Raw genomic sequence first — 72,089 nt, 5'->3', positions numbered from 1 at the left:
GTACTCCCCCTCAATGCCCTCTACCACTGTATGAAGTTTAAACAAAATTATCTCCAAGGGTTTTCAAGTTATGCTCCGGACAAGACAACGGACGGACAGACGGACGAACAGACGGACAATGTGGCGACTACATGCTTTCCCTTCGGGGAGCATAATAAATCCAGACGAAAATACCCAGGTGCACAACTACACATGCTGATCAACTTTCCTGTAAAGTTTCATGACTCTAGGTCAAATCCTTTTTGAGTTACATGCGACACAAGTTGAAAATTTCAAATGTTTACTAAGTCAAATGCAATAACTCTCAAAATACTTAATAAATCCACACGAAAATACCCAGGTGCACAACTACAAATGCTGATCAACATTCCTGTAAAGTTTCATGGCTGTATGTAAAATACTTTTTGCGTTACATTCGACACAAGTTGAAAACTGAAAAGTTGAAAATTGCAAATTTTTACTAAGTCAAGGGCAATAACTCTAAAATACTAAATAAATCCACAAGAAAATACCCAGGTGCACAACTATACATGCTGATCAACATTCCTGTAAAGTTTCATTAATCTAGGTCAAATCCTTTTTGAGTTACGGACGGAAGGACGGACGGACAAGGGTAAATCTAAATCCCCCCTCCCCTAAAGTGGGGACATAATGAAAATGTGAAGGGTGTAGAGATTCTTTTTGATAGAAGAGAAGTATTTATAGAGAACAAAAGGAAATAACAATACCTGAAATAAAGTAAGTATTATAGATTAAAGTTGTAATACTTTTTTATAACAGACATGTCTTATGGGGAAAAACATGGGGCACAAAACGGTTTATCGAAGTTTTAATAGTATTTTATATCACTTGATTTAATTTATACGAATTTATTTTATACGAAATTTATCTTGAGTTCAGTTGTGTTGCAAGCTTATTAATTTTTAAACACTCTGAGATAAATACCCTAGCACACCATTAATCAATACCTTTTACCTAGCTATTCTTGGAAAAGGCCACTGACTCAAATTCTGGGAATAATTATCAGGCATTTTGGGAAATTTGAGAAATTTCAAAAAAGTATAAAAAGTACTTTTTTTACGATTAAGCTATCAAGATGTTACGATTTTTCTCTGATCATAAAAAAGCTCAAATCGTATGTATATACATTTATGTAGCCTATGTTTAATGAGGGTCCATTCGCCCGTTAAGGCACAAAAAGCAACTTTCGCTGTCGAGTACAGACCCCGGACATGTCACCAGTCATGCCTTTAAAGACACAAAGTGGTGATGATATACCTCTTTTGAGCCAAAAGTAGGTCACTGTACGGCGGCCAAAGAAAACCCAAATGTATAGTAACCTGAGACAAAAAAAGAATGAAAAGCTAAAAATCAATGCGACTGGACACCTTTCATATCACAGTCGTTCGACGACTGGCTACTTTCACCATCTTTCACTTTTGACGGAAGTGGAAGTACATTATCGCAATGGCATAATGTTTTCTTTTTTTTTTGTAACATAAATAAATAAATAAATGAATAAATCGTTAGCTACATAACAGTTATTTATGATAAGGCAGTTTTTTCAAGTTGTTTTCGCTGCCGTAAGAAAAAAGATATACAAAAGACATCCAATGTTAGAGGCGGATTGTAAACTTTTACCAATATTGATTCAAGATTTAAAGGGCTTTTTCAGTGGAAATAATTCATTCAGTGTGTGTACCGTTTTGATTAAATTAGAGTAAATTTCATTTCATTAATTATCTTTGTTTATATTTTTCATTGTATTTATTTATTTATGTTATGTTATGTTATGTTATGTTATGTTATGTTATGTTATGTTATGTTATGTTATGTTATGTTATGGTTATGTTATGTTATGTTATGTTATGTTATGTTATGTTATGTTATGTTATGTTATGTTATGTTATGTTATGTTTGTTATGTTATGTTATGTTATGTTATGTTTTGTTTTGTTTTGTTTTGTTTTGTTATTTTTTGTTTTTTTTTTTTATTTTATTTTATTTTTTTTTTTTTTTTTTTTATTTTTTTATTTTTTATTTTTTTTTTTTTTTTTTTGCTACAGGGAATGTTCGCTACCACTGCCCCATTGGAGCCTCTGTGAAATACTACATTGATATATACAAGGTGCGAAAAAACTCAACCGATATATAGCAGGGGCCATATAGCAGTCGAGTTTTTTTCCTATCTGAATCAATGAAAAAACTGTACTGTTATATATCAATACAGTTTTCAAATGCTCATTGAAAGTGTACTGAGTATAATGGGTTACTAAGAACAAAGGAATGCGATAAAACAGTTATAGTATATGAAACTCGTTAGTTACGAGAATATAACACACTAACGGCCTCGCCATTTTTTAGCAGAAACATTCCTTGATGTCGCCCCAGCCAGTAACGTACTATAACTATTACTTATCGCATGGTTTGGACCTTTTCCTTTGTTCTTACTAACCCATAATTATACTCAGTACACTTCAATGAGCATTTGAATACTGTATTGATATATAACAGTACAGTTTTTTTCATTGATTCATATAGGAAAAAAACTCGACTGTTATATATCGGTCGAGTTTTTTTTAGCACCTTGTTTATATCAATGCAGTTTTTTTCTTAGAGGCTCCAGTGGGACAGTGGTAACGACCATTCCCAGTAGCAAAAAAAAAAATGGAATCAATAAAATAAAATAAAATAAATATATAAATACAATGAAAAATATAAACAAAGATAATTAATGAAATGAAATTTACTCTCATTTAATCAAAAGGTACATCTGCTGAATGAATTATTTCCACTGAAAAAAGCCCTTTAATCTTGTCAGTTTACAATCCGCCTCTAACATAACTTGAAAAAAAAACCTTATCATAAATAACTGTAATGTAGCTAACGATTCATTTATTTATTTTTTTCTATTACAAAAAACGAAAACATGTAATTGCGATAAAACAGTTATAGTATATGAAACTCGTTAGTTACGGGGGTATAACACTGGCTGGAGCGACATCTCGTGATATTTCTGCAAAAAAATAATTGTCCCGGCCTAACGGCCTCGCCATTTATTAGCAGAAACACCCCTAGTCAAAATATATTGACGTGCCAAAGCTTGATTCTGAGATATTTTCGTTCTAGGGCAGAATCTCGCTTTAGAGGCGAGATATTGCCCAGACACGAAAATAGCACAATATCTCGTCGCGGAGTACAATTAGTTGGACTAAAACACCCCTTGATGTCGCCCCAGCCAGTGTTATATCCTCGTAACTAACTCGTTTCATGTATGTTAAGAAAATATCTATTAATCTGGGATATCAAAAATCGCAAAATGAGGGCCCTAAATAGTTAAAGGTCAAGAAATTTAGTATTCAAATGATTAAGGTTTATATTTACTAAAAAAATACCACTTCGAGTTGGTTTCGTTTTTAATCCAAATATGAAGTAAATACGACGTCATGTACAGCTTTTTTTAACATTTCAAGTTATATTTACGATAGAGATAATAAATACATAGCAATAGTGGTTGATTTATTTAATACCTGTAAATCGAAAGTTTAAACCAGTACCCTATTTTATTAAATATATCTATAGATATACTGTATGTATATAAAATGTTTACCTGATCTATATAGATCTACGGTGGATTAAATTTATTCTATTTCCGACCGTCTGTTTGAATGTGAACTGACGTATTTTAAATAGATATCAGTACATTATGCTAAAAATACTGTTTATGTAATTCTGATAAATGTACTACCCAGGTGTAATCTGAATACACAGCCTGTTATGTTTACACAACATAAATACACATTATTTTATGTTCGTGGTAGTGCTACAGTTACTTCCCCTTAACTATAACACTGTACTAAACAAACTTAAGGTAGCACTCCACACTAAATTTCAAGTTTCTGCCGTAAATGTCCTACAAGCAATATGTCTAATAAATCTGATCCCATACTACACAACCTGGAAAAAGAAAACACATTTTGTTAAGAACATATATGTCATAACATTGCAAATCTGTAATGAAATCATCCCATGTGCAACAGTCAGGCAGTTAAAAAAATTCCAATTCATTCCGTAAAAGCCAAAAATCTATAGTGGTCCGAGACCCAAAACAACATTTTTCGTCCCTCCGGCAAAAAATACCTGCAAATATACGGACTACAGAAACTCTGTCACTGCTTTAGCAACTCCCTATGCATGCAAACTATCACAAAGAAATAGGTGCTTGGCCTTGTAGATTTTTTGCTATTGCTGAAAGTTTGTACCCCCCTGTATTGTTTGGTTTTATTAACCTGTCAATTACATACTGATTACACGGTCGATGCACACAGTATATTAATCTTCGGTAGATGTTCGGTAAGTTCCGTGAGATTTACGCTGTACGATGGAATTTAATTTAATTTGTATCTCTAAAATAAGTGTACTCAGCGTTATAGCGCAATGGGGTAAATCACGAGTTTATAATCTAAGTGCCCAAACGTGTTTTAAGTTCGAGGCCGCGTTGGTCCATGTTTTTTTCTTATTAATACTTTAACATTATTGAATCTATAATTATATGATTAATATATGTTGTTCGTTTTTTTATGTTTTACTTAATTTTGTGATGTATATATTCTTTTTAAATAACATGTTTTTAAGAATTCATATTTAAAATTAAAACGGATTAAAATCAATAAATGTCTTTTCAATGCCGTAAAACACACTACAAATCTGTTCCATTAAAATACACTGCAAAAATAAAGAAAGAGTACTAAAACAATGGCAACAGTAAGGATCGAACCACAGACCTCTCATTTATCAGGCATTCTCTTTACCGACTGTCCTATTGTGAATTAACGAAAACCGTCACATAAAGTTGGCGTGACTTTCAAAACATGACTTATATACTCCACATTAATTCTCGTAAACTACACGGACCAAACCGAAGTGGGATCGATTATTTAAATGAGTCCTATAATGTATTTATAATTGACAGGTTAATAAAATCAGACTATAAAATCACTTGTTTTCACCGAGCATGCTGTTTAAAAGCAATGTTTACAAACAATGGCGGCCTTGACATCTATAATAAACAGCATGTTATTTCTAACCATGTTTTCGAATTTGCCAATGATCATATTACATGTTACAAAAACAAATTTCATGCTGAAAATGCATTTTAAAGACAACCAGTCATTTAAATCCACAATAGTCACTATTTCCATGAAATCCTCCCTGGCCATTCGAAGCTGTGGATTCCTTTAGTGTGGTGTGCTGCCTTAACAATTCATCATTATTGCACTGCCGCCGGCATGTCTTAATACCGGATGGATATGACTCATATCCGCGGATATTACTTAAAATACCGGATATGACCTATATTTTACAAAGTAATTATTTTTCATTAATTTTTCTTGATACGATGTTTTATAATAATAAAATGATTTTACATGCAAAATATCGTTAAACTTGGTCCATAAATAAAAAAGTTATAAGTTATATTCGAATTACGTCCTGTAAAAGTCATATCTGTAGCGGACAGAAGATACCGAATATGACTTATATTTTATAAATTGATGATTTTTTGTTAACTTTTCTTGATACGATGTTTAATAATAATAAAATCATTGTACATGCAAAATATCGTTAAATTTGGTCCTAAAATAAAAAAAAAAATATAAGTTATATTCGAATTACGTTCTATAAAAGTCATATCCGTTGCGGACAGAAGATACCGAATATGACTTATGGATGTGATATTTAATTACAATGAAATGAAATAACATGCAAAAAATCGTTAAGTTTGGTCCATAAATAAAAAAAGTTGTAAGTTTAGTTATATTCGTTGCGTTTTCTATAAAAGTCATATCCGTGAAGGACAGAAGATACCGTATGACTTATAGTTCATAAAGTTTTTTTCTCTCCATACGATATTTTATAATAATAAAATGAAATAATATGCCAAAAATGGTTTAATTTGATACATAAATAAAAATGTTACATGTAATATACGTTGCATGTTCTAAAGAAAAGTCATATCCGTAGCGGAAAGAAGATACCGAATATGACTTTTTAAGTAAACATATATATCACGCTCTGTATAAAAGTATAATAATAATATAGTATATATATTATTTCCATGTGTCCGAATTACAGTGTCAGTCCGTTTTCCTATCTAAAAACTATGCATGTTTTCAAATAAATGTAATGTTATATTTATTGATATGTGCAACTGTAAATATTATGACCATTGTTTTATATATGAATCTATTGTCAATATTTATTGTTTGTATATGTTTAAATATATCTGCCCGGGGATCAAACCACTTTATTTCCATAAGTCCGAATAACGGTGTCAGTCCGTTTTCCTGTGTAAAAACTATGCATGTTTTCAAATAAATGTAATGTTATATGTATTGATATGTGTAACTATAAATCTTATGACCATTGTTTTACATATGAATCTGTTGTCAATATTTATTGTTTGTATACGTTTAAATATATCTGCCCAAGAATCGAACCACTTTATTTCCATAAGTCCGAATAACGGTGTCAGTCCGTATTCCTGTGTAAAAACTATGCATGTTTTCAAATAAATGTAATGTCATATGTACTTAGTGATATTTAGTTATATTTATTGATATGTGCAACTGTAAATATTATGACCATTGTTTTATATATGAATCTGTTGTCAATATTTATTGTTTGTAAATATATTAAAATATATCTGCCCAAGGATCGAACCACTTTATTTCAATGAGCCCAAGTAACGGCGCCAGTCTGTTCTCCCTTTATAAAAACTATATATGTTTTCAAGGCGGTTTTTATGTTACTTTAATGTTACATGTACTTAGTGATATATGTCACTGTAAATATTATCAAAAATGTTTTATTTATGTCTGTTGTCAATGTTTATGTATGTTTTAAGGTATCTGTCCGATGAAGGGTGCCAGTCCGTTTAGCTATCTTTAACTTTACATTTTTTAAAGTTTTTGTTTTAAATGTTATAATGTTCTTACCCTAGTTGTATGTAATATTGTTTGTCTTTTTTTTTTTATTTTGTATTATGAATGTTTTGGATTTACATTATTCTTTAGTATTTTCTTTAGTAATTAAATACGCTTATTTATTTATTTATTAAATTGATTGTTCTTAGATTTTTCTATTCTGATCCGACAAAATTTTATTTCATTCTTTTTTTTAAAAATTATGTTTGAGTTCCTTAATTTGGTTAATCAATTTTTAAATAAAAATTCTTTCTCTAATTAGGTTGGGCCACGAGAGAGTCCCTCCCCGTGGTGTGGCCTGGATATTACATTTCGAAATCTGAATCAAACCATATTATTTATTTATACAGAACTGTTGCGAAATGTAATTTATCACACACCCGTGCCGATTTTGCGACTCCGTAAAAATGGTATTGCACGGCCGTGCATATATTTTGACGTGACGTCATTATCGTTATACAAACATAGTGTTAAGACGCGCTAAATGTTAGTGTTATACTATAGGCGCGTCAATGAAAAATGACTCTTATTTTACTTTAAACGGTCTTTATATTGGGTATGTGATAAATAGAATATTAAATTCGTGTAAGTTCATTACTGAATTTATTGCACTCGTTGAATAAAATAATATTATGCTCGCCAGAGGCTCGCATTATATAATTTTATTCAACTCGTGCAATAAATTCAGTATTAAACTTACACTCATTCAATATCCTCTACAAGTAAAATGGTTTCCTGCGGTGAACATTTTAATGATATAAACATATTTCATTTAACTATTTTCAACATTATTTGGGGGGGGGGGATGAATAAACGTTTGTATCAAGAATATAGTTGACAATAATCGATCAATATAGAAGAAGGTCTTTGGAAACTGGTGACCGTTGAAGACCGGAGAAGGTCGAACATAAAACGATAATTTCTTTTAAAAAAAACGATTAAATATGCCTACCATTTTATGAATAATTCCGAGCAAAAAATAAATTAAGTAAACACACAAGTTTACGCAGAAAATGTCTCTATTTAATATTTTAATTTTGTAGATTTTCAGTTTAAACAATTTATTGTTTGTAAAATTTGAGATAGATATTAAAGAAATATTGATAATTTTCAAACACATCATTCAAGTTTTTCCACCTTAAACGGTAAAATAATTATAGAAAATTAAAAGTATCACGTAACAGTTTTTTTGCTGTCAATTAGGTATGATTCGGACTAATTCTTTACAGGTAAATCCGTAACGTACCGGCAAACGGTATTTAGCTGGGTTTTCGAAAAGGTCAATTAACCAATCATATACGGTTTACAGATCACATGCTCCTCCATGTACCGAAAACAGGTCACGTGCTCCTCCATGCCTCAAAAGTTAAACGCGTACCAATACCCTGCGGTCTCAAGACCGCAGGGAATAACTGAACGCTCTCAACAAAGACTGATATAGGAAATGTGATGCGCCAACGATGACTTTACATGTATGCAATCGACCGTCTTGTATTCAACGTTGATTTTTTGCATGTATTATTGATTTCAGCTGATAACGAGTCTTATTCCGTATATCCTATGCGCCACGGATATGACTTGTGTATGGAACAAGAAACTTACCACTTTATTATTATGGGCCAAATTTAACGATTTGCATCATGTATTATTATTTCAACTTTATAAATAACATAAAAGAAGTTAAAAGCATACAAAAAATGACTTTTAAAACAACAAGTCATTTTTGGTATCTTCAATCCGCCACGGATATGACTTTTATACAGAGCGTGCAAAATATGTAACTTAAAAAGTCATATTCGGTATCTTCTTTCCGCCAAGGATATGACTTTTATGTAGAGCATGCAACGAATTTAAATTGTACTTTTTTCATTTACGGCCGTCATTTAACGATTTTATTGCATGTATCATTATTTAAACTTTATGAATAACGTGACATAAACTAGAACTGCCACTATCATGGCGTGAATACCCCCGCATACCACTTTGTCAGAATCAACAGTGGCCATTTAGAGTTCAAGGACAACCTCCCTGCCAAATCTGAGGTTACTAAGCCAGTGCATTGCTAAGTTATGTATTCTACATGCTTCAAATGTGAAAATGTCAAAATCAATACATTGCGGACAGGACATTCTTTAGCAATTGAGAAGAAAAGCATTTTTTTGTCAAGGTCCCTGTGACCTTGAACTTTGACCCAGTGACCTCAAAATCAATAGGGGTCACCTTATAGTCATGATCAACATCCATACCAAATATGAAGACTGTGGGTCAAAGGAATCTTAAGTTAATGGGTGGACAAACTTTTTGAAGTCAAAGTCCCTATTACCTTGACCTTTGATCCAGTGACCTCAAAATCAAAAGGGGTCATCTACTAATCATGACTAACCTCCATGCCAAATATGACGACTGTAGGTCAAAGGAATCTTAAGTTATTGGGTGGACAAGCTTTTGAAGTCAAGGCCCCTGTGACCTTGACCTTTGACCTAGTGACCTCAAAATCAATAGGGGTCATCTACTAATCATGACTAACCTCCATGCCAAATATGACGACTGTAGGTCAAAGGAATCCTGTGACCTTGACCTTTGACCTGGTGACCTCGAAATCAATAGGGGTCATCTACTAATCATGACTAATCTCCATGCCAAATATGAAGACTAAGGGTCAAAGGAATCTTAAGTTATTGGGCGGACAAGCTTTTTAAAGTCAAGGCCCCTGTGACCTTGACCTTTGACCTGGTGACCTCAAAATCAATAGGGGTCATCTACTAATCATGACTAATCTCCATGCCAAATATGAAGACTAAGGGTCAAAGGAATCTTAAGTTATTGGGCGGACAAGCTTTTTGAAGTCAAGGCCCCTGTGACCTTGACCTTTGACCTAGTGACCTCAAAATCAATAGGGGTCATCTACTAATCATGACTAACCTCCATGCCAAATATGAAGACTAAGGGTCAAAGGAATCTTAAGTTATTGGGCGGACAAGAAAAAACCGACGGACGGACGGCCGGACGGACAGCCGGACGGACGGACAAGCTGATTCCAGTATACCCCCTTTACAACTTTGTTGTGCGGGGGTATAAAAATACATATTTTTCTGAAAATAACGAGTCATATTCGGTATATTCTGTCCTCAAAATTTCAGTCTTGTTTTTGTTTAACTTTTTTGTTCTAACAAAATTACACAGTTTTCAGATTTTCGGATAAAAAAAGGCATTTCTGATGATCAACATGTCCCCAAACGTCATGGAATTAAATAAACGTTTAGCAAAAGTGATACTTCCATGTCTAAATAGATAACATTCTTTTTATCTTATCCTTTTTTTATTATTTACCAATAAAATAACGTGCCTATGAGCCAGGCTATATTCTAAAGCAGGAAATTACCGGGCTATTATCAATATCAACAGAAAGGGCCGAAAAGTTGCGGTTGAGGAAATTAGGGTATATTCAGCGTAATTCGTTTACTTACCGTAATGCATTTTCAATCGAGTCATTGCATCGACGATATATAGAACATGTTTTACATCAAACACGGATAAGTGTATACTTGCATTTTGAAAATAATATAACTGTAGACTAGGTGGATTTTGGTAATAGTTTCAACCCCAATGTATTATTTTGTGGCGTCTTTGATGCGCAGCATCTACATTTAACTTGTTCCTAACTGAAAAGAAAATGTAATTACCCTTATACAGTATAGATCTTAGTTAACTTACGTTAATTTATTACTTTTTAACCCTTTTAGATAAGTAAACTTTTAACCCTACTGGGATCCTTACGGTGGCACAAAGGTGACATGTATGTGTTTTTATTTATCTCGTGGCCACGAGATACTATGTCGTGGCCACGAGTTACTAAGTCGTGGCCACGAGATAGCTAAGTCGTGGCAACAAGATGAATAACCAATCAGATTACACCATTAATGTGAATTTCACTAATTAACTAGACATGTGCTATAGTTCAAGGATGCCCCTTCTTCACCAGCCTGTAAAAGTGCCATTTATACAACTTATTAACTGATCAATAGTTTTAAATTTAGCGTCACTGTGACGCTGGTTTTTTGACCCAATGACCTCGAAATTATTAGATGTCATCTACTGATCAGGTGCAATGATCTTTCTGGGTTATATAAACCATGGCTTATCCCTTCTAAATTATTCATCAGACAAGGATTTTACATGGAGTGTCATGGTTGTTTCATATTAATTCTACATTATATCTAAAGATGTAGAATTTAGCTGGGATGCATCCCAGGAAAATGTCCTACAACAGGTTAAAAGCATTATTACAGAGAACCCTGGTCCAATACTCTCTTACTTTGACCCAAGTAAGGAAATTACTCTTCAAGTCGACTCGTCCAAGTATGGTTTAGCTGTAGTACTCATGCAGGAGGGTAAAACAGTTGGTTTTGCATCAAAGTCGCTTACCCCTACTGAGGTCAATTATGCCCAAATGACAAAGGAATTGTACGCTATCCTTTTCGGATGTAAATAATTCCACCAGTACATTTACGGTAAACGTATTACATGTCAAAGTGAGCATAAACCTCTCCAAGCTGTATGGAAAAAAGGCTTGAACTCAGCACCTCCACGACTGCAGCGCATATTACTGCATTTGCAGCCGTATGATATTGATGTAGTTTTCATCCCCGGGAAAGATATGTCCCTGGCAGATACTTTGTCTCGGAAATTCTTACCAGACACCTGCCCAGAAATTGTACACACAATTATGTCAAACTTACCAGTGAGTGACCAAAAATGGAACAAATTAGGTTAACAACCAAATCTGACCCACAAATGAAAACTCTTTCATCAGTTATTCATGGAGGATGGCCTAATAATATATCAGATTGCCCACATTCTGGAATTTCAGAGATGAACTATCAGTTAAAGATGGTGTCATTTTAAAGAATACTAAAATTCCAGTTCCGATAGAGCTCAGATCACTCATGCTTGACATTATCCATGATGCACACTTAGGTGTAGAAAAATGCTTAATTAGAGCTCGAAACGTGCTCTTTTGGCCAAACATAGAGCATAGGTGTTCAAACCCAAAGTAACCCTTGAGACCTAATAAAATACCTGATAAGCCGTGGCAAATTTGTGCTACAGATCTCTTTCATTGGAATAATTCAGATTATGTGTTATTAGCTGATGCTTACAACAAGTACTTTGAAGTTAGTCAAATCTCAAGTACAAAATCTAGTACAGTCATTAACAAATTGAAAAGCTTTTTAGTAGACATGGGATACCTGAAGTATTATACTCAGAAAATGGCCCATGTTACAGTGCAGAAAGTTTCTTACAGTTCGCAAAAGTGTATGATTTTTCTCATGTTACATCATCCCCAGGTTATTCATCAGGCAATGGTTTGGCAGACATCACTGTCAAAACTGTCAAAAATCTGTTTACAAAATCAAAACAAGCAGGAAAAGATCCTTATCTTGCCATGCTAGAATATCGCAATGCCTCATTACCCTGTGGAAAATCCCCAGCACAGCTACTTTTGAGCAGACAGTTAAGGTCAACATTGCCATTAATGTCAGAGCAACTTGATCCTAAAGTTCCTGACACACAGGTTATCAGAGACAGCATGTTTAATGCTATACAAAGATCAAAATATTATAATGACAGGTCAACTAAAACCCTCAAACATCTAGAAATTGGAGAAGGTGTTAGAATTAGGCTAGGAAAAAGTTGGTTACCTGCAGAAGTTATACATCAAGTTCATGAGAGATCTTATGATGCTAGTACAAAAGATGGTGCAATATATAGACGAAACATTTGACCGTAGAAATGTGTCTTTAAAGTAGGGCATTATATGAGGTAAAAATCGTGTATACAACTCAATTTACCGGACATTGTGTTTCAAAAAATTTTGAAGTCGTGAATTGAAATCTGTCTTTAAATGATCAGCAAGGAAACTACGACTCTTGAATGACAAAGTTAAGATATTTGAAAAACCCAGTATGTCACTAGAAATAGACACGGCAGCCATGCCTGTTACGAAGAGGCCAATATATAGGGTGTAATTGAAATAAACACTATTAACTCAATTAACATATTCATTCTTCATGACCTTAAATGTATGAAGCTTTTTGATATTCAAATTGAATTCTGTTCTTTGTTTAGGTCATCATGTAGCATGTTGCAAAAGCCATATAATCTATTTTATTTACATTTCATTTAGAGTTTCCTCCCAGGGCGTAACCCTTTTCCTTAAATGTTTTTTAATTTGCATTTCTTTGTAAAAAAAACAACAAAAACATACTATTTGGATTAAAATTAAAATTACTTTTTAGCACGACTATTCGATAAGAATAAGTACAGCTATTGTAATCACCCGAGCGTCGGCGTCGGCGTAACCACTTATGTTAAAGTTTTTGTAATAGTTCAAATATTTTCAAAGTCCATTGACATATGGCTTTGAAACTTTGCACACTTGTTCACCATCATGACCCCAACCTGTAGACAGGAGGAGGTAACTGTATCAAGCATTTTGACAGAATTATGCCCCTTTTTCGACTTAGAATTTACGTTTAAGTTTTTGTAATAGTTAAAATATTTTCAAAGTCCATTGACATATGGCTTTGAAACTTTGCACACTTGTTCACCATCATGGCCCAACCTGTAGACAGGAGGAGGTAACTGTATCAAGCATTTTGACAGAATTATGCCCCTTTTTCGACTTAGAATTTATGTTAAAGTTTTTGTAATAGTTTAAATATTTTCAAAGTCCATTGGCATATGGCTTTGAAACTTTGCACACTTGTTCACCATCATGACCCCAACCTGTAGACAGGAGGAGGTATCTGTATCAAGCATTTTGACAGAATTATGCCCCTTTTTTAACTTAGAATTTACGTTAAAAAAGTTTTTGTAATAGTTAATATATTTTCAAAGTCCATTGACATATGGCTTTGAAACTTTGCACACTTGTTCACCATCATGGCCCCAACCTGTAGACAGGAGTAAGTAACTGTATCAAGCATTTTGACAGAATTATGCCCCTTTTTCGACTTAAAATTTACGTTAAAGTTTTTGTAATAGTTAAAATATTTTCAAAGTCCATTGACATATAGCTTTGCAACTTTGCACACTTGTTCACCATCATGACCCCAACCTGTAGACACTAGGGGTAACTCTATGATGCATTTTGCAAAATTAATACCCCTTTTTCAACTTAGAATTTACATTTATTTACAAATTCTATTGACTTATTTTCATATTCTATTGATGTCTGGCATTGATACAAGTTGAAATTTTATACTCTTCTTTGAAAGCATAATAGGAGTCTTGCCATGGCCTAAAACTGTAACATGGATTTAAAGAAAAAATTTACCCTTTTGTTAACTTTGAAAATTTTACATTATCAAGGCTCCTTTACTATCAAGCACTAAGAATAGTCGAGCGTTGCTGTCCTACCGGCAGCTCTTGTTATCAATAAAACACGTTACGATTGTCTCCCGAGATAACGTTGAGGAGAATTAAAAGTGAAACCTATCTAAAATAAGCCATTAAGGGCCTTAATATTCGGGCATGCGCAGAACAGGTTATTGCCCCGCATGACCAGGTCATTAAATAACTAGTAAACAAAAGGGTATGTTAGTAAATAAAGAACTGAATCAACAATATTTACCTAAGAGGGGTTCTGTTGTTATTTACTTTGAAATAGAAACTGTATGTTCGATTCAGACCGGATGATTTGTGGATCTAAACAAAAAAATAAAGCCTTATTTGACAGGAATAGATTCTGTCCGGTAAACTGATTGTCCGGTAAATATGAAGGATCGCAGTATCTAAAATGTAAATCTAAGGTTTATTGTACAAAATTAATCATATCATTAAATTGATTAAACCCTTGTAAATTGTTCTATTTTGTTCGTGAATAGTGAATCGTTGTATATGTCAGTGTTCCTCCGTGCTGTTTTACAGAAATTAGAAACTTCGACGGGAGCGATACTTAGTGTCAAACTTTATTTGGCCTCATTCATATTAACATTATTACGTCACTACCAGTTCGCTTCTGAATGGTGGATAAAAATTTGAACTTATAAATATGCATGAATTACGTCACTTTTCGCGCGCATGTTTTTTTTTTTTTTTTTTTTTTCGGTTGGGAAATATGGAGGACGGAAAGTTTTCATTGCTCGATATTGAAACATTTATTTTCGGAAAATATTTTCAAGGGGGTCATACCAACGCGCGCATCCTACCGCGAACACTTTTTCCACCGGTATTTTGAACAAAAACGAGCCATGTAAAGCAATCAGAATAGTTTTGAATTTAATTTCTTTTTCAAAGAAGATGTCCTTACTTCTAGTTTTAATATACCAAATGTCTTGACTTTCTCGTCAGTATATCGCGTTAAATGCGATTTGATTCTGGATACTGCGTACCCTCGGCGTTGAAATGTTACAGAAATTGAAAAATTTTCAGTTAAACTGAAAGTTTCACAGTTCGAAGTAATTTTATTCTAGAGCCTGGTTCATAAATATATCTTTAATCTTTGTTATTTTTCCTTTTTACCAAAAATGTCTTAGATCTAAAACGAACTTTTTACTGGAAATAGAAATTATTATACTGCGTAAACTCTCAAAAAATCATGATACTGCGTACACATTTATATGTTATTGATTCTGCAAGCAGTCTAAGTTCATAATGGGATCAACTGGATAACACTGGCGAACAAAAAAAAAAAATAATAAAAAGATAATTTAAATAAAAAAATAAGATTCAATTCCTGTGATAAAGTGTTTCTAATATTAACGTTCTTTAAAGGCAAACGCAGCATGGGTATGTGATAATCAGAGTATAAATTGAATGAGTGCAAAAACCGTCTAAAAAACTTTTAAAGAACGTTAATATTAGAAACACTGTGGCTAGAACAAATTTAATCTCGTGATTATATTACTGCACATCTTAACTCCCTACACTGTAAATAAGGAGAACACCGGACGCGTTCACACTTGTTCAATTTTGGAACATTGCGCGTTATATTTTGAATACATGTGTTCAGCAAAGGCGTTCTATGTACGAGTTGAACACTTATAAGTTGAACGTCAGTGTTCAATGGTAGTCCTTCTGACTAGACAACATGAAAGTATTTGAGTTTTTGAGTACTTTGGTAAGATTTTTTGGTCAATGTATTGTAACTGATGTTAGATTTACGCAATTCAATAAGTAATGATGCTTTAATAATTAAAACAATAAAAAGTGAAACATAATATGAACAGTTGCGTTCATCATTGAAAGTGTCTAAAAATACAACTGTGACAATTTGTGACGTCATAATGAGCGCACGAGGGCACCAATTCAAGTACAACAACAACAAGTAAGCGTCGTCGAAACGCAAGCCGAAGTTAGATTAGCTCTTCACTAAAATTGAAGAAAAATACGGTATAAACTTTTATTAAATAACATACACTTCATTAGTATCCATAAATTTTATTTTTATTAAATAGGTTAATGTAGTTAACAATGGCATGACTGTCTCTATTCTTTTTACAAGGTGAGCGGGTGTGGGTATTATCGAACATGCGTGTTTTGACGAGCAAATATTTCTTAATATTCTTCTAAATAAGGCAGTGACATTATAAACATCGGGATACTTGACAAGGCAAAGAATACCACGACGCTTGACAAGTATGTAAACTGTTACAAATATTCTAATTTTAGATATCTGACGTCATAAATTTATATGGCTTCCTGATTTCGATAAATCACGTGTTTCTTGTTATTTGTGAAACTAATACATGTACACTACTGTGATATGGGAAATAACTCCATATATCACTTAGATATTTATTTACTGAGTTATTTGCATGTTCGGAATTACAAGCAGTTAAAATGTGTCATGCGTGTATACCGAACACAGTGCTTACAATAATTAAAACACACAGTTATCATTATTATAGCGTTATAAATTTATCTTAATATAGTTATACTGGTAAAATATAATTTTATACATGTATATAAAAATAAAATAAACAAAGAAATGAAATAGTTAATCAATTATTAATCAATTTATTAAAATTAATTAATTCATTAATTATTTTGATTCATTCATTTTTTTTGTTCAACCAATCATTTAACAAATATGTAGAAAGATAAATAAATGAATAAGTAAATTTAGATAAATAAATAGCTCTAGTAAAAGAAAAAAAATGATCAGACAGACATTTCTTTTAATTTTCTTTTTATGAATGAGCAGGCAGATAGACGCAAAACGGCAGCGTTATTCGGCAGAATTAACTGCTTGACTATGTAGCTGAATTAGTTCGTTTAAACTCCGTTAGTTGAAACCAAGCATCGAAAAAGTATGGGATTCCAAAGTCCAACCCTCACAATACTGTCCATATAATACACTGGTCATAAGTTTGACAGTTCTAACTGAGTCTGGGGAAAGAAGTATATCGACTATGGACGCAAAAGACAAGAGCTTGCACACACTTGAACTTGAAAATGTTTGATGGTGAATGTCGCTGAACGGTCTTTCGTGAAAACGAACCCTGTAGATCTTGGCTGGAGGGTTACTTTCGCCGCAACCCTGAACTGACCCTTCGAATAACCATTCAGCTAGGGAAATAGAGAGAGGGATGGAGGCGAGGGGGCATGGGAGGGGAGGGGAGGGTAGAAAAGGTTAAAAGATTTTTTTTTCTAATTTCAAACACTACCTTGAGGAGGAGTTGGAGGATACAGATTATAGATTTCACATTACCGGAGTATCTGACAAGTACTTCTTTTGAGGTCACTTCCGAGCTTAACAGGTGGAGGAAGACCTCAGGTGCCCGTCTGTTCATTATTTCAGGCATGAACAGGCACCTGGGTAGAACGTTCGACGTTCCGTAAGCAAGCTGCATATTTTTTCATCAACATTTTTTGGTCTATAGGTGCTATTTCTTTATAAAAGTAAGTAAATTATGTGCTCTTTTAAGTCGCACCCGCTGATTTCGCCTGAATTTCTTGGTTATTGCACCAGTCGAGGTAAGGGCATTAGCTACTGAGTGGTTAGGGTCGTTAACTTCAAACCATTTGACCCTCATCGCTGTGGGTCCTATCACCAAAGGGGCTTTGGATACTTTGGATACTTTTACGTAAAGCAACGAAGTTACATATATTTTTGGTTGGGTTTTACGTCACACTAGCACAGTAATGGTCATACGACGACTTTCAAGCTTTATTGTGGAGGAAGACCCCGGGTGCGCCTCAGTGCAAAATGGCACGAACGGACACCTGAATAGAACCACTGATAATTCGTAACCTGGCTGGATAGCTTCCTCACATTACATAACCCAAAGTCTCCGGCAAGATTCGAACGTACAGCTGTAAGCGGCAAGTGGATTGACTATAACTGAAAAAAAACTTTATAATATATACAATTTTCATTGTTAGACAGAGTAATCAGTTATTATTGCTTACATTCAATCAACAAACCACATTTTCGAAATATACGCAGTGCACACTGCTTCGTATATGGTTTTTACCAATCAATTTTATGGGTTTTTTCCGCACGCCTATATGATACACCATACAAATAATCCAACAGAGTCAATACAATCTCACACAAAGTCAAGTCACGTGATACATTTTTAGATAAAGAGACAGGGTAGATAAAAACAACTCATGCAAAAGAAATAATATATTTAAGATAAAATAGTTTCAATACAAAAAAAACCTCTTGCAATTAGTATCATGTACATTTGATGTGAATCAGGGGCTAATACATGGTAATATACAAATATTTTGCGTATTTGAGTAACTTGCAAGTACATTAAAGTCTTATACTAAAAATGTTTATTTTACAATAAAAACAAAGGATATGAAAAATAAACAAAAAATCTTATATTTGAAAAAATCATCTTGATTAAATATGTTTTGGAATCGTTCCTTATTCATGTATATAAAGCTTGAAGATTTACACATACATGTATAGAAATCAAGTATAAATCTGAAAACCTTACACACACTTTTTTTAGTTTTTCTGTTTAGTTTTAACAAGGCCTGTCCGCGCACAGCGCGCTCCACTTTCCTTAGTGCTGGATGGTAAAAATAAAGCAACATAGAAAATGGGACATAACTCTGTAAACATGCTTATCAGAGACTTGCTTGTCCTTGAAAGTATAAACAAATACTTCAAGCTTAAAGTGAATGCCTTAAACGTTTTTTAAGAAAAGGGCAAATTTTCTAAATCAAACAAACTTAAGGAAATTATAGAGCAAAAAGGGCTTAAAGGAGTATCTCCCCCAACAATTGCATTTCAAATTGATAATTGACATGTACTTCAAGTTTTCATTAAATATATTTGATACTATTTAAGGAATGTACCTTAACAAGAAACTTGTAATTCCGATTTCCTCTCTCATAAACATTTTGTTCACACGTGTATTATATATAATTATGGACCGCTGGCCTCTAACAAATGAAACAACAAAACTTCAAAAGTCATGTCAAAAAGGTTAACCAGGGCTCAAAATCTTAATTGAAAAGGAGGTATAACCTTTGAAATGGTACCCTTTCATGACAATAAACATTTCCACTAAGTTTTAGTTGAATAGAAGCATCCTTTTATCTTTTATAGTTTCAGAGAAAATAGAACTTAACAAAAAGGTAAAACCAACGGTCACGCCAACGCCGATGAGACGGTCATTACAATGTGTCCACATTTTATCTCCGAACAGTGGAGTTAACGTATTTATTTCACCTTGATTGTGAAACTGACAGCGTCATGTTATAAAACGTCCTGAAGGTCTTCGGCCTTTATAAAAAACATGAGAAAATATTAACAAGTCAATGAGTCATTGAAATACACAACAACAAATAAAGGGCTTGTTTATGAAATGAGTTGTTGTTCAGACAGACGGACAGATTGAGAGCGTCATGCTATAAAAAATTAATAAGAAAATGAGTCATTTAAGAAACACAACAACATATAAACGACTAAAAATAAACAACATAAACAGCAATCATATCTTCCCATAACTTAATTGCTATGTGACAAAGAAAATATATATCTTCATTATTTAAACCACCGCTTGAATGACATCATGCACACAAATGTCATTTCTTTTTAACGATTGTTTCCTTTGGTAAACTTTTTTTCCAGAGTATGCCCATCATGGACTTCTTTGTCTTCGGCTTAAAGTACACAACGCCTGTCAACCTGTGGACAATGCATGCTGTCATCTTGAATGGTAAAATTGTTTTTAAAATCTCAGTCATTTGTTGCATAGTCAGCCGATTATCTATCACCCCAAGAAGATAAGGTTCCGCCACTGAAGGATCGCCTTTCAACTGGCTCCTGTGCTCCTCGCCAATGATTGTAACGAGCTTTTCATGATTCTCTTCGCTGCTCAAATACTTAATAGTCCCTTTTAAATGTTTTCTAAATGTCTCAAGCGGGTCAAATGATTCACGAGTCCGTCTTGCTTCCTTTTGTTTTTTTAGATTTGTTTTTAATATTTGTTTAAGTTCTTTGTGTTTATTCCCTGCAATCTCATGACTTACATGTGTAAGGTACTGTAAAAGGTTACACCCATTAAAAACTTCATTCAACTTCTCTTTTAAAAATTTGATGAGGTCGGATCCGGTTTTCGGTTTCCGAAATGCAATTTTTCCTTAAACAAAAAGAAATAGTAAAAAATGAAATAACAAATTATAACAATGAAAAATGAAAAAACCTATTGTAATAAAAAAAATATGTTGTAAAGATAAACATAAGATTATGACCAAGCATAAATAAAATTCTATGAACAAATAAAATAATTGTATGTCGTTCGCCCCCTTTTTCTTCCGTTTTTTTTTTCTATTTCGGAATTAATAAGATCAGCAACGGTTTTTACCTTTTACAAAGATCAACGTCTTATCCAATTCGGTTTTATTTTAATTCATGGCGCAGGACTAGTCCTTGCCAACTTTCTAACGAAATGTTATGGCATTTTCAATAAAATTTTCTTCATATCACGTGTTTGTATATTCTTTGCCTCATGCAAAAACGCTCGATCTAGACTCATATTCCCTGATCTGGACAAGACTTAAATATCTGTAAGCTTTTATATTGATATCTTTATTCATACCTCAATATTCTTTTATAACAAATTAATGAAACTGCTGAATTGCTCTGATTCTAACATGAATAAAAATTAATAAATTCGCAGCAGATTAAATAAAGCTTGGAACATCATGACAGTCCAATGACCACTATGTTACCTGCCAGAACAAGAACAAGAAACAGAACTGTAGTTGACAACTCAACTTAATATTTAAAAAAATATACGAAAGAATCATTTTAAAATCGACTCAAAAAGTCTTAAGAATCGGAAGAAATTTAAATGTTTAGATTTCCTAACCCTTTGATTAAGGATGTTATAGAAGAGATATGTGGCTGAACGAGCTACTACAATTCTTTTTAACCATTTTGCTATTTGTTAAGTGAGCAAAGAATACACTTGAAAATATAATAACTTGTGTTTGCTGAATAACATACATGATTGTTTTCAAAATTATCTTTAAGAATTAAATTTTAGAAAACAGAACAGTCAGAAATATGCATGAAACTAGAAATTTTCACCTGACATCACTGGATACATTATCAGAAAATCATCCGGACAGTTAAGAGGTACAATATCGAATGGCGACGGCGGTAACTGTCCACTATCTCCACTACCTCCGGTGTCAATTTCTGTGACTTCCCCTTCCGCATCTTGATCAGTTGCTTGGTCAGAACTTCTAGAGATTGCTCCCAGTTGTAATGCGTCCGGATCTAAACGGAACAACATAGAAACACAAAACTCATATATGGGTCAGCGAGTGTATTTTTGTAAATGTTATCAATATCAGTTTTCATGTTGGTACAACTTGTATTGGCAAGTTTTGTCAAACTTAAAACAATCATTCTGTACCTATGTTTTCCTATTTGTATCTCTATTCTTCTATAGGTTATTTTCAACTAACATTTTTCCTAAACCTACAAATTACTTTTATAATGGCATTCCTTTTAAGCGATGTTATTTAAATTAATTGAATTATTTCCCAATCACATGTCCATGCATACCATGTGACGCATGAATGAGAAACAACAAAGGATTTGTTCAAAGATAATGGCGATTTTTTTTTAATCTCTCTGGTTGAAACGAAAGAAAAATAGTAAGAAAATAGGCTGAAATATCATAAAATGAGCCGCGTCACGATAAAACCAACATAATGGGTTTGCGACCAGCATGGATCCAGACCAGCCTGCGCATCCACGCAGTCTGATTAGGATCCATGCTGTTCGCTTACAGACCCTATAACAAGTAGAGAAACTGATAGCGAACAGAATGGATCCTGATCAGACTGCGCGGATGCACAGGCTGGTCTGGATCCATGCATGTCGCAAACGCACTATGTTGGTTTTGTCGTGACGCACCTCAAATGTAGCAATTTAAAAATATATATAATTTATATTCGTCAATCTTAAGAATGATCATGACAGGAAAAGACTTTCCTGGATATATTTGTCATGAGGATTAAAATATATAGTCTTAGCATCAACTTATCCATTTCTTCCAGACTGATCTACATTAAACTACATGAAGAAATGCCGCAATGCGAAACGACACCTTTTTAACGTACATGTCACACGGGAGCTTCGTCATCAAGTGCCATAACTATGCATATTGCGATTCGAACATTTCATTTTGGGGTAATTATGGCCTTTCGATTTTTTTTTTCATATATGATATATAGATGAAAAAATAATTTGTATCTTTCATGTTTCAACAAATTTGAAATGTTAATCATTCTAATTAACATAGAAGTAATCAAACCCGAGCTATCAGTGACAGTAATTTACCTGTAAAACGAAAACACGTCTTTGACCGTAACTCAAAATTCTAGGCTGACAGTTGCAAAAACAAAATATGATAAAATAGATATGTATGAAATTTCAATACACGTATAATGAAATAGAGTTTATAAAATCAAAGAATAGTTGCACATCTATGTAAAAAACAAATAACCATATTTCTGCCAGAATGTTCGCAAAATATGCGCCAGTGCTCTGGATGATGATGATTCTGTAAAAGTTTAGCAAAAATTGCTTGAGAAATGTAGGAGGAATTGAAAACAGAAGAGTACTTCTCTGCTTTTCAAAAATGTTTCAATCGCAAACACTGACAATATGCGCCAGGGCACTCGGAGAAAGTTTAGTCTAATAAAGTAGTAGCAGTTGAGAACAGAAGTGTATTTCTCTGGGTTTTAGAAAACAACAAAGTACAATAATTCCGTCATAAATATTTATGTCCTTATGCGCTAGAAGATATAATGACAAAACTTCTAAATGGTGAAATCGCGTAAGACAAATTGCGCACAGAAGGGTAATTCTCTATTTTTAAACAAAAGGTCATAATTCTTATGCCCGCCCGCCGAGATTTCTCAATCTAATTACGTGTACCAATTTTTTTTCCTTCGGAAAACCTGTTTTAATATGGTATAAGTATACTGGTTTTGATATTTACTTACCGCGTTGCGTGCTTCACTCTAAATTTCAAAGCCGGTGTTACTTTTGCACAATTCCTGCATTATTTTCACATTCCTGCATTACGGGACATACATGGTGTTATCAGTGACGTGGTTTTCATTAAACATTTTGTCAATCACATACCAGATAAAGGCTAGTTATTGTTACTTACCTTTTTCCCAATCTTTGTACATGTCTTCAGCATCGGTTAAATCAATAGCGTACAGATTGTTTGCCGAGTCTCTCGGATCTGTTCTTAACGTGTTTGGATCTCTCACGGACGGATTTTTTGTCCCTTGAACGACATTGACGTCAACGCCTGTATCGTAGGTGTCAGCACTACCTATCTCTCCCCTTGATTTGCATGCCTTTAGAATGGAGTTAAAATAAACAACATCTTTCTAAGCAAAAAGGTAACAAAATATTATCTTCATCTAGACAGCGATTAAATTGTGAGTTGTGTACCAGGATACAGTCAGATTATTGTTAAAATTGTTTATCTTACATGTTTTACTCTTTACTTATGTGACGACTAATGAAATCGCTTAAAATTTGGAAATTTTGTCACTCACGAATCGTCATAAAATTGGGTCACCAAATAGTGTCAATGCCTAAGTCATTTTACTATTCGTCGGTATTTTATCTTTAAAAAACCATTGAAACATCTAATATATATGTTAAACCTGTATCAGTTACCACTTCCGAATAAACATCCCCATGTAAATAAAAGCCATTCTTCAAAAACCTTAACTGATTAAAAAAAACTGTCTATTAAGGTTGTGGTGTTGGGTCTCTCCTTTGGATGACCTTTGCTAACAGGTTTGACTGTATAGTAAATCACGGCAATCAAAACTTGACTTTGTATAATGTATATACCTGTATGAAAAACAGCTTTGGTTTTCCTTTTAATCCTACTGAATTTTCATCATTGAATATATCAATTATCTCATCGACATAAATAGGAACATTATCCTCCGCTAAAACTTGGTGCCGCCAAACAGTCGCTTCATTTGATTTTTTTAGGTCTATTTCCTTTGCTTCGTGCCCGTGTGTACTCAATACAAGTACAAAACAGTCACAATCGTTGTTGTATGTGAACTTGCTGGCTGGAATAAAGATAAACCAATCAGTAACGTAAACCCACAAATAGGATGATAATGTAATGTCTTGATTGGAATTTAATAGAATGCCATGATTAAATGACCAATCGAATGCCTTGATATTTGACCAATAGAACGCCTTGATTAAATGGCCAACAAAATGCCTTCATTAAATGGCAAAAAAACATGCATTGATCAACATTTTGTCTTGATTTAATTACAAACAGTTGTTATGATTTAGTAACCAATAAAATTTAAAAACACATGAACTACAAATGACAGTGAACACAATATTCATGCAATAAAAATACAAAGGAACATGGAGGGCCAACGACTTGGTATCATAAGATGCTTGAGACGAAAAATATTGTCAACATTTTATTATAATAATAGCTTAAGTATGCAAACATATAGATATGTGAGCTTTACTTCTGCAGTATTATTTTATAAAGAAACAGCGTTACTATGACGTCAAAGCGCCCTCTATCGGTGGTGGCGAAATTGCGTCTTTTTCTCAGTAAACCAATCTGTTCTTATCAATTTTTATCCGATTTCATTCGTTTTAATTTTATAGTGTTCAGTAAATGTATGTCTTTGTAATGATATCTTTCTTTAACATTTGCTTCATAGTCTGCGATTCTACGTCATTTTTCTCTACGTTCTGACGTCCATTTATGATGCAAAAATCGCGCGATATCGCAATAAAGATTGTGTAATAAAAAAAAAAATTCAACGCGGTGAATTTTGCTATAATTTTACGAGCGTGTAGTGAGAATGTGAAGGAAAATATTTATGCAATAAAAATATAGGGTCAACGCGTAAGATATTTTGCTATTACTGTTTTAAAATAAAATAAAGGGAATGTAACGTAATGGTTTTGGTGACGTTAATAGACGTTGGACTTCAAAGAATTATACCAAATAACAATTTTCTTACGTCAAACATTACGATAGTAAGTATATATAAACAACACAGGAACTTGATGAAATGTATATTTTTTAAATTGTTGATTATTTTCTCATTGAAAGCATGCGCTAGATGAGCACATTTACAATGTTTAATCTTAAATACTTTTCTAATACGCAGGACGCAGTCTCATACATCTTTTAATTTTAATTTTATAATTTGATGTTTGTTTGTAATGAATGAGTGAAAAGTGTTATATTATTATATGAATTAACTAGTTTCAGCGCAAAAAAAAAATAAGATTCACATATTGCTGTATGAATGAAGTAAGAATATTAGGTTGCTTAGCTTATACCCGTTAGAATATTTATTTTCCGTGACATTCAGCTTTTAAACACTTTCATAAAATCACATACAGGCAGACGAGCCTCGGTGTCAAAACACATTGTAAAAATGCAATTAAAATAGATATGCATACAAATGTGAAATAAGTGATAAATAAATTCAGAAATAAAATTCAAATATGTGAAGAATATTTAAAAACAAACTGTACAAGAAACAAAAACATTTATTTTTGCTTACCATTTTTAAGTCTGTGCAATACATAGATTATATAATTATAATCTAATTTAAATGTCATGATAATTAGAAAATGGCAAACTATAAAACTTTTTGGAACTCGGATTTACGTATACCTACTTACCGCTTTTTCATTACAGTATAAAAAAATAGAAAACAACAAAAAAAACCGAAAACACACACCAAAACACGTGTTTATGATGTAAACAATAAAGTGGACGTCTGCCTTATCAAGGGAGATCAGAATCAGGTTTTTAACTTTGAATATTCTTCTATTGCCACGGTGTAAGCGGTAAAGTGTTCTTACGCTGAATTCGCAAGGTATGGATTGCGATTGCGTATTGTACTAATAGATTATCCTTTAGAATTGTTTACTGTGTATGAAATGTTTCGAGGTCAGCCTCGGACTCCTGTCATTCATTTCCGAAGAGAAGTTTATACTGTGAGAAACACTGGTTTCATTAAATTCCCTCAGCTATAATTGAAATACTGTTGAAAGCGGCGTTAAACCCAATATTTGAAAAATAAGAATATATAAAACATAAAATGCATAGTTTATTATTTTCATACGCTCTACATAGCACTGCATTATGTGCAGACAAAAATACACGAGCTTCTCCTACAACCATATTCTCACAAATTGAGGATCCTACATGATCGTCTTCAATAAAAGGGAATCTGTATTTAATATGCAAAATTCTCTGCTTATAAACATACAAAACAAATCAACGGATCTTTCGTCTCGATTCGAAAAATGATCGCGGCTTCAGGTTGCCTCAAAGATGCGCTAGTAAACGCATACCGCGAGTCAGCGAGTTTTAAGTAAATAAGAATATCTGTATTTATGTGAAATACGTGAGAAATTAAAACCATAGCACGACTTTAAATCTGAGTCTCACACTTAGTGCAGGAATATAAATTACAAGTATTTTGTACAAGTAGAAAAGTTTTAAAATAAATGTCTGCTAGACTTATATAATTAAGACTGCCAGTGAATCACGACTTACGTACAAATCGTTATTACTTCCAGATGATCATACATTTTAGTAACGTAAATTTGGTTCATTTCCTACTAACTGATATATACAATTCGAAATTGTTACATATGATAACATGGAAGTTTATGTAGTTCCGACATACACATAACATGATGACAGAGCGACTGCACCAGCCTTTTCATTCCTTTTTTTCTGACATTCTTTGCAAAATTTATGTTTGTATTATTTCAACTTAGGTGGCCTTTTAATTATATATTTCAATATTCTGAATTGTCTTTCAGTCCTCGAGGTAGTTATAACCATTCGTTGCAGTTTTTCAGAGATTGATAACAACTTTTGCAGACAGTCATACCCTGATTTGTTGTACATGTATATAATTGAAGTTGTTCATCGAAATGCAGGCACCTGACGGGACTTTTAAAATAACATTTTACGGTACATGTCTAAATACTATGGTTGTTGATGGTTTTCACACATTTTCATTCCAGTCAGTATGCTAATTATCGGAAAAGTCGTGAAAATTTCCTTGAGAAAAATATTTGACGTCACCAAAATCATTACGTTTTACTCACCTTTTATTTTATATTCCAATAGTAATAGCAAAATATCTTACGAGTTGACCCTATATTTTTATTGCATAAATATTTTATTTCATGACTTCGAATTCACTACATGATAAAAAAATTATAGCAAAATTCACCGTGTTGATTTTTTGTTTTTTTCACAATCTTTATTGCGATATCGCGCGATATTTGCATCATAAATGGACGTCAGAACGTAGAGAAAAATGACGTAGAATTGCAGACTATTAAGCAAATGTTAAAGAAAGATATCATTACAAAGACATACATTTACTGAACACTATAAAATTAAAACGAATGAAATCGGATGAAAATTGATAAGAACAGATTGGTTTATTGATAAAAAAGACGCAATTTCGCCGCCACCGATAGAGGGCGCTTTGACGTCATAGTAACGCTGTTTATTTGTAAAATAATGCTGCAGAAGTAAAGCTTACATATCAACATGTCTGTATACCAAAAATCATCAAGATCTGAGATGTTGTCAAATTTCGGTCGGAAAGTAGCGAGGTACCTTTAGCTATTGACGTCGTCAGAGGGTAACATGGGCATCCCGGTGCCATTTATAAGTTACTGTGTTTGAGATTTCTGTGTGCTCGGTATAATAAAATACTGCTTAGGGTGATAGATCACATACTGCTTAGGATAACAGAATAAAATGTTCAAATGTGTCAAAATAATGTAACGTGCACGGGCTACATGTAGCTGTTATATATATAATTTTTCTTATGGCTACTTTGCCACTTGATTACAAATGATTAAAACAATGATTTGTTCAAACTTTGGAATCAAGTTCAATAAAACATCGTTTATAACAGTAAAGTGCCTTATAGTTAATATGCTTCACTTGAACTTTATATAATTGGGGTGACACATTTTAGGCTATTCAATATATATAATAATCACTTGGGTATCAAGTTTTCAATACTTTAGTATTAACAATTACACCTAACGCAATGTTAAATTGATGCAATTGATAAACTTCGTAAATAGTGCAAGATTCCAAGTGATTAATCTTAAATATTAATTAATTATTTCTGTGATGTTGACACTTCGGCTGCTTTTTATACCCAATAATGTAGTTATATTTAATGATCGTTTACTGAAGTTGAAGAAATCAAGCATCAAGAGTTAAAATTGAGAGGGTACCTGTGATATAAAAAATCAAATGAAGAGAGGTAGCCACCGAAAGTAGGGTGTTTTATGAATATCACATTTATTTTTGACAATATACTGTCATTTGTCTGAAGATGATATGTAAATGAAGATATTGAAAATGTATGATGCACATAAAATCAAGCCACACTTTCATTGCAGCCCGAAAAGTATGTCGAGGTGATGGGCGAGGCAAGACATGTCGATTTTTGTAGCTTATTGTGAAGTTGCAGTACATGAAAAACGGGCACATGACAAATCAGCACATGAATAAAACATTCTAGTGTTCCGTGGTATACATGTTTTCTACGTGTCATACCTCCTTTCCTTATTACAATGAAATTTTACTGGATTGTTATCCATCGCTGGTTTGTTTTTAGCAGAGAATGACCTGTGCATGTTCAAAGAGGGTACCGTTTGAGCAGATTTCGCAAAGAGGGTACCGATATGGATAAGCACCGTGGTTATATTACCCCTTACTTTTTGTGTAATGTAAATTTCCCATAGGTCACTTGGAGTTATTATACTGATAATGCCTACTCTCACCTTTCATCTGAATAACAATAGATTTAACCATAAACATTGACATGTGCTCTTTTATTAACAAATATGTTGTGGTGAAATTCAAACTTTATCGCATGGTTTGGAACTTTTCCTTTGTTCTTACCAACCCATTATACTAAGTACACTTCAATGAGCATTTGAAAACTGTATTGATATATAACAGTACAGTTTTTTCATTGATTCATATAGGTAAAAAACTCGACTGCTTATAACGGTTGAGTTTTTTTTCGCACCTTGTATATATCAATGTAATATTTTCACAGAGGCTCCAATGGGGAAGTGGTAAATAAAATTATTCACGTTTCCCATTGTTATTTCGTTCCAGTCCGTAGTTTAGTTTATGCTTCGATAAGTCTACAACATATTTTGTTTCATGCATATTATATTACATTGCACGGTTTTCACGTGTTTTGTACCAGTGTGTAGGTATATATTCGGTGTTTTACTATTGTTTCTCACTCGAGGCAGTATTTGACAGCTTTAAACACGTTCTTTAGATTTATAGTTATTTAGAATATTATGTCGCGGGAAAATTCGCCACCACGTGCAAGTTTTTCAACAGTTCCAAGGGAAGAAGTTGTCTCCGAATTGAAGGGTTATTTTGATGACAAATTTAGTACGCTTCAACGTGATTTGAAACGTGATGCTGAGTGGACTGTTTCTTCAGCGACAAAGAAGGTAAAAAAGGATTCTTTAATTTCATTCAAGTCTTATCAGAACAGGAAACAGTTCGAGTTCAATAATACTGTTTTAGACTTACTTGACAATATTGATAAGGCAGTTTCCTACAGAGAGGCGTCTAAAGCTAAGGACTTTCTTGCTGAAGCTAAGGATGCTATAACTCATAGAAATAAATTGATACGTATTGCTGACGGTTCAGATCTTGGGTGGTCTACCATTAAAGAGTACGAGTTACTGGAAGTAGCATCTGATTCAGATGATGATAAAAGAATTCGTCGTGCTGAAGAGCGCGCTAAAAAGAAGGCTGATAAAAATGCTTATTTTAATGATAACCGTTTTGCTAGTTCTTTTCGAAACAACAGAATTTCCAGAAGGACGTCGTTTCGGTCACGGAGACGTGGAAGGACGACGTTACGTTCAGGCAGACTTGGAAGGACGACGCTCCTCTCTTGGATACCTGGAAGGACGACGTTTTGTTCCGGGAGAAGTCATTTGTTTCAAGTGTGGCCAAGAAGGGCATTATGCCAATTTCTGTTCCTCACACCGAAGAGCTTTCATGGTGCAGCAATCCAGCAACAAAACAGCTTCAGCAGCAGCAACAAATTCTGATGCCACCCAACTCCTCGCACCAGAAGGCAACAAACAAGAATGATTTGTGTGTAAGACTATCGAAATATGATAAGTATTTATTTTTTGAACAATTTTGTCAGTTAGATGAAAGTACTGTTTTTTGTGAATACAAAGAATCTCAAGTTGCTGTACAAACAAACTCTGTTAAAGGTAGATTAAAAAGTTGTATTTCGTTTTGGAAGGACACTATTCGGCCTTCTAACAATGAAATAATTTCTTTTATAGAACAAGGTTATGTTATTCCGTTTGTTGACAAACCTCCGTCTTTTTATTTAAAGAATAACAAATCGGCTTTAAAGAACAAAGAATTTGTAGATTCAGCTATACAGGATCTGTTAGATAAAAATTGTGTATGAAACATTTTTTAAGCCATATAACATTAATCCATTATCTGTTGCCGAAAATTCGTCTGGCAAGAAACGCCTCATTTTAGATTTAAGTGTCTTAAACAAATATGTAAGAGTAGACCACGTTAAATTCGAAGATTACAGGGTAGCTAAAGAATTATTAATTGAAAATGGATTTATGTTTAAATTTGATTTATCTAGTGGTTATCATCATTTATCTGTTAATCCTTTACACCACCCGTATTTAGGTTTTTCATGGTACCTTAATGGTAGGTTACGTTATTTTGTCTTCAACGTTTTACCTTTTGGTCTTCGCAGTTCACCATACATTTTTACTAAGCTGCTTAGACCATTAGTTACGTTTTGGCGAAGTCAAGGATTACGAATTGTTGTTTTCCTTGATGATGGATGGGGTATTAATAAAGATTTCTTAACTACTTCCAGGGATGCATAGTTTGTTAAGCAAACGTTAGTGAAAGCAGGTTTTGTTATAAATTTTTAGAAATCCATTTTTATACCAGTACAAATGTTAGAAGAAGGTTATCTTGAAATTCCAGATAGACGTATTTCTAGCACTAGAGTTTGTTGGAAAATTTATCAAAATCTTTGCGTCATCGTCTGCTAGAAAATTAGCGCAATTGGCCGGAAAAATAATTTCCATGGCTCCAGTACTGGGGAATGTCTGTTTTTTAAAGACTAAAGTATTTTTTGTATGTTGAATCCAGGTATACTTGGGACTCAAATATCAATCTCCGTCAATTTCCAGAGTGTATTTCATGTTTAAATTTCTAGGAATCGGAATTGCAGGTTCCTCTTAAGCTCAAACTTTTTGTAGGCAGTTTACCTTGTACGCTTGTATATTCTGACGCCTCAAACACTGCTGGGGCAGCTTATGTAGTTGAAGGACAGGGCCTAATAGCCCATACATTTCGGTCGGAATATGAAGCTAGTGGCAGCTCTACCTTCAGAGAGTTGTTAGCAATTAAATACTCATTATAGTAATTTTCTGGGAAATTGTCTGGCAAACATATTTTATGGCATACAACTGTGTTCATATTGTAAATAAGGGCAGTGTTATGGAAAATTTGCTGGTTGTTGCCTTAGATATTCATTCACTGTGTGTAAAATTTAGTATTTCTTTGAACATTCAATGGGTCAAAAGAGATTTGAATAAACTTGCTGATGAATACAGTAAAATGGTAGATGTAGATGATTATAGTGTGTCCGACGAGTTTTTTGATTTAGTAAATTCCATGTATGGGCCTCATACTGTTGACAGGTTTGCTAACGACTACAATACTAAGTTGCCAAGATTTAATTCCCTTTATTGGACTCCTTCTTCTGAAAATGTTGATGCATTCATGCAAGACTGGTCATCTGAAAATAACTGGTTAGTACCTCCAGTTGTTATGATTCCAAAGGCAATAAATCATCTTGTTGAGTGCCAAAGTCAGGGTACCCTTGTCGCGCCTTTTTGGCCGTCTAGTCCATTTTATCCTATGATTTTTGGACAAACTTCAATTCAAAAGCATTTTATTAAAGATATTCTTTTATTTAAGCCCACACAGCGCATTTACGTACAAGGAAAGAATAAAAATTCAATTTTTGGTACGGAACATTTCACTAGTAAAGTGCTTGTTATACGCTTTGATTGTAAATCAATATTGTAGGGGAGATAACTGTAAAATGGGTTTTAATTTTACACTCGTTTATTATCTTCTCTTGTTTTTACCTTTGTATTTTTTGTCAATTTGCAGGCTTGTTTGATTCATGTAGATGGAAAGACTTAACAGACACATGCAACAGTTCTGGTCTTCCGATGTCCGTTGTTTCAGAAGTAAAACACACTATTTTGGGTAGCAGAGAACATAGTACAGTGAAAAATTATATGTATGCTTTTGAAAAATTTTGTAATTGGTGCGATAAATGCAAGTTATCTTCTTTACCAGCTTTGCCTGTCACAATCGCGCTTTATTTAGTTTCGCTTATTCAGATGAATACATATTCATGCGGGAAATCTAAGTTAAATCAAAATTTCTATGCTATAAATTGGGCGCATGAAACTGCGTATTTTAAAGAAAATCCTTGTCAAGATAGATGGCTTAAATTATGTTTAGAAGGCTGTATAAGAAAGATTTCGAGGCTTGTACAGAAAAAGAGCCTAATACTCCTGATGTGCTGAAATTACTCATTAAACGTTTTGTTTCTGAAAAGTGTTCATTGGCAGATTTAAGAATTGTTACATTGTTTGTGATTTGTTTTGCTGGTTTTCTAAGAATTTCAGAAGGTCTTTATTTAAAACGTTGTCATATTGATTTCAAAGATGATCATTGTTCATTATATATTGAAAATGCCAAAACAGATGTATATAGAGAAGGAAATTATGTAGTTTTGGCAAAAACTGGAAAGTTTTCATGCCCGGTGCAATTATTACATAGATATATTACAGAGGCTGGTTTGATGGAATGTTATGATCAGTTTATTTTTAGAGCTGTAGTGTTGTGTAAAAAGTCTAACAAATATGTATTAAAACGTAAAAATGCTCCACTTTCTTACTCGAGAACACGGGAACTTTTTAATCAAAAACTTACTTCAATAGGACTAGATAGTCACCAATACGGTTTGCATTCACTAAGGTCAGGTGGAGCTACTATTTGTGCTAATTCTGGTACTAATGATAGACTGTGGAAAAAACATGGACGTTGGCGTTCAGAGACAGCTAAAGATGGATATGTTAAAGACAGTTTGAAACAACGTTTGTCTGTGTCACTAAATCTTAACATTTAATGATTTCGTGCAGCTTTATGTTGAATAACTTTTCATAATATGAAGTGATTATATGCTTGTGATTATATTCAGTCAATGATTGATTTAATTGTGGAAATAAATACTAGTTTATAATCTTATTTTGTGTAAGTGTTATATACATTTATCATGAGTAAATCATTGGTGTGATTTGACAAGGCTTCATACAGACAACAGATATAATTAAACTATTTAAAGATAACTATTATTTTAAAAAAAATAATTATTCATCTGATATCATTATTTCAATTGTTAATTATTATACATATTCTGTTATGTTTGTTTATATTAAATATATTTATTTCTACATCAGTTAATGAGCGTACATAGTTATTGAGATAATTTAATTTTGCTGCAAAGGCTTCACTTTTCAGTTTTAAATCGTGGAATATAAAATTGTTTGTTAGAATTTTTCAGGTGATCAACTTATACTTTGTCGTTGTTGTTTATTTTTTGTGTTTTGTTTTATAGCTTCATACGATGATTGACATGGGGTTTTGACGTTTGTCATGAGAATGGGAAGATCTATTGTGTTTGCAAAGTTACAAAGGGCTTTTGATTTCAATTCTTGGTAACGACTTATCGTCATGGATGAAATACAAAATGCTTGCAATCTTCTCCAGCACACAAATTTGCAGATAAGTATTTATTTTCACAGTTGATTTAATGCTGAGATAGCTTACCAATTTTATCGTGATGGTGAGATAGCTCACCGAATTGTTTTCTGATGCTGAGATAGCTCACCGATTTATTTTGTGATGCTGAGATAGCTCACCGATTTGTTTTGTGATGCTGAGATAGCTCACTGATTTGTTTTGTGATGCTGAGATAGCTCACCGATTTGTTTTGTGATGCTGAGATAGCTCACCGACTTTTTTATTTTTTGTTGTTGTGATGCTGAGATAGCTCACTGATTTATTTTGTGATGTTGAGATAGCTCACTGATTTGTTTTGTGATTCTGAGATAGCTCAATGATTATTGTGATGTTGTGATAGCTCGCCGTTTTATTTGTGATTCTGAGATAGCTCACTGATTTATTGTGTGATTCTGAGATAGCTCACTGATTTATTGTGTGATTCTGAGATAGCTGACTGATTTATTTTGTGATGCTGAGATAGCTCACCGTTTTTTATTTGTGATGCTGAGATAGCTCACCCATTTGTTTAGTTATGTTGAGAAAGCTCATTGTTTTATTTCAGAATCCGTAAATGCAGCCAAAACCAAAAGGCATATCAATTGCTTTGCTTTCGTCTAAACGATTAAAAGTTCATCATTCCAGGACAAAACATAGCTTTCTATAGATAAGTATTATTTTCAACTATATTATAATTATTATTATTATTATTATTATTTTTATTATTTTAAGTAAAACTTCAAAGAATATTGTTTTGTTTTGCTTTTATTGTTTTGGATTTATAATTTTCACACTTTATTTGTTTTTAATTGGTTTCTAATAATCTAATCTGAATCAAGTCTAATAGCGCAGGTTTTATTTTATTTTTTATTTAATATGGTTTCGTGTTTTAAATTTATAAATACAGTTCTTTAAAATGTTTATATAAATGCTTTCTTTGTTTTGCTCGATTGAAAGTTGTCAAATACAATGCCTAAATCCTATTCTGTTGTTTTGGTTTCTTTCTAGTAAGATTATAACATGGGATAAGTGAATAATTGTTTTACTCACGACATAGAGTGAGTAAATAAAATTATTCACGTTTCCCATTGTTATTTCATTCCAGTCCGTAGTTTAGTTTATGCTTCGATAAGTCTACAACATATTTTGTTTCATGCATATTATATTACATTGCACGGTTTTCACGTGTTGTGGTTTGTACCAGTGTGTAGGTATATATTCGGTGTTTTACTATTGTTTCTCACTCGAGGCAGTATTTGACAGCTTTAAACACGTTCTTTAGAGTTATAGTTATTCCCTCTTCCCGCCCTCCCAGTTTCTAAGAAAGGATGCTATTTAGTGGTTTTCAGAGTATCGTTATAAAAAATTATGTTTTCATTTATAATTATTAATATAGTTTTAGTATTTTTCAGGTTTATCGTTGGACAAATATGCATATGGCTTTCCGAATTCAGCTATACAAGATACTATCTACAGGTTCCAATGGAACTGTATACCTGAAGAGATTTTAACACGATCCAAACTACTTGCATTTATTTGTTGAAAGTTGTCAAATACAATGCCTAAATCCTATTCTGTTGTTTTGGTTTCTTTCTAGTAAGATTATAACATGGGATAAGTGAATAATTGTTTTACTCACGACATAGAGTGAGTAACGAACAGTCCCAGTAGCAAAATAAAATGGAATCAATAAAATAAAATGAAATAAATAAATACAATGAAAATTATAAACAAAGATAATTAATGAAATTAAATTTACTCTCATTTAATCAAAAAGGTACATCCGCTGAATTAATTATTTCCACTGAAAAAATCCCTTTAATCTTGAATCAATATTGGTAACAGTTTACAATCCGCCTCTAACATTGGATGTCACTTGTATATCTTTTATTTTGCGGCAGCAAAAACAACTTGAAAAAACTGCCTTAATTATCACGAATAACTGTAATGTAGCTAACGATTTATTTAAAAAAATTATTTATTTATTTAATTATTGATTTATTTTTATTACAAAAAAAAACATTATGTCATTGCTATATAACAGTTTAAGTATATATGAAACTTGTTAGTTACCGGGGTATAACACTGGATTGGGCGACATCTCGGGATGTTTCTGCAAAAAAAAATTTCTCGGCCTCACGGCCTCGACATTTTTTTTTTAGCAGAAACACCCCTTGATGTTGCCCATCCTCGTAACTAACTCGTTTCATGTACTAAAACTATTACTGAGACAATTCAGGAATCTATTCATTGTACCATGTGACTAAGAAATGTGTACTGTTACAGGGTAATAGTATTTTTAACAGTATAAAATTTGGTCACATGGCCTATTTTCTAAATACAAAAAAATAAAATAAAATCATCACAAAAATTCATCACAGTTACTGTTCGGGATAATAAAATAAATAAAACATGGGTTTGTGAGTAAAAGTAAAAATATCATCCCTTGTAAAAATAATGTTACCCTCGGCTTACGCCTCAGGTAACAGTGTTTTCCTCGGGATGATATTTTACTGTTACCAATCAACCCATGTGTTATTTATATACTGTCATCCAAATTGGGATGTGATATTTACATAAATGTGCTAAACAAGATATATCATTTAAAAACACGACTGCTGGAAATTTATGATTTTTAGCAATTTGACACATTGCACAAATAAGAATAGAACTGTTTATGTAAAAAAAAAGAATATAAAATTATGACAACCTATCTCCATTTTCTTTTTCATATCGACGGCAGATAAGTTCTTGAATGATGTCACATTAAAGTCCAGTCTTTTAAAAAGCTCTTGCGCCATCTCGACGTCTTTTAGACATCCCTTCCTCTCGTTTAAACCTTGGCCTTTAAACTCATTTCCGATTATTAGAGCCGTACCTCGGAACTTATGGTCAAACTTATACCCAGACATCATTACAATAACAATATTATGGGATTGCTTTTCTGGAAAATAAAAGATAAAATAAAATAAAAAAAATGTGAAGGATAGAGATTCCATTTGATAGAAGAGAAGTATTTATAGAGAACAATAAAGGAAATAATAAAACCTGAAATAAATTAAGTATTTTAGATTAAAGTTGTATTACTTTTTATAACAGACATGTCTTATGGGGAAAAACATGGGGCACAAAACGGTTTATCGAAGTTTTAATAGTATTTTATATCACTTGATTTAATTTAAACGAATTTATTTTTTGAAATGCGAATTTATCTTAAGTTCAGTTTTGTTGCAAGCTTTATAAGGTTATTTAAATACTCTGAGATAAATAAAATACCCTAGCAATACTTTTTATATAGGCTATTCTGGGAAAAGGCCACTGACTCAAATTCCGGGAATAATTATAGGCATTTTGGGAAATTTGAGAAAATTCAAAAAGTATAAAAAGTACTTTTTTAAACGATTAAGCTATTATGATGTTTCGATTTTTATTATCATAAAAAAGGTCAAATCTTATGTATATACATGTATGTAGCCTGTGCTTTAAATGAGGGTCCATTCGCCCGTTAATAAGGCACAAAAAGCAACTTTCGCTGTCGAGTACAGACCCCGGACATGTCACCAGTCATGCCTTAATTAAAGACACAAAGTTGTTATGATATACCTCCATGCAAGTTCATGAAAGATATGAATTTTGAGCTAAAAGTAGGCCATTATGTACATACGGCGGCCAAAGAGAACTTAAATGTACAGTAACCTGAGACAAAAAAATGAAAAGCTAAAAATCAATGCGACTGGGCACCTTTCATATCACAGCTATTCGACGAAGTGAAAGTACAGTTTTGTTACCGCGAAAACTGCCAATGTTATTATTTTCGATAAAATATAAATAAAGGCACGTAAAAGAACCGTAAGTCGTCGCTTTTATCTACAAATTTGGCTCCAAACGGGGAATGTGACAAATATCTATTTCATATTTTGTCTAAAAATAAACCTGCACCCTTTCTGTTACTTTTTCAACCTTTCATAAAGAAACTTGTCACAAATGCCCTCTAAATGAGGTAGGGTACCGGTGACGAGTAACAGGGTAGAACAACAATAAAACGTCAGTACCAGTAACAGCAGGTCGTCAGTAAGATCCTTAACTCGTCAATTGCTGTATGTTTATATAAATCTCAAAATAAAACCTATAAACAGTAAGCAAACGCACTGTAATGATCGAAATTCGTATTTAATGCGTTAAACAACATCCACATGTTACGATATAAGTTATAACTATCAATTTACACAAACGGTACATTTGCCAGCTAACAATGATTCGTTTGTAAAATTCATGCAGCAGGTAATAGAGTAATGGTATTAATAACAAGAAAGTACGGTCATTAGTTCATAACTTCAGAAAAATTTTCTTAGGTTTTAACAAACAAACCTTTGAAATAAATTGAAATTAATAAATTGGTTTAAGTACAGCTCGAATTCGCTATTCCTTTCATTATCTGTTAACATCAATATTGACAAAAAGGGGTGTCGATAATTCTTATATAAAATCATACTATTTATCGCCTAAATCTTTAACTACCTAAACAATTACTCATTTTTTAACCGTTCAGCGTAATGACGTAGTCGTTGAGTGTCGGCTTCGTCAGTGTTGAGACCGTGGTTCGATTCTTGGAAAAGGCTTTTTTTCTTTTCTGTTCTTTTTTGATTTTAGATATTTTTCAAAGAACTGGATTTCAGGACAATACTGTTTGAGAACATTTAGTTTTAACACAATTGCTTTTGGGGGCAACACAGTCGTAACTATAGTGATAAATGTAGAATGAAAGAAATTTAAATATATAGATATAGATATACAAATGAGCCGAAATTGTTAAAAACTGTAGCAAATTGAATTCAGAATTGAATTTTAAATAGAATTAAATTGACAATACTTTTCAATCTGTTTGATGACTGTTAAAATGTAAATACATTCAATTTTGCTAAATCGTTATAAGTTTAACTTTAAATTGTACAAGGTATTAAATTAATCACAGGTTTATAAAAGAGAATATGAAAATGTTTTCTAAAAGTAAAAACCATACAGACATAAAAAAAATTGCACAATTCCAGATTTGAACTCGAAAAAAAAGCATTTTCTTAATATACACTCGTCATACATACTCTCTAACCACTAAGCTACTCTGATTTACGTTTCTATATCTAATTCAATTCTTCTTTATTGCAGTAAAAGTGCAAAATGTAATAACTGAATAACTTGCACAACCCATTATATTATAATGGGTTGACCAATTAATGTAAACGTTATCGTGTTCGACTTATATTACATTATACAGTGACATATAAGTGACGTGTATAAGATTGTTTTTATCTCGTGGTCACGCGATAAATATGTCGGACCCATGCACGATGTAATACCTCGTGATCAAGAGATAACTATACCGTAGCCAAGAGATTTAGATAATGTTACACATTCTTCCTCTATGCCATCTTAACATTAAGCTTTTGTAGTACATTCATAATACTAAAGTAAGTGAAGCTTTCATTTTCATCTACATTAGCCTTGTATCAGTCCTGAATGTTCCAGTTTAAATTCATATTTTCTATGTGTCTAATAAATGTAAATTCCGTTATCTGAGCACCTTTTTCCTTTCTTGTCTTGACCAGTTCCTGCCTCTGCTTTTCTATAAAACTTATGGCACTGGCAGATTTCTTTCTTCTTACGTTTCTCTCCTTTTTCGCCTCTAATGCTACCTTTCTTTCTATCCTTTTCAGCTTGTTATTTCTGGATTTTTCTTCCTTTTCCTTTTTATGTTATCATGTTCAATCAGTTCTTCTTCGACTTCATTTGTCGTTAGAACCCGGAGCAGTTTTGCAATTAGCATCAAAAGTTGGCGTGACCAGTAGACATATGGAAGATCTTCTGAAATTAGCCTTGCTTTCACGAGTGGGTGCAATTTAATCGTCTCTTGATGCGATTTCTGCTGTATACATGACTTGGCCGTCTTGCTTTCAGAGACAACCCTTTCTAGTTGTCTAGCGAAAAGTATTTCATTTTCTTGTTTAATTGGTCCGAGGGCAACATCCTTTTTCTTCAAAACCTTCCACGTTTGATAGATTCTGTCATCTGGCAAGTCAATATTAAAGTTCAATTATTCATGGAAACGCCTCTTTTTCTTTGGTGCAAGTGTCATCTCAATCGCTGCAAAAGCCAGTTCAGGCGGACGGGGGCATTCTGTACTATTACATCAGCTATCTCAACATCATTGATGACTGGTTGAGGCTCTACACAAGCAAGTGTCGGTGACCCGTCTTCACCTTCTACAAAGGTGATGTCATGAAACATGAAACCTTGGTCGTCTGTAGGACTAGAGCATGTAGAGAGCACACTGCTACGTCTTTGATGCCACTGGACAACCTTTCAGGTGTTGATGTCATAGGATGTGTGTCACCAATGCACCAAGGAATAGATTCAGACTTAACGTTGGAATTGTCAAATTTAATGTTTGGTTGTTAAAAACTACGATAATATAGACATCTAACAACAAAGAAATTTGGCTATATAGTGCCTTTACATTTATATCATAGTTACAGTTATTAGGTTACTGAGAAGAAGAAATTAAGCAAAGTATAGAAATGGTTATCTTCTTTTAAGTAGTTTTTTTTTAAAGAAAAAAAAAAGAAAATATATATTTATCTGGGATATTAAAACTCGCGAAATGAGGGCCCCAGATGGTTAAAGGTCAATACATTTAGTATTCAAATGATTAAGGTTTATATTTACTAAAAAAAAATACCACTTCGAGTTGGTTTCGTTTTTAATCGAAATAATATTATAAAGTAAATACGACATCATGCACTTCAAGTTATATATACGATAGAGATAATAAATACATGGTCATAGTGGTTGATTTGTTAAATATCTGTAAATCGAAAGTTTAAACAAAAACCCTATTTTATTATATATATATCTATAGATATAATTATGTATATAAAACGTTTACCTGTGAAATTAGATCTACGGTGGATTAAATCTATTAAATTTCCGACCGTCTGTTTGAATGTGAACTGACTGTGTATTTTGAATAGATATCAGTACATTATGCTACAAATACTGTTTAATATGTAATTCTGATAAATGTACTACTCGGGTGTAATCTGAATACACAGCCTGTCATGTTTACACCTAAATACACATAATTTTTTTTTGTGGTAGTGCTATTGTTACTTCCCCTGGTACACTGTACTAAACAAAAGTACAATTATACAATAATGAATTATATAAATTATATTGCACTGCCGCCTAACTGAAAAGAAAATGTAATTACCCATATACAGTATATAGATCTTAGTTAACTAAAGTTAATTTATTACTTTATTGCCCTTTTTAGATAAGTAAACTTTTAACCCTATCTAAGTATATGTTAACTACAAGTGTCTTCCGTGCTGTTCTACAGAAATTAGAAACTTCGACGGGAACGATACTTATCATAGTGTCAAGCTTTATTTGGCCTCATTAATATTCAAATTAATTATTACGTCACTACAAGTTCGCTTTCTAAATGGTGGCCTTATAAATATGCATGAACTACGTCACTTTTCGCGCGCATGTTTTTTTTTTCTTTTTTTTTCAGTTGGGAAATATAGAGGACGGAAAGATTTCATTGCTCGATATTGAAACATCTTTCTTCGGAAAACATTTTCAAGGGGGTCATGTACCAAGCGCGCGCTAAAATTCTGATACCGCGAACACTTTTCCACCGGTATTTTGAACAAAAACGAGTCATGTAAAGCAATCAGAATAGATTTGAATTTAATTTCTTTTGCAAAGAAGATGTCCTTACTTCTAAATGCCTTGACTTTCTCGTCAGTATTTCGCGTTGGATGCGATCTTTTACACCCGGCGTTGAAATGTTACAGAAATTGAGAAATTTTCAATTAAACTGAAAGTTTCACACAGTTGCAAAATATTTTATTGTAGAACCTGGTTCATAAATATATATTTTCAATCTTTGTACGAAAACTGTCTTAAAAACGAACTTTTTACTGGAAAAAGACATCATTATGATACCGCGTAAACTCTCAAAAAATCATGATACTGCGTACACATTTATGCTAGCAGTTTTAGAAGTTCATAATGGGATCAACTGGATAACACTGGCGAACAAAAAAATAAAATAATAAAAAGATAATTTAAATAAAAAAATAAGATTCAATTCCTGTGATAAAGTGTTTCTAATATTAACGTTCTTTAAAGGCAAACGCAGCATGGGTATGTGATAAACAGAGTATAAATTGAATGAGTGCAAAAACCGTCTATAAATTTTAAAGAACGTTAATATTAGAAACACTGAGGCTAGAACGATTTTAATCTCGTGATTATATTACTGCACATCTAAACTCCATATATACACTGTATATTAAGAGGTTAATACAAGGCAGGAGAGGGCCGAAAGGTGATAATCGGCCCGCAAAATAAATAATGGACCCGAGGGCTTTAGCCCGAGGGCCATTATTCATTCAGGGCCGATTATCACCTCCCGGCCCTACTCTGACGTGTATTAATGTCTTTAATATACTTTGTAGATGTAATAGTAGCATTTTTTTTAATAATACAACAACAAAGTTCTTTCGTTGAAATTCTTGTCTACTCTTCTACTGTGCTGTACAGAGATGTTTACTGTTTGTATGTTGAAAGCAGTAGAATCTAGAAGCAAGTTTTATTTTCATTTTTTTCGGAATGAATTTGTCATATTATTTCTTCAAATTTCAATAGTAACAAAAATGTGTTTGTACTAAATACGCTTAAGCTCTCATAATAAAAATAAAGCAATTCGTGCTGACAACCTACTTTCACTTTTACAGTTAACTGTTTGATGACGTAAAATATGACGTCATTGTTTCAGTTTGTGCACGTGCACATGTTCTGCGGGCTGATAACTAGTTCTCGGCCCCGGGCTGCAAACTCATAATAGGTCACGTGACACTCATAATCAGTTGAAATCATAGGCAATTTTGTTACTATATATAGTAACAAGTGTATTAAATATATATAATTATGTGAATCGGAATTCTACATAGTATCACAGATATAATAGTATCTGTTACAAGTGCATTGCTACTTTTAATCAGTATGACGAACGGTCACCCACAAATGATTTCAAGTTTATCCATAGTTTCACAAAACCCGTTCCTTCATACTTAAGTTAATTACTTCTATGAGTCTTTTTTTTAAAACATTGTTAGTGCATATATATCTTTATATACTTCTCAATTCGAAATATAATCAGTTAATATCCTATTAAACAACTACAACAACAACATTTTATTTTGCAAATAAAAGGCTTCAGGCTTTTACGAGTATATTTACAAAATATAATCAAAACCAGTGGCGTAGCGCGGCCAAATGTAATTATACGCCTTGGGGGTGGGTTAAGGGAGGGGGTGGCCCCCTCCCTTTTTAAATGGCAGGGGGTTCGGGGGTATTCCGCCGAGAAAATTTGGATTTAAAGATGCAAAATAACGCAATCTGGAGACATTTGAAAACATATTCAATTCCCTTCTTATCTAATAAATAGAGGATATTGAAAGAGTGTAAGTTTAATACTAAATTTATTTAATGAGTTGAATAAAATCATATATTATGTGAGCCTCTGGCGGGTAAAGGGAGGGGGGTGTCCCCCTCCCTTTGTAAAAGGAAGGGGGTTCTGGGGATTTTCCCCGAGAAAATTTGAATTTATAGATGCAAAATAACGCAATCTGGAGACATTTGACAACATATTTAATTCCCTTCTTATCTAATAAATAGAGGATATTGAAAGAGAGTAAGTTTAATACTAAATTTATTTAATTAGTTGAATAAAATCATGTATAATGTGAGCCTCTGGCGAGTTAAGGGAGGGGGTATCATCCTCCCTTTGTAAATGGAAGGGGGTTCGGGGGACTTCCCCCGAGAAAATTTGGATTTATAGATGCAAAATAACGCAATCTGGAGACATTTGACAACATATTTAATTTCTTTCTTATGTAATAAATAAAGGATATTGAAAGAGTGTAAGTTTAATACTGAATTTATTTAACGAGTTGAATAAAATGATATTATGTGAGCCTCTGGCTAGCATAATAATATTTTATTCAACACGTTCAATAAATTAAGCAATAAACTTACACGCATTTAATATTCTATTTATCACACAGCAAAAACAAAGACCGTTTGAAGTGATAGAGAAACATTTTTCATTGAAGCGCCTATAGAATAACACTAACATTTAGCGCATCTTAGCGTTATGTTTATGTAACGCAAATGATGTCTTGTCAAAATATAATTATGCCAGTGCAATACCATTTTTACGGAGTCGCAAAATCGGCACGGGTATGTGATATCTATGCAGATATGGTTATTCTCTGAAGACAAATGCAAGGCGGTGTTGTTTTCTTGCAGCAAATTTGTCAACTATGTACTCAGAATAATTTTTCATGTCTCTGTAAATATTCATGAGGCCAGGCCCAGACAGCCGCTCTGTAGTCATGGTAGATCTCTTCATGGTGCTGAACGATCGTTCAGCTGTAGCCGTAGACACTGGCATAGTGAGCAGTACTAACAAACAAGGACGGACATTGGGATAGTACTGCTCATTAGCCAGTGGCAATGTTCCTAGAAGTGTATCAGGAGCTTGTGGACGGTCCAACGCAAGTGCTCCATCTGTCCACCATGTAACCAACTTTCTCACTTCCCTGGTAAAGGTAGCTTCGTCCGTACGCCCTAGACAACGTTTAAAAATGACTTTATATTTCAGTTTTATTATAGATCTAGTTAAAAATAAAATATAATAATATTTGATGTAATTTGAAAGAAAAAAATACATTTGAATATGATTTAATGATAAATTGCATTATTTTACCTACTTTAAATTTCTTGATCTGCATAAATATACCTCGATTTAAATGCATATTTATGGACATCAGGCCTATCTGACTTTAATAAAGTGACTTTCAACTCATCGTTTAAAATGGTGCAGTTGAAAATATCAACATAAGGAGGCTCATGTTCTTCGGACATTTTACGTTGGGACGCCATTTGATTTTTCCCGCTAGTATAACTTCTTATGTAAACAACATTCGGAATATAATAGGATTCTACGATAAGATACAAACAAGTCAATACGCATGACACTGTCTTATAGTACTAGATCTACCTAGGTACTAGTTAGCTGTTCTACACTTGCAACAAAAATACCGATACACTATTTAAATCGCTTAATAACAAAATATTTTTTGTCAGCAAATCCTTTTTTCTCCGTCAAAACTCACGGCGGTGCCTAACACGGGTTAGGGTACTGATTTGGACTACTGTTTTCAACATTTAAGACTTTTTGATTTTTTAAAATTCATTTTCGTTTAGTACGCCTACGGCGTACTGGCGTATGCCCGGCTACGCTACTGAAAACAGATATGCATATTTAGCTGTGTCTACAATACACTTTGTTATCTACGACATGTTTTCCTATTTATTATAGAGCGGTGTGGGTATTACCGAACGTGCGTGTATTTCCGAACACAATTTTTTTCCACCATAACCTTCTTAATGTTCTCCTTATAAGGCAGTGACATCAGAAACATGATGTCACTTCCTTTCCCGACATATCTGTAATATTGCCAACGTGATACTTGACAAAGCAAAGATTTCCAAGACTAAAATACTACTACGCTTGACAAGTATGTACTCCGTTACAAATATTCTAATTTTAGATACTTGACGTCATAAGGTTATCTGGTCACGTGATTTTGATAAGTCACATGTTTCTTGTTATTTGTGAAACTAAAACATGTACTGTGATATGGGAAATAACTCAATATGTCACTTAGATATTTATTTACTGAGTTATTTGCATGTTCGGAATTACAAGCAGTTAATTTTTGTCATGTGTGTATTACCGAACGCAATGCTTACACTGATTAAAACAACACAGTTATCATTATTATAGCGTTATAAATTTATCTAAATACAAAATAAATAATTTCATAAATCTAAATAAATAATAAAAATAAATAAATTAATTAATTAAGCAATTATCAATCAATTGATTAAAATGCTTTCATTAATTAATGCTTTCATTCAACCAATCAAAAATATATATAGAAAGATAAATGAATGAATAAGTAAATATAAAAATAGAATAACAAATAAATTTATAGATAAACAAATAAATAGCTCTTGAGAAAGAAAAAAATGATCAGACAGACATAGACAATTTCTTTTTATGAATGAGCAGGGAGAAAAACGCAAAACGAGAGCGTAATTGAGCAGAATTAAAATGCTTGACCATGTAGCTGAATTAGATCGTTTAAACTCTTTTAGTTGAAACCAAGCATCAAAAAAAGGATGGGAGTCCATAGTCCACCCCTCACAATACTGTCCCGGTCATAAGTTGGCCAGTTCTAACTAAAGTCTGAAGATAGACGTATTGTAGAATTGGTCATGCACGTCATGTCTCAATTATCGGCTATGGAGGCACAAGACAAGAGCTTGCACACACTTGAACTTGAAAATACTTTATGGTGAAAGTCCCTGAACAGCTTTCGTGAAAACAAATCTAGCAGATCTTGGTTGGAGGGTTACTTTCGCCGCAACCCTGAACTGACTCTTCGTACAACCATTCAGCTTGGAAAAGAGAAAGGGAGAGAGAGAGAGAGAGATCGATTGTTTCCCAAATAAGGTTAAAAGATTGTTTTCTGAGTTCAAACACTTCCTTAGGGAGGAGTTAAAAGATACAGATTTACGTAGATTTCACATTACCTGAGTATCTGACAAGTACCTCTTTTGAGTACAAATATTGTTAAGATCACAAGGTCAGCTGTTATTGAATGAAAATTAATTTGTCTTTAAATTATTTAATATTTACACATTTGAACACGTAATATAACATGTTATCTATGTCTCTGGTAATACATTGTTCAATAGTGAATACTTGCGAAACATTAATGCTTACATCAATAGTGAAATGATTTGTTTTTAATTTATCTATATTTCAGGTGAAGATTAACGTTTTTTTTAAAAAGTTGGCAGTGTTCGGAAATACACGCATGTGTGTTCGGTATTACACGCATATGGTCGGTAATAGAAGCAGTCAGGTCTAATATATGAAATGTCATAACTCTTTAGATAATGTGCGTAGATAAGTGTTTCTTGCATGTAAATGTAAAGGAAAACTCATATTCGTCAAATGTCAATTGAAAATCGTGATTACTGCGTGTATTACCGAATACTACTTATTTCACCTTAAGTGTTCGGTAATACCCACACCCGCTTAGTTATCAACAATGTTCATAATTTCATGAACAAAAATTTTTTCTTCATTTTGAGTTTTAATCAGATTACAAAAAATTTGGAATGTATGATCATGACTGTACCATGGAGATATATAACGTTGTCTTTGTTGGGAAAATTTGTTACAAATAAAAAATACATGAAATTCATCTTCGATAAAAGAATTTTTATAATTTTGCAAACAGTGTTGGCAAATTCGCTCATATCTTGGTATACCCAAATGTCGTCCAGTTTCTATATAGAACATCTAAATCTCGATAATGATTTGTTACATAAAATGGCATATCAATAGATAAATAGTTTTCAAGTTTTAACATAGATTTGAAAATTTATAGGTGTCACATCGGGTTGAATTCTGAATTTCTTCCATCCAAATTTGTGTTTTGCAATCAACAATCCTTTGTTAAATAGATTGATATCCCCAATTTCTTGACTAAGCCATACAAAACCAAACCCATAAGTATACAATAAGTTCTTTACTGAAGTAGCCCAATTTTTCTTTCCATCATTGTCTCAAATAACAATTTCTAGGATATCTATGTTCTGACATAGATATGAAATAATTTAAATTAATCATAGTAAGAACTTCCAAAACTTCATTGATATGATTTAATAGCATAAATAGATTTCCTAGCTTGTGCAGCAAGTTCAGTTTTTGCTTTTGTCCAAGATAATTTAGGCGTAAATGAAAGACCCGTGTTTTTGTATATTGAGGTGACATTTATTAACTGCCGTTGTAGAACCATTTTTCTGCCCCCACCCAATTTCTATATACAATAATTTCAGTTTTATTCTCATTTATAGACATACCGGTATTATTACAAAATTCTGAACATGAATTTAACTGAGACTGAAGTTCAATCGCAGTATCGGCGCAATTTGCAACATCATAAGCGAAAAGAATGCATATAATCGTGAATTTGCCGCGACAGAAAGGGAGGTAACTCATTTATATACAAGTTAATCATAATCGTACACGTTACGTCCCCTTGTCTGGTAGCATGTTTATAGGATTGTGATGCTTTTTTAAATCTACATACAGAACACAGTTTAATAATACAAGTTTGTACCATTCTTTGTAATATAAAAATATTATCAAATGTAGAGTAACCGGCTTGTGATTCATCTATTTTATCGAATTTCTCAGCCCATTTATATAACCTACCATATTATATATATATTAGAAAATATCTGACACATAGCATTGATTAAAGAAATTCCTCTATTATAATTTGAAGGGTCATCCAGAGGCCCAGATTTGTACATGCGCACTATTATACTATTTCTCCAAATGTCGGGTGGGGGGCAAGTACTAAATATCTTATTTAACAATTTACAACGAACATGTGCGATTAATGACGAAGAAATTTTTATTTAAAATTCTGCTCCAATGCCATCACTTCCCTGTGATTTTCCACATTTCAATGTTTGTATACTTTTGATGACTTCATCAGAGGAAATTTCAGAATTTAAATACGGATTTCCCTCATCAGTATTAACTCTAAAGTCCCAATTACTTTCATACATATTAGGCTGGTAAAGATGTCAAGTAATTTAGTCGTGCCAGATGACTGCTTACTGCTTACCAGTAATCGCATCGTGCCTAAAAAAAGAATCTCGCCTTCGTATTTCTACCTTCACACAAATCTTTCTTCTCAAGAAACTGTAAGCACCAGACAGCCAGCTAGACAATTAAGTGGTTTAAAAAATTGTTGTACATAATCAAAGTAATATGATGTTTGGCGATAATCACAATATTATTACCTGTAAATACTTGCATCCGGGTAAAAGTATACCAAAGAAAATACAGAGAATAACTTTCTATATTCAATAAAGAGTCATGATAAATGACATAAAACACAATAATAATGAGAACAAAGATCAAATAAAGATATTAAAGTAAAAGCTTGTTTGTGTTAGCAATATGCTTGATTAGTATTAGCAATAAGAATGAACTGTAAAAAGGGAAAGATACTAATTACCGAAATTTTACTTTACTACTTTAAGTCACTTTATATTCGCGTGATCTTTATTTCGTGAAAACCACATTGCTGAATTATTTCGCGTATTCATGAATTCGCGACGACGGGGTCAGAAATTTAAATTCGCGATATTTTGTTTCTAATTTCCGCAACATAACAGAGTGCAGTGTCTCAATTACATTAATTTCCATACTGTGACGCACTTAATCAGAGTGAATATACTTTTAATGATGTCTCTTTAAGTGACAGTTTTTTATTTCATATACCAATATAATGTCGCCCCATTAAAGAAAAAAGGTACCAAGCAACATTCTTGCCAAAAATGACTTTTTAACATTTTCCATTTTGTTTCAATGTAATCTTTAATATGTAGAAATATCTTTGTATTATCCTGTTTATTTACAGACATATAAGGTTATGTAAACAAGTACAATGTAGATATTTTTTAATTTTTTGATGCAAAAAGGTGCCATATGCATACCACTTTGAGCAAAAAAGTACCAAGTGTCACATAGTACCGTTTTGCATTGAATGACTATATAAGTTTTGAACACTTATTTTAATGCAAAAAAGGAATCATATGTCACATGGTCCCTTTCTGCACACAAAGAATTTACAACCCTAAAGATTATTTTATATTACAAATTGTTTGCTTGGTACCTTTTAGCTTATAATGAATACACATCTAGATGTTGAAAAGGACATCACATATAACAATGTTTCCCAGAGTATTGTTTCTCTCTTAATAAATTATTGAGGAATTATAATAATGTGAAGATGATGATAGTGTATAAATGACTTCTTTACAAAAACATTGGACTTAAAAAGAAAAGCAATTGACTATACACTTGCCAACAAGGAACATGAGGTATATGGAAGGAGAAACATGAGAGGGAAGCGTACATTGTACATCTTCAAATAAACTAGATTTTGATAAAGTTAAATTGATGAAACAGCATAAAGAGTAATTTCCTAAAATCTCATTATGGAAGAACAAAAATTAAAAGAAACTATACCTATCACATGACTTAAACATTAAAAAGATGTGGAAACTGTAAACTATTGAATGCGAAAAGAAGGAAATAAATCCTGTTAAGCAACATACGTATAGGAAGATTTTTTTGTGAAAATTACAATCTATCATATTACAAACCCAAGAGAGACCAATGTCCATTATGTACAATGTACAATAGAAGAAAGGCAAGGTGGCACGCTCAAGTAAAAATATATTGAATATCAAAACCAGACGGAAAATGCACCAGAAGAAAGGGCTAGAAATAAAGCTGAAGCAAAAAGTGACACATGCGTTTATGTTGCATGTTTTGATCTCAAGGCCGTCCTAACAACCCTTACGGTTTAAGGAAACTCAGTTACTAGACAAAATGTTGCATGTCATGTATGGAATAAAACCAACTGCAAAAGAGACGCATGTGAAATAGCTACAATAAAGAATGTACATAAAGTTACTTCCCTATTCCTTATTCCTTATTCCTTTTCCGAATAAGGAATAAGGAATCAGTTCCTTATTCCTTTTTCGAATAAGGAATAGGGAACTAGTTCCTGATTCCTTATTCAAATCTAAATAAGGAACAGCAGAATTAGTATTTATTTAAAATAAAATTTATACCTCATTCAAATCATTGCATAAAGAATCTGCATAAATTATTTTGGAAAAAAGTGTTAAAGTCGAATAAGGAATAGGGAACCAGTTCCTTATTCCTTATTCAACTCCGAATAAGGAACAAAAGAAAATACGTAAAGAAAGACACCAGTTGCAGTTATTTTTGATAAATTTGCATAAGAATTGCAAGGATCAATCATTAAAATCATGAAATAAAGCATCTACATAATTTTTTTTGACAAAAATGTTAAAGTCGAATAAGGAATAGGGAACCAGTTCCTTATTCAACTCCGAATAAGGAACAGAAGAAAATATGTAAAGAAAGACACCAGTTTCAGTTATTTTTGATAAATTTGCATAAGAATTGCAAGGATCAATCATTAAAATCATGAAATAAAGCATCTACATAATTTTTTTTGGACAAAAATGTTAAAGTCGAATAAGGAATAGGGAACCAGTTCCTTATTCCTTATTCAACTCCGAATAAGGAACAGAAGAAAATATGTAAAGAAAGACACCAGTTGCAGTTATTTTTTATAAATTTGCATAAGAATTGCAAGGATCAATCATTAAAATCATGAAATAAAGCACCTACATAATTTTTTTTGAAAAAAAAATGTTAAAGTCGAATAAGGAATGGGGAACCAGTTTCTTATTCCTTATTCAACTCCGAATAAGGAACAGAAGTTATTACGTAAAGAAAGACACCAGTTGCAGTTATTTTTGATAAATCTGCATAAGAATTGCAAGCATCAATCATTAAAAATCATGAAATAAAGCATCTACATAAAAAAAATTGAAAAAAATGTTAAAGTCGAATAAGGAATAGGGAACCATTTCCTTATTCCTTATTCAACTCCGAATAAGGAACAGAAGGAAATACGTAAAGAAAGACACCAGTTGCAAATAAAGCATCTACATAATTTTTTTTGAGAAAAATGTTAAAGTCGAATAAGGAATAGGAAACCAGTTCCTTATTCCTTATTCAACTCCGAATAAGGAACAGAAGGAAATACGTAAAGAAAGATTCCAGTTGCAGTTATTTTTGATAAATTTGCATAAGAATTGCAAGGATCAATCATTAAAATCATGAAATAAAGCATCTACATAAATTTTTTTTGACAAAAATGTTAAAGTCGAATAAGGAATAGGGAACCAGTTCCTTATTCCTTATTCAACTCCGAATAAGGAACAGAAGAAAATATGTAAAGAAAGACACCAGTTTCAGTTATTTTTGATAAATTTGCATAAGAATTGCAAGGATCAATCATTAAAATCATGAAATAAAGCTTCTACATAAATTTTTTTGAAAAAAAATGTTAAAGTCGAATAAGGAATAGGGAACCAGTTCCTTATTCCTTATTCAACCCCGAATAAGGAACAGAAGTTATTACGTAAAGAAAGACACCAGTTGCAGTTATTTTTGATAAATCTGCATAAGAATTGCAAGAATCAATCATTAAAATCATGAAATAAAGCATCTACATAATTTTTTTTGAGAAAAATGTTAAAGTCGAATAAGGAATAGGAAACCAGTTCCTTATTCCTTATTCAACTCCGAATAAGGAACAGAAGGAAATACGTAAAGAAAGACACCAGTTGCAGTTATTTTTTATAAATCTGCATTAGAATTGCAAGGATCAATCATAAGAATCATGAAATAAAGCATTAGCATAAAAATATTTTGGAAAAAAAATGTTCAGGTTCAGTCGACTCCGAATAAGGAACAGAAGTTATTACGTAAAGAAAGACAGCAGTTGCAATTATTATTGATAAATCTGCATTAGAATTGCAAGGATCAATCATTAAAACCGTGAAGTAAAGCATCTACATAAATTTTTTGAAAAAAATGTTAAAGTCGAATAAGGAATAGGGAACCAGTTCCTTATTCCTTATTCAACTCCGAATAAGGAACAGAAGAAAAAACGTAAAGAAAGACACCAGTTGCAGTTATTTTTGATAAATTTGCATAAGAATTGCAAGGATGAATCATTAAAATAATGAAATAAAGCATCTACATAATTTTTTTTTTGAAAAAAATGTTAAAGTCGAATAAGGAATAGGGAACCAGTTCTTTATTCCTTGTTCAACTCCGAATAAGGAACAGAAGAAGATATGTAAAGAAAGACACTAGTTGCAGTTATTTTTGATAAATTTGCATAAGAATTGCAAGGATCAATCATTAAAATCATGAAATAAAGCATCTACATAATTTTTTTTGAAAAAAAATGTTAAAGTCGAATAAGGAATAGGGAACCAGTTCCTTATTCCTTATTCAACTCCGAATAAGAAACAGAGAAAATACGTAAAGAAAGACACCAGTTGCAGTTATTTTTGATAAATCTGCATAAGAATTGCAAGGATCAATCATTAAAATCATGAAAAAAAGCATCTACATAATTTTTTTCTTTTTAAAATGTTAAAGTCGAATAAGGAATAGGGAATCAGTTCCTTATTCCTTATTCAACTCCGAATAAGGAACAGAAGAAAATACGTAAAGAAAGACACCAGTTGCAGTTACTTTTGATAAATTTGCATAAGAATTGCAAGGATCAATCATTAAAATCATGAAATAAAGCATCTACATAATTTTTTTTTGGACAAAAATGTTAAAGTCGAATAAGGAATAGGGAACCAGTTCCTTATTCCTTATTCAACTCCGAATAAGGAACAGAAGAAAATATGTAAAGAAAGACACCAGTTGCAGTTATTTTTTATAAATTTGCATAAGAATTGCAAGGATCAATCATTAAAATCATGAAATAAAGCACCTACATAATTTTTTTTAAAAAAAAATGTTAAAGTCGAATAAGGAGTGGGGAACCAAGTTCTTATTCCTTATTCAACTCCGAATAAGGAACAGAAGTTATTACGTAAAGAAAGACACCAGTTGCAGTTATTTTTGATAAATCTGCATAAGAATTGCAAGCATCAATCATTAAAATCATGAAATAAAGCATCTACATAAAAAAAAATTGAAAAAAAAGTTAAAGTCGAATAAGGAATAGGGAACCATTTCCTTATTCCTTATTCAACTCCGAATAAGGAACAGAATTCCTTCTGTAAAGAAAGACACCAGTTGCAGTTATATTTTATAAATCTGCATTAGAATTGCAAGGATCAATCATAAGAATCATGAAATAAAGCATTAGCATAAAAATATTTTGGAAAAAAAATGTTCAGGTTCAGTCGACTCCGAATAAGGAACAGAAGTTATTACGTAAAGAAAGACAGCAGTTGCAATTATTATTGATAAATCTGCATTAGAATTGCAAGGATCAATCATTAAAACCGTGAAGTAAAGCATCTACATAAATTTTTTGAAAAAAATGTTTAAGTCGAATAAGGAATAGGGAACCAGTTCCTTATTCCTTATTCAACTCCGAATAAGGTACAGAAGAAAAAACGTAAAGAAAAACACTAGTTGCAGTTATTTTTGATAAATTTGCATAAGAATTGCAAGAATCAATCATTAAAATAATGAAATAAAGCATCTACATAATTTTTTTTAAAAAAAATTGTTAAAGTCGAATAAGGAATAGGGAACCAGTTCCTTATTCCTTGTTCAACTCCGAATAAGGAACAGAAGAATATATGTAAAGAAAGACACTAGTTGCAGTTATTTTTGATAAATTTGCATAAGAATTGCAAGGATCAATCATTAAAATCATGAAATAAAGCATCTACATCATTTTTTTTTGAAAAAAAAAATGTTAAAGTCGAATAAGGAATAGGGAACCAGTTCCTTATTCCTTATTCAACTCCGAATAAGGAACAGAAGTTATTACGTAAAGAAAGACACCAGTTGCAGTTTTTTTTTATAATTTTGCATAAGAATTGCAAGAATCAATCATTAAAATTATGAAATAAATCATCTACATAATTTTTTTTTTTAAAAATGTTAAAGTCGAATAAGGAATAGGGAACCAGTTCCTTATTCCTTATTCAACTCCGAATAAGGAACAGAAGGAAATACGTAAAGAAAGACACCAGTTGCAGTTATTTTTTATAAATCTGCATTAGAATTGCAAGGATTAATCATAAGAATCATGAAATACAGCATAAGCATAACAATATTTTGGAAAAAAAATGTTCAGGTTCATTCGACTCCGAATAAGGAACAGAAGTTATTACGTAAAGAAAGACACCAGTTGTAGTTATTTTTGATAAAACTGCATAAGAATTGCAAGAATCAATCATTAAAATCATGAAATAAAGCATCTACATAATTTTTTTTGAAAAAAAATGTTAAAGTCGAATAAGGAATAGGGAACCAGTTCCTTATTCCTTATTCAACTCCGAATAAGGAACAGAAGGAAATACGTAAAGAAAGACACCAGTTGCAGTTATTTTTTTATAAATCTGCATTAGAATTGCAAGGATCAATCATAAGAATCATGAAATAAAGCATTAGCATAAAAATATTTTGGAAAAAAAATGTTCAGGTTCATTCGACTCCGAATAAGGAACAGAAGTTATTACGTAAAGAAAGACAGCAGTTGCAATTATTATTGATAAATCTGCATTAGAATTGCAAGGATCAATCATTCAAACCGTGAAATAAAGCATCTACATATTTTTTTGAAAAAAAAAAATGCCATTCTGTCCATGGGGAGGAGAAACTAGAGATAACTGGATAACACGTGCACAATTGACAATCTTTTGTTCATGTTACATTTCATTCTTACATCCAATGTGAAGGTTAGAAAATGGCTGACAGAGAGTGGTGGAATCGGAATAGTTATTCTCGAAGTATCCGACCTGTTCACCAGAAGACGTTGGGCAGAGGGGAAATTGTTATGGATAAGAAACACAAATCCCGAATTAGTAAATGACCATGTCATTAATCTATTCGGGACAGAACATTAACATTTCGTGAGATATTATGGAGACCTTCAGACACATACGTCAGAATCAATCTGTTCAAATGATAAATGCCCGCAAAGAGTCGAACAAAGATCATCTGGAGAGATTGTTTTTTCAGTAAGTTATAATTACGCTACAATTCAAAGAACAAAACTACAATTTCCATTACAGTAATATCACCTCGCAATGTTTATAGCACATAATAATGTTACTATGTATTAGCTTTTATGTTCTTTTAGTTTCAAATTCTTAAAAAAACGTCTATGCACTATGAAGTTTCATATTGATATCTTAAATACTTTTTGATTGACATTCAGAACAGATATTAATTAATATGAAAAACTAGGGACAATAACTCAAAATTTATTGTGTAAAGAGTTACAGTCAATATACACAGCATGACGCCTTAGTGACATATATGCACTTTGGATGATTAATTATGAAACCTCAGATAATATTTTGAGTTCTGATTCAAAATTAAATGTGAATAAAAAATTGCAAAATGGAATAACTGAAAAAAAAATGAAATGAAGATTAACAGTATCTATATATTGCACTTAGGCTCAATAAGATTTAATGATAAAAGCAGTTTCAGGTTCATAAGTAAATAGTTGATAGAATATATTCCAAACTAGAGATGTGGCGTACGGACTGAAGGACGAAAAGCCAGACGGACAAATTCAGATCTATATCCCTACACCTTCTGAGATTATCACAAGACTGACAAAATAGTTAAAATATACAAATTACTAAAACACAAATGTAGTGTACAAAGCTTATAACTTTTACAAGGCATACGCCACTTCTACAACATTTAAAAGATTGTAAGAAATTTCTATGCATGTATGTCAATGATACCCAAAATCTGTTTCTTTTAAATAGTTTATGCAGCTAGCAATGGCCAAAATCATTTTGACTTATTCGTATTGTTTCAGTAATACAGAACGACGTACAATCCAAGACTCTTTGGATTTTTGGTCAAGTAACAGGGACATTGTTTTACAGAAATGTAGAAAAAAGCGTCAAGGTCGTAAGAGGTATTGGTGTAAATTTTGTTCTGCATAGTTTTATTTAATCCAAAGTTACTTCGTGTGCATGAAGGGTTCGAACTGTTGCCTAATATTGGACGAAACTAGTTATATAACACTTTATAATACTGCACGTTTGTAACGTCACTTTTCATTGGATAATAATGATGTTTATATTATTAGTTATAAAGATTGTTGGTAGGTTATATGGCCCTATATCAACGGCTATTTGTACATATAACCCGAACCGCTAGGCGAGGGTTATATTGCAAACATCTGTTTATATACGGCCATATAACCTTTCAGCAATCTTTATATAATACATCATTTTTAGAGAAAAAAAGTAAGATTTATTTATGAATCGACATCAGCCGTGTATATAAAATTATATAAACGTCACGATTATCCATTGAAAAGCGACGTTACAAACGTGCAGTATTATATAGCTTTATATACACGGCTTCTTTCAGTTTATGTAGAAATCACATATTTCCCCCAAAAAGGAAGTATGCTGTATTATATATTCGTCATAAAGATTCCTGACATGTTATAAGGCCGTATATAAAAGGTTGTATGCAATATAACCCTCGCCTAGCGGCTCGGGTTATATATACAAACAATCGTTTATATAGGGCCATATAATCTGTCAAGAATCTTTATAACTAATGATATATCACTTTTGACTACTGTGTTTCATTATATCTATAAAAAAGATGATGGAATTTCATAAGTACGATTGCTTTATATAACTTATAAAATTGTAAAAAGGACAGTTGACAACTATATGGAACAGAATTAATGCATTTATTCCATCTTGCTTTATGATATCGGAATTTCTTTATTTGTTTCCCAAACTCCTTTATACATGAAAACCGGGGTTTTTGCTAAATTCAAAAATCCCTTTAATGATTACTAAATGCCCCTTTATGAAATTGGGAAACCTTGTTTTTCCCCTACAAAACCCATAAAACTCAATTTTTAATATGCTAAAATGTTTAAAATTGCATTTTTTTTTTTAAGGGAAAAACGATTTTTTTGGGTTTTTTAAAAATAACTTTTCTTTATAACTAAGTAAAGGGAATTGAAATTTTTAAAATGTGCTATAAATCGCCACTTATTGTCGGATGTAATATTCATTTTGATCAAATAATTTGGCTGATTTGATGGTCTTAGCATTCATAGCATTTCAATTTATTCCCACTGATTAAATATATATGCAATACATTGATCACTGCGCATCGAAACGAAGTGACCAACGATAGCGATTTATATCGCATGTGAACAGTAGCACTTAAGATTGGCAATAAGCAGAATGCGATTGCAATAATTTGTGTTCATATTATGAAGATGTTCGCTTTGTACGGTAAATCCCCGTTATTTTCCCGGATGATCCCTTATTTTTGGCACGTGGAGTAAAACAAGTACGTCCACTTTAATAGGGGCGTACACAGGAACATTGGGGGACTGAATGTAAATTTTAAAAACAAAGAATCACGAAAATGCGAACAGACAAAAGTGCGTGTTTTTTTGAAATTCCCCAGCATGGGGAAAAATTTATATGTCTCTATAAATTTAAATCCTACAAGTGGCAATCACCCTTATCAATTTTTTACACTTTTTTTTTGAGGTGTGTGAAATTAAAATTAATTTTTTTCAACTTAAGTGGCCCCGAATTTAAAGGGGGTGTGTTTTTTATTTTCTCTTGGCCACGAGATACTTTTCTTTGGGCCACGGTTACTAAGTCGTGGGCCCAAAAATATTTAAGTCGGGGGAATGTTTATATTTTGGGCCCACATTACAAAATCGGGGCCAACAGTAATTAATTTCCGGGGGAACGAAAACAAAGTGGGGCCCACGGGGTTACTAAGCTGGCCAAATAAATAAGTCTTTGGGAAAATTACCTTCTACCCGAAAAAATTTTAGTGTGGCCCAACAAAAAAATTTTTAATTTAAAATCGTGCAAAACAGATAAATAACCAATAAATTACACTATATTTTTAATATTCCTAACAAGGATGGCCCCTACTTCACTTGTCCGTAAAAGTGCCATTTATACAAAGTTATTGATTGGTCAAAGATTTAGCGTCATTGTGACCCTGATTTCTGACCAAATTGCCTAAAAATGATTAGGTGTCATCTACTGATCTTTTAAGGTTATATAAACTACGGCTTATTCTTTCTAAATCATTCATCAGACAAGGATTTGCATGAAGTGTCATATATTTATCTGACCTGTGACCCTCAAGCCATCCTTATAGGATATCTACTGTCCATGGGCAATGTCCCTTCCCAATAAAATAAACCAGGACTGAGTCCCTCTCAAGTTTTGGTATAAACAATGTTAACAGGCCTTTGTACGTACAAAATGACCAATTCTATCATAGAATTGTCCCAACAAAGGGCTTTAACTAAAGAGATAAATAAAAAACACACACATGTCACTTAGTAACTCGTGGCCACGACTTAGTACAGTACAAACTTGATTTTTTTTTGTAAAATAAAATAAATATAATTTGGCTTCACACAAACATTGTGATTTAAATACTTTACACTGTAATTGGGCAGTATGAATATTCATGTATAGTGTTATTACAAAAATATATATGGAAGTTTCTTTTAAAGACAGGCACAACTTTACTTGACCCGTAATAAGGAAAGCAGATTCCTATACATTATGTGTGTGTGTTTTTATTTAAATAAAAACATATTTAGTAAGAATTTTATAGATTTCAATAAATTTCTGTGATAAAAATATATTACTGAAAGATGTGCATAGTATATCTTTAAGCACAAATGTATGTGAATGTGTTGGTATGTTCGGGATGTTTGATCTATAATCAGACACACATATGCCCAACATTTGTAATTGACTATGCACATGTCACAAAAATAAACAACTTCCTTCTTTCCTTATTATACATGTATATTTTAATGTGTTACATACCTATTCGCCACTTTTAGTGACTGAGACAGTTATTAAGTTAAAATGCCAATTAATAAGTTTTCCTTTTCAATGTCCAAGTCATTAGATAAAGACCTTCGCAATCGTAGGCAGGTGCTTAACAACTGGATGACAGCAGTATATGTTTTGATAACGGAGTACACTATGACCATTATTGCATGAAACTTACACGTATATATTCCATCCCAGCTCATCAACGTTTCTTTGGGGTAGGTGCAGCCCTTAAGCCAAGGCCTGAGTCCGCCACTGAACGTATAACTGCCCCATTGAATAACTGTTTACGAGCATATTTTTTCTATTAGACTGTATACATATACATGTATAAAATTATATTGCATAATCCTTACTACTTGTATTTATATTCTTTCCACTGCAATTTATGTATTAAGCGCTTGGTACGTATTTATAGCATTGTCTCCCTCTGTATTTTAACGTATAACCACGATGGCCCTAACGGTATTCCGTAATACATGTATTTACATGTACGGAAAATTCCGATGATAGGCGAATCATGGAAAAAATCCGTTGATATCGATAACAGAGTTCTCGCACCTTAACAGTTCACAAGACATTGTTTAAATTGTTTATCATAATGTAAGATGATCAAACATAATCCACAAAGCCTCAGACACCGAGCTTTATTAAGCATAAACACTGAATAATGGATATAAGCGAAAGCTAATAGTAATCACGCCATGCGAGCTGTAAATCAAATAAGTCCCCTTTTAACAAAATCCATCAGGGAACAAAAAATAGTCAATTTTAAATGACTTCTACATACAAGTAATACAAAAAAAAAACTAAACCGTAAATGGTTTGTATAGAGCATGAAGAAAGGTAGCTTATACATAAAGGTATAAGACGTTAACATTTTATAGTGTTCCAGTTTAATAGTTATCACTCAATGAAAGAATTGGTCACTACGAAATGTTTGAATGAAATAATGAAAAATGGAATTCAGAATAATGCAACGTTTAAATATCATAAAGCAAGATGGAATCAATCATAATGCAAGTTCTAATGTCATGTAGCAAGATGGAATTAAGCATGATGCAAGTTCCGATGTCATCAAGCAAGATGGTATCAAGCATAATGCAAGTTCTAATGTCATCAAGCAAGATGGAATTAAGCATAATGCAAGTTCCAATGTCATCAAGCAAGATAGAATAAATGCATTAATTCTATTCCATACAACTAACTATTCTAACAACTTTGTCTTTAGAATATGCACGGGGCATAGAGTGTGGCAACCAAGGCGTTTTCAGAACGGAGACATTCTCCCAGAGTTGCTTATTGTCAATGTTGAAGCATGTGTATTCAAGACAAAGATTGGAGAAGTCGTTACCGTTGGCCCTAGTAGCAGGTTGTCACATTTACATTAATACAGCTTTAAAATAAATTCTTCATAATGAAGTCATTACAACAAAAGTTCAGAGTTAAGCCACCATAAAAGGATACAATGCTGTGTTGTATTATAATGGTCAAAGTTGCTTTTTAAAATATCCGACTTTTTGTCTATGGAATAGATGTTATCGTTGTTGTTATTATTTATTGTTACAACTTTACAGATCCATACTACGAGGTTTTGCATCGCACATGTGTCGATACCGTAATGACGATTTATGATTGAATTATTTTTAGTTTTAATATTGAAAGACAAATTAGTATGGAAATGGTGTTTACAGCTGGTTTATATTCTTATCTTTCGAAAAAATAAACTGCCAATTCCGTGAACATATCCTGATCAACAATTGGACTGTTGTAGATTTGCATATCAATGTCCCTTAAAAGGGATATCGTTACAAATTTAATCTCTCAAAATATTCTTACTTGCTTTTTTCAGATATACCGTGTTTGCCATAACATACGGGAACGGAAACCATTTCATATGTGAATTTTTCCACGATGGTTCCGGTAAGCTATATGACGGGCTGAAAAATAAAGTCCAGCCACAAAAGAAAGAAATGCACGGATATACTCAAGTTCATGCACTACTGCTTCGTGTCAGGCAAAAAAACGTACTTAAAGCAATACTTTAAATAAGTGAAAATGTGTTATTTGTATCATATATCACATAGAACTACAAACGTGTGGAAGCTACAGTAAAGAAACATTTCATAATAACCATCGGCTTTTACAGATGAAAACCTAAAAATTCTACTGTTAATTGCGTAAGACTATGTGAACAACTTCATTTTTCATCTTGTGATTTTTTCTATAAAATGATTTGAGCTTTTCTCGTATCATGTTGTTAATGTAAGTAAAACACATTATCTACTTACAAATGCTTGAATGTCTGTATGGTAATATAGACTTTTGAGAAAAGCTTTTATTTCTTTTCAAATAACTGTCATTAAAGGATAACACTTTTTTTTCTGATTAAATATTAATGTAATGGTTATAAAGTAGCTTACCATAGTAAGTTGTGTCTCTGAAACAACAAATTGATGTTTTGTTTTAATGACAGACAAACATACAAGAGTTTGCTAGACAGACTTTTGCCTAAACATCCAGATGGGTTTATAGGTTTCATGATTATTGATTGCCCGGAGCAAATCTCCTTAACTATGAAAGCATTTAGTTGATATTTGGCGCATAAATAGAGGTGAATGACAGAAAGAATTTACGTATTTCCTTCTGTCCCTTATTCGGAGTTGAATAAGGAATAAGGAACTGGTTCCCTATTCCTTATTCGACTATAACATTTTTTTCAAAAAAAATTATGTAGATGCTTTATTTCAAGATTTTAATGATTGATTCTTGCAATTCTTATGCTGCATATTTATCAAAAATAACTGCAACTGGTGTCTTTCTTTACTTATTTCCTTCTGTTCCTTATTCGGAGTTGAATAAGGAATAAGGAACTGGTTCCCTATTCCTTATTCGACTTTAACATTTTTTTCAAAAAAATTATGTAGATGCTTTATTTCACGATTTTAATGATTGATTCTTGCAATTCTTATGCAGATTTATCAAAAATAACAGCAACTGCTGTCTTAATTTACGTAATTACTTCTGTTCCTTATTTGGAGTCGAATGAACCTGAACATTTTTTTTTCCAAAATATTTTCATGCAGATGCTTTATTTCATGATTTTTTATGATTGATCCTTGCAATTCTAATGTAGATTTATCAAAAATAACTGCAACTGGTGTCTTTCTTTACGTATTTCTTTCTGTTCCTTATTCGAAGTTGAATAAGGAATAAGGAACTGGTTCCCTATTCCTTATTCGACTTTAACATTTTTTTTTCAAAAAAATTATGTAGATGCTTTATTTCACGGTTTTAATGATTGATCCTTGCAATTCTAATGCAGATTTATCAATAATAATTGCAACTGGTGTCTTTCTATACGTAATAACTTCTGTTCCTTATTAGGAGTCGAATGAACCTGAACATATTTTTTTTCAAAATATTTTTATGCTAGATGCTTTATTTCATGATTTTTATGATTGATCCTTGCAATTCTAATGCAATTTATCAAAAATAACTGCAACTGGTGTCTTTCTTTACACATTTTCTTCTGTTCCTTATTCGGAGTTGAATAAGGAATACCCTATTCCTTATTTGACTTTAATATTTTTTTTTTTCAAAAAAAAATATGTAGATGCTTTATTTCATGATTTTAATGATTGATTCTTGCAATTCTTATGCAGATTTATCAAAAATAACTGCAACTGGTGTCTTTCTTTCTTTACGTATTTTCTTTCTGTTCCTTATTCGGAGTTGAATAAGGAATAAGGAACTGGTTCCCTATTCCTTATTCGACTTTAACATTTTTTTTCAAAAAAATTATGTAGATGCTTTATTTCATGATTTTAATGATTGATCCTTGCAATTCTTATGCAGATTTATCAAAAATAACTGCAACTGCTGTCTTTCTTTACGTAATAACTTCTGTTCCTTATTCGGAGTCGAATGAACCTGAACATTTTTTTTCCCAAAATATCTTATGCAGATGCTTTATTTCATGATTTTTATGATTGATCCTTGCAATTCTAATGCAGATTTATAAAAAAAACTGCAACTGGTGTCTTTCTTTACGTATTTTCTTCTGTTCCTTATTCGGAGTTGAATAAGGAATAAGGAACTGGTTCCCTATTCCTTTTTCGACTTTAACATTTTTTTCAAAAAAATATGTAGATGCTTTATTTCACGGTTTTAATGATTGATCCTTGCAATTCTAATGCAGATTTATCAATAATAATTGCAACTGCTGTCTTTCTTTACGTAATTACTTCTGTTCCTTATTCGGAGTCTAATGAACCTGAACATTTTTTTTTCCAAAATATTTTCATGCAGATGCTTTATTTTATGATTTTTATGATTGATCCTTGCAATTCTAATGCAAATTTATCAAAAATAACTGCAACTGGTGTCTTTCTTTACATATTTTCTTCTGTTCCTTATTCGGAGTTGAATAAGGAATAAGGATCTGGTTCCCTATTCCTTATTCGACTTTAACATTTTTTTTTTCAAAAAAATTATGTAGATGCTTTACTTCATGATTTTAATGATTGATTCTTGCAATTCTTATGCAAATTTATCAAAAATAACTGCAACTGGTGTCTTTCTTTACGTATTTCTTTCTGTTCCTTATTCGAAGTTGAATAAGGAATAAGGAACTGGTTCCCTATTCCTTATTCGACTTTAACATTTTTTTTCAAAAAAATTATGTAGATGCTTTATTTCATGATTTTAATGATTGATCCTTGCAATTCTTATGCAGATTTATCAAAAATAACTGCAACTGGTGTCTTTCTTTACATTTTTTCTTCTGTTCCTTATTCGGAGTTGAATAAGGAATAAGGATCTGGTTCCCTATTCCTTATTCGACTTTAACATTTTTTTTTTCAAAAAAATTATGTAGATGCTTTACTTCATGATTTTAATGATTGATTCTTGCAATTCTTATGCAGATTTATCAAAAATAACTGCAACTGGTGTCTTTCTTTACGTATTTCTTTCTGTTCCTTATTCGAAGTTGAATAAGGAATAAGGAACTGGTTCCCTATTCCTTATTCGACTTTAACATTTTTTTTTTCAAAAAAATTATGTAGATGCTTTATTTCATGATTTTAATGATTGATCCTTGCAATTCTTATGCAGATTTATCAAAAATAACTGCAACTGCTGTCTTTCTTTACGTAATAACTTCTGTTCCTTATTCAAAGTCGAATGAACCTGAACATTTTCTTTCCAAAATATCTTATGCAGATGCTTTATTTCATGATTTTTATGATTGATCCTTGCAATTCTAATGCAGATTTATAAAAAAAAAAACTGCAAACTGGTGTCCTGCTTTTACGTATTTTCTTCTGTTCCTTATTCGGAGTTGAATAAGGAAATAAGGAACTGGTTCCCTATTCCTTTTTCGACTTTAACATTTTTTTTCAAAAAAATATGTAGATGCTTTATTTCACGGTTTTAATGATTGATCCTTGCAATTCTAATGCAGATTTATCAATAATAATTGCAACTGCTGTCTTTCTTTACGTAATAACTTCTGTTCCTTTTCGGAGTCGAATGAACCTGAACATATTTTTTTCCAAAATATTTTTATGCTAATGCTTTATTTCATGATTTTTATGATTGACCCTTGCAATTCGAATGCAGATTTTTCAAAAGTAGCTGATGTCTTTCTTTACGTATTATCTTTTGTTCCTTATTCAGAGTTGAATAAAGAACTGGTTCCCTATCCTTATTCGACTTTAACATTTTTTCAAAACATTTTATGCTGATGCTTTATTTAATGATTTTTATGATTGATTCTTGCAATTCTTATGCAAATTTATCAAAAATAACTGCAACTGATGTCTTTCTTTACATATTTTCTTCTGTTCCTTATTCGGAGTTGAATAAGGAATAAGGAACTGGTTCCCTATTCCTTATTCGACTTTAACATTTTTTTTTTCAAAAACATTATGTATATGCTTTACATCATGATTTCAATGATTGATTCTTGCAATTCTTATGCAGATTTATCAAAAATAACTGCAACTGCTGTCTTCCTTTACGTAATTACTTCTGTTCCTTATTCGGAGTCGAATGAACCTGAACATTTTTTTTCCAAAATATTTTCATGCAGATGCTTTATTTCATGATTTTTATGATTGATCCTTGCAATTCTAATGCAGATCTATCAAAAATAACTGCAACTGGTGTCTTTCTTTACGTATTTCTTTCTGTTCCTTATTCGAAGTTGAATAAGGAATAAGGAACTGGTTCCCTATTCCTTATTCGACTTTTATATTTTTTTCAAAAAAAATTATGTAGATTCTTTATGTCATGATTTTATTGTTTGATCCTTGCAATTCTTATGCATATTTATCAAAAATAATTGCAACTGGTGTCTTTCTTTACGTATTTTCTTCTGTTCCTTATTCGGAGTTGAATAAGGAATAAGGAACTGGTTCCCTATTCCTTATTCGACTTTTAACATTTTTTTCCAAAATGTTTTATGCAGATTCTTTATGCAATGATTTGAATGAGGTATAAATTTTATTTTAAATAAATACTAATTCTGCTGTTCCTTATTTAGATTTGAATAAGGAATCAGGAACTAGTTCCCTATTCCTTATTCGAAAAAGGAATAAGGAGCTGATTCCTTATTCCTTATTCGAAAAAGGAATAAGGAATAAGGAATAGGGAACTAACTTTATGTACATTAAATATTGTTACTGACAAGAATCTGAGCCGGGGGCATATGTGTTTAACGGTTTTGTTGTTTAGTGATAATTTGTGACCAGGCTGGTTACTATTCTTATCAACAATGTATTTTTCATTCAATTTTTGTACTATTATTAGATATAAACATTCCTTTCTTGCAATACTACATGTATCAGAGCTTATTGTTGCAATACTAACAAAAATGTTTTTAAAAGGGGTTTTATTTTTTGCCAATATTTAACCAATGTATAAAAGGGGGCTTATTTTTAAAATTCTAAATCGCCTTTACATAACAAATATAAATTTAGTTTTAAACCTTTAAAAAAAAAATTAAAAAAATTTGTTTACATTGGATTTCTTTCGGGTCAAAAATTAAAATTTTTTTAAATTTTATTTTCTTTGAAACACTTTAAACAATCAAAAAAAGATTTATTTTTGGTTGGGGTAGTTTTCACTCCGGATCAGGGAAAGTAAAAAAAAAAAACCCTTAAAAACTAAGTGATCCCTTTCGAAAAGCATTAAAAACAAAAAAATAACATAAAAATTTGGCTAGGGTTTGGGGGTTTTTTTTGGTTCTGTACATGAGGAAAAATTAAAATCATGCAAAAACCCTTCTTTTTTAAATTTTTTCAACACTTAATAGTGCTGTCATCAATGATATCGAAGGACAAGAAAAGTATAACAACACTGAAGTGTAGTATGCCACATTTAATTTACTACAGCACAGTAAGGCACCCGAGGTTTCTGGGCAGGCTGTCGAGCAGTTTACCAGTACTAGTTGCTTTCACTTTCGCAAGGATCTGAAACTTCTGTACATAACAGAGGTACAGTGCGAATGACCGTAGAAAAGATTTCATGATCAATCACAATGAAAGTGACCTGCACCATCCGGCAATCGAATCCGGGTCGCCTGGGTCCAACGCTCTACCTATATTGAGCAAACGGGAAATCTCTCACCGAATATCACATAGCATAAATTATGTCTGCTTCTTTAAAGATTGTTTCCGAGTTGTGATAGTCTATGAGAAGTTGATTAACAAACAAGTCACATGACGAGCCTTATACTATGGAAAGCATTAACTGTCTTATAATTATAAACCTAAATGTTGTTATGTCCTACCATTTTTTGATTATCATTTTATTTCTTATAACGTTTCATCGCTGTGACATGAGAATAAACGATAAAGGCACAACCCAAATAGATAGTTTAACGAATATTATCAAGTTATTTGCGACCTATATTCAATGTTTTTTCTTCGTAACTTATATATATGATAATTAGATCTTGACAAACTTTCAAAATTTTGATTGTATCTTTTAACTTAGTACGATTTGACAATTGTTTCCTGAAATAAAAGTATTATTTGTGAACATACTGTTGTTAGAAAATATGAACAATAAACTTAGTTTGTAAATAAATTGAAATAAAAATAAAAGAGAACAATAAAGTGTCTGTATATTTTATGCCTGAAATAATCCAACTGTTCCATCTGTCCTTTATTGTGTTATTATAACCATTGGGGTAAAGATTTACCCAACTCTTAGGGTTTTTTATTATATGTTAACTTGTATGGGGAAACATATGAATCTACTATAAGAGTTTTTGCTATGCATTACTATTGACGTTTCCAAACTAACGGGACTAATGACCATAAAATAGGCCACCAGTACAGAGCCAGGTCACATCCATACAGAGTGACCATTTACTCACTCAGGTAGGACATTTGTACAAATACACTAAATATGTAAAAGCAATCTCAAAGACTTTGAATGAACTGTTCCACATTCACAGCTGATCAAATCCATTTCATAAATTCACCAGGAAACTAAAGATATGTTGAATATATTTTGGTTACTTACTTGATGAATATGTATATGGAGAGATACTAGAGATGTTTTTATGGAATATTTCATCTATCAATGCAACGAAGGTCTAAAAGAAAGAACAATGAAAAATTCTATAATTTAACAAAGCCCATTTTCATAACTACCATCTCAATAGGTATTGAGAAATTGCTATGCCGTTGCTATCCCGTTGTTTACGGAATGCCGTTAGGGCCATTGCCTATGAATGTGTTGATCTGAAACGCGATAGTCGATAGTACGATGGTGAAAACGCGAAATCACGAAACTACGATGGTGAAAACGCGAAAGCACGATGATGAAAACGCGAAAGTACGATGATGAAAACGCGACAGTACGATACTACGATGATGAAAACGCGATAAACTATCGTGTTTTCACCATCGTACTGTCGCGTTTTCACCATCGTAGTTTCGTGATTTCGCGTTTTCATCATCGTACTGTCGTGTTTTCATCATCGTACTATCGCGTTTTCACCATCGTACTATCGCGTTTTCACCATCGTACTATCGCGTTTTCATCATTGTACTGTCGTGTTTTCATCATCGTAGTATCGCGTTTTCACCATCGTACTGTCGTGTTTTCATCATCGTACTATCGCGTTTTCATCATCGTACTATCGCGTTTTCATCATCGTACTATCGCGTTTTCACCATCGTAGTTTCGTGATTTCGTGTTTTCACCATCGTACTATCGACTATCGCGTTTCAGATTAACACATTCATAGGCGATGGCCCTAACGGCATTCCGGAATGCCGTTAGGGCCATCGCCTATGAATGGTTTGATCTGAAACGCGATACTCGACAGTGCGATGATGAAAACGCGAAATCACGAAACTACGATGGTGAAAACGCGACAGTGCGATGGTGAAAACACGATAGTTTATCGCGTTTTCATCATCGTAGTATCGTACTGTCGCGTTTTCATCATCGTACTATCGCGTTTTCATCATCGTGCTTTCGCGTTTTCACCATCGTAGTTTCGTGATTTCGCGTTTTCACCATCGTACTATCGTTTATCGCGTTTTAGATCAACACATTCATAGGCGATGGCCCTAACGGCATTCCGTAGTTGTTTCCTTGAGTCAGAAATTTTTCAGGCATTGCTTCGGATTCGCTTCAACAAAAACTTCTATTATGAAACTTATAGCTCTGTGGTTTCAGGGACGGATTCGAGGCTGTGTCTTTTTTTACGCAATCAAACTAAAATAAAATCTGTATAAAATGAATTAAAGTTTCCCCACAAAAAATATACTTGAAAACTGCTGATTCTCGCCGATTTATGGCGTTAAACCTGTGTAACAGTTCAGTACTATATATGAAAAATCACATTTTTCGGCGTTACCGCGAAGCACTATTCGCGTTCATCGGCGGTATACCTAAAAAAAACTAAAAAACCGACTTGAATCCCATTTCATCAGCTTATTAATTTCAATTTTCTATATCGCCAGAATTTTAGTTAATGTCACTTGCCTACCTTATATCGAAATTATACTGTATAATATGCACTGTTGTACTTAAAAGAGTCGACACAAAGCCAAAATCTTGCTCAAAATGGTAGTCAAGTCATCATTTTCACAAATGATCTTGAAAAGTAAACAATTTCGTGGAAGTAATCTTGATGAGGAATGAAGAGTAATGTCTTTGCAGTCGTATGCAGTTATTCATTGTTTTCTGTTTCACTAATTTTACCTCAGTTATAGAAAAACCGCTCAGTTCGGCGGCGGACATACTGTAAGAAGTCAACGTCGTTAACGGAACATTGGGTATTCCTAGATCTAAGTACATTTTCAGTCAGTGGGTACACAGGCATGAATGATTGGCAGAAGTTGGTGCGGCATTATTTGAGAAGATGTTTCGCCGACGTAACGTAAGTTACGAATGAGCTGCGGCGACCAGCTTTACATGTATTTTTGAAAACTGTCATTTTGGATAAAATATTCGGATTATTTATCTGAAATTTACACATCAAAATGATTGAATAAATGTCAAATATAATTATATTTACTTTCCTTCCCCAAAAAAACAATTTATGGAGCGTGTCCACGAATATATTGATCAACCCTCGTATATTATCTGTATCTGACGAGTCACACTTGGACAATGTCATGATGTTTTTGAGCTCGAGCGTTTTAAGACGAGAGTGCACAGCCCCGTGCACTTTTATGGGTATCATTCTCAAGGGTAGGTATTAAATTTCTGGAAACAACAATTTCAGATTCCGGTGTAATAAGCTGAGTTTTTTTAATGCGTTTATTGAAGGTAAGCACATATGGGCGACCGTACACTCAAGTCGGGCCATCCTAGAGCGCCCCGCCGAGAGTTTTTCGTTGTTTTTTTTCAGCTTTTATTGGTGGAGGAAGACCCCAGGTGCCCTCCGGGCATTATTTAAGGCACGAGCGGACACCTGGGTAGAACAACTGACCTTCCTTAAGCCAGCTGGATGGCTTCCTCACATGAAAGATTTCGACCCGAGTGAGGATCGAACCTACAGCGATGAGGGACCTCAAACGGTGATCTCAATTCAGCGACCTTAACCACTCGGCCACGGAGGACCCTAACAAGCTGAGTTTCACCCTTCGAAGCTGTTACAGCATTTGTGGTTTGGTCGTTGGTCTAGTAGGAGTATGTGGTGTGTCTTTGATAGTTTACGTTTGTTTCATTGGCAAACGGATATGCACTCTGTGACTGGGGCCCAAAGAAAAAAAATTTCATAAAACAAAACTTTAAAATTTTATATTGTGTAACAGTTTGAAGATATCCGGGAAAGGGTGTTTGTTTTTGCATTTTTATTTTATTTTCCCGCCGGGAGTTCGGGGGGTTTCCCTTGAACTTAATTTTGCTTTTCTAGTTTTCATGTGGGTTGGTCTTACCGGCTTTTTTGGGTAATAAATTTGTTAATTTCTTTTCGTTTTGGGAAAAACAAAACAGTTTATCAGCAAAACATATAAAATAATTTTAAACTTCATCCCCAATACAAAAAATTTTCCCTTGGGGTAAAACAAACAATTCAACTACAATTTTAAAATTTATAGGGGGCCGAAAGCAGGGTTAAGACGGGAAAAAAAAAATTTAATTTGGGTTTTTCAAAGGGCCCACAATACTTCAAAAACCTTTGCTTTACATTTCCTAAAAATTCGATGCTTAACATGCTGGAAGCTGCCCCCAAATATTTAACCAAAAGTGGACCTGAGAAGGATACCACCACTATTTTTCGAATAGTTGAGCTAAAAGTTTATCAGGCTAAAATGACTTGAAACCTTGCAATATTCTAAATGTTACTTGTTCCACATATAAAAATTTTTAAATTTAAAAAAATATTATTCCTCAAAAAACCGGGATTTTTAAAAACATGGAGGGAAAAGTGGGACATTTAT

General features: G+C 32.6%; 2 protein-coding genes across 2 annotated transcripts; one reads left to right on the top strand and one right to left on the bottom strand.

Moving 5' to 3' along the window:
• Positions 1–18,607: 18,607 nt before the first annotated feature.
• Positions 18,608–41,547, bottom strand: LOC132744161 (uncharacterized). The gene is made up of 6 exons (XM_060732777.1): positions 41,399–41,547; positions 37,169–37,402; positions 24,354–24,583; positions 23,650–23,845; positions 21,549–21,740; positions 18,608–20,595 (listed from the first exon to the last, which is right to left on the bottom strand). The coding sequence occupies exons 2-6, from the start codon at positions 37,371–37,373 to the stop codon at positions 20,039–20,041; spliced, it is 1,380 nt and encodes a 459-aa protein (XP_060588760.1). The 5' UTR covers positions 37,374–37,402; positions 41,399–41,547; the 3' UTR covers positions 18,608–20,038.
• Positions 41,548–56,642: 15,095 nt separating this feature from the next.
• Positions 56,643–62,958, top strand: LOC132744150 (uncharacterized). The gene is made up of 3 exons (XM_060732768.1): positions 56,643–57,227; positions 61,403–61,543; positions 62,024–62,958. The coding sequence occupies exons 1-3, from the start codon at positions 57,076–57,078 to the stop codon at positions 62,217–62,219; spliced, it is 489 nt and encodes a 162-aa protein (XP_060588751.1). The 5' UTR covers positions 56,643–57,075; the 3' UTR covers positions 62,220–62,958.
• Positions 62,959–72,089: the final 9,131 nt, after the last annotated feature.

Source organism: Ruditapes philippinarum, unplaced genomic scaffold (genome assembly GCF_026571515.1).
Source record: "Ruditapes philippinarum isolate M1 unplaced genomic scaffold, ASM2657151v2 ctg283_1_1_1_1, whole genome shotgun sequence".
Taxonomy (NCBI): Eukaryota; Metazoa; Mollusca; class Bivalvia; order Venerida; family Veneridae; genus Ruditapes; species Ruditapes philippinarum.
Note: the sequence above shows the minus strand (reverse complement) of the source record. Positions and strands in the feature narration are given on the sequence as shown.

What these genes read in the sequence shown, in the direction of transcription:
- LOC132744161 (XM_060732777.1), bottom strand. Translation starts at nt 37,373, where the DNA reads ATGATGTCTGGGTATAAGTTTGACCATAAGTTCCGAGGTACGGCTCTA. An exon ending in GTACAAAGATTGGGAAAAAG is followed by an intron (nt 21,741 to 23,649) that starts GTAAGTAACAAT and finishes TGTTCCGTTTAG; the next exon opens with ATCCGGACGCATTACAACTG. An exon ending in AATGTATCCAGTGATGTCAG is followed by an intron (nt 20,596 to 21,548) that starts GTGAAAATTTCT and finishes TTTTTGTTTAAG; the next exon opens with GAAAAATTGCATTTCGGAAA.
- LOC132744150 (XM_060732768.1), top strand. Translation starts at nt 57,076, where the DNA reads ATGCAGCTAGCAATGGCCAAAATCATTTTGACTTATTCGTATTGTTTC. An exon ending in AAGCGTCAAGGTCGTAAGAG is followed by an intron (nt 57,228 to 61,402) that starts GTATTGGTGTAA and finishes CTTTGTCTTTAG; the next exon opens with AATATGCACGGGGCATAGAG. An exon ending in ACCGTTGGCCCTAGTAGCAG is followed by an intron (nt 61,544 to 62,023) that starts GTTGTCACATTT and finishes TGCTTTTTTCAG; the next exon opens with ATATACCGTGTTTGCCATAA.